Source organism: Eucyclogobius newberryi, unplaced genomic scaffold, assembly GCF_026437365.1.
Source record: "Eucyclogobius newberryi isolate DKJ021-1_F unplaced genomic scaffold, fEucNew1.0.hap1 SCAF_11, whole genome shotgun sequence".
In the NCBI taxonomy this organism is placed as follows: Eukaryota; Metazoa; Chordata; class Actinopteri; order Gobiiformes; family Gobiidae; genus Eucyclogobius; species Eucyclogobius newberryi.
Window position 1 is genome coordinate 7,684,504 of NW_027315735.1, and position 72,089 is coordinate 7,756,592.

Consider the following 72,089-nt stretch of genomic DNA (forward strand, 5'->3'; position numbering starts at 1 on the left):
CCAAAATTGGGTTGTCTAATGGACGTTTTTGGATCAATTCACTGCCAATAATTTTAGAGTTATTGATAAAAACACAACAACAAAGCACAATAGAGTCAAGGTAATCTAGGCAAGATAATGTACTTTTGTCTTTATAAAGGAACAAACAAAAGTACAACAACAAAGCACTGTCTCTAACACAATACTGGAACAATAAATGCGTAAAAGTTTAAATTTGGAAGCCATAATTGACTCTATTTACATTTCTAAAAACGTTTTATAATCACGCACATTAATAATTGATGTAGTTTCTTGTTTTTCCATATTTGACTGAGCATCAACAACTAATTTGTTTAGCAAAAGGACTTCCTAAAATTATGCACTATTCTTTGCCATAACAAACGATAACGGTTGCCCAAATCAATGAAAATGCTCTATAATAATACCATGGAGTGCCAAGTTCTGAGTAGAGAATAAAATGCAATCATTACTTCTGCGCCTCAAAGCCATTGTAGTAAAATTATAAAAATAAAAATATAGCTTTTTACGGTTTCATCCCTTTAAAAACACCACATTAAAGGACGTTTATATGTTGCAGTCCTCACTATCAGACATTATTGACAAAAAGCTGTTAGGGCTGTAGTCGACTAAACTCTCCAGGGACTATAAAGTCGATCGGTCGACTAACAAGGGGCGTTGTATGGCTCTGGCAAAAGCTCTTAAAACGATAAAGTATCCACAAGCTCAAGGAAATTCAAGACAGAAAAAAATACATCTACACATAAAAGTATCTGCTAAAAATACACCATAAACTCATTATTCAGCCTTCATTATTAAGCACTCTCCACGTAAATCCTTAAATGGGGCTAATGAAAATATTAGTCAACTAAGACACCATCGACTAACTATTTGATAAAAGTCTACAGGCCTAAATGCTACACATTGCTAGCTCAAGAAAATATTATAGTTCAACCAACATCTTGAAACTACGTCAAGCTTTATTCGAAGACAAACATACGATGCGCTGAAAGGTTAACAGATCTTTTCCTGATACTTTAAGGTAGCACTTTTCTGAAGCACTCCAATTCACAGCACAAACTACGTCCAATGCACTGCCTTTCCTTCAAAAAATGCTGACTTGGAACGATATGTGGAGTCAATACGGCATCTGGCGTGTCTTTTTTTTTAAATTATTTTTGCAGTGTGCGCTCAATAGACATCCGCCACAGGAACAAAAGACTACTACCACTACTTTTTTGTGTTCGTTTCGCAAAAGGGAGGTCGAAATGTGCCAAACCTGCTTGCTGCATGGCTGGATGGGAAGCAAACGTTTCTTGGAGAACGCAATTTTGCCTGTTTGGACGCTGCACAAACTGATCCGAGGGGAGCAGCAGGTTTTTTTCCCCTTTCATTACGCTCACTTCGCTGGACTGTGGACTAATGTTATTGACCCCTCAAAAAGGTTGTACATATATATATATATATTTGAGTTCATCTCCTGTTTGAATGCCTCTGGTCTGTCTCCTCTCCTCTTCCTTCTCCTCCAAATTTATCAAAACGCATGTGGATTAAAAAAAAAAAAAAAAAAAAAAAAAAAACGTAACGGAATTTTGCTTGCAAACAAAGGGAATGTACATACAAAAATGCACCGCCCGTGTGTTTCTAACATATTATAAATTTATTATCAATGTCTGTGTGAGTTTAGACTAGCCATAGACTAGCCCCCCCCCCCCCCCCCCCCCCCTGTATACTATTTGGTACAGTTTTTTCTTTTCTTTCTTTTTTCAACAACCCCAAAAACAATTGTGCTTTATTTAATGGAAGTAAATATATTGTTCCCAAACACGTTTCGTTATTGAATCTTTGTAAAGACATGGATGACTGTGTCTATAGGCTTTGAGTGTGTGTGTGTGTGTGTGTGTGTGTCCAATCTATACAGACGATACAAAAAAGGCGCGTCTCCGTCTCCAATACACATGCGGCGAGATGCTCCGTCAGATTAACTGCTGAACACACGGCGCTGCCAAAACACAGGGCTTGGCTGCTCACTGGGGCTTGAAATAACACGGGAATTAACAAACAGCAGCATCAGTTCGGACCACACAACAATGACGGCGACGCTTCATTAGGGCCGAGATTTAGAGACGTCTGAAGTCAGATATAAGCATTACGCACGGATCTGTTTGTTTCTTTGTGCCTAACGCGTACGGTTCGTTTTATGCGCGGTTTCTTATACAAATCTTATTCAAAGCGTTTAAATGGTAATACTGACACTTTGGTGTGTTATATGATGTAGGTTAGTTGAGATGCAATGATGCTCTTTGGTTGAACTTTTACGCACATGTAGGCTACGTTTTGAGCATTCTTGTTGAGTTAAGTGGGGCTGTTAAATTTTGATCCTCTGTATTTTAAAATCCATGCACCTCTATAACTTATGTCCAGAATTCAAAATATTAGGTTATGGTAATATTTTCTGAAATTCTTATGTGAAAGTTGCAAAAAAGTGTAAGCCCTATGAATTCAAATTATAAAGGTTTTATGAGTTTTCATAACAAAAATACTTCTCTCCCACTTTACCAACATGAGCTTGAGAAGTAATACCAACTTCTGTGTGTAATATTACTTAAAATAGACTACAGCTCTTCCAAATGTCCAAATAATGAATGCACAAACTACTCAAAATAAGATGCGTTTTACAGAAGGCTCGGATTTGTTTAAAACTCCCAATTTATTCAGATTACCAATTCTATTACGTGATTTAGATCTTGTTTGATGTTTCCGTCACTTATGTTATGCGTCATGTGTATTTACAAAACACATCACACTTTCAAGCGCCATAATTATGACTTTATGTGAGACTGTGTTAAATGTGAGAGGTATTCACACGGTTTAGTATCCTGGCTGCAAATACAATCTCTTTGCATACTGTATTTGCGTACGACTTTAAAACTGCCTTTTAAGACAATTGCTTAACTGTACAATCAAATTCCCGCTCCAAACCATGCAAAAAATTGGCTACACAGGCTGTACATTTCTACAGTGGCTTCAATGGACCTTATGTAATCATATTTGAGCAAGTATCTGATGTTGTGTTTGCTGTGCGTAAACGTACCGTGCCAAATCCCCCTGATGTATCCAGCTACGAGCTAGAACAAACAAGCCGTAGAGGTATAGGATGAGACCTGTCCTGCTCCTGACTGAGATGAGTGAGTCTAGGCTAAAAGGCTCTGGCATGAGCTAAAAAGCCCTGGTTTTATGAACACTTAACATGTAGAGTTGCTTTGTTAGTTGGTATGGCCTACTGTGTTGGCTCCAGGAAACATCCAACAAGTTCTACATTTTTGTGCGTTTTCCATTTGCTGTAAGTTTTGAGGATTGTTTTAAGTAGTGAAAAACAAATATGTAAGAAACTGTCACTAAAAACATAAAAAATTCCACCCAATACATAAGAAAATAAATGATGGGTGCAAATACTCTTATCATTATCATCCCACTTTACCTGATGTCCCACTGAAGCTTCTGTCCCATTTTACCTTAAGTCGCATGTGTTATCTGATGTCCCATTTTTACCTGAAAGTTTAATTAACAAAAAGCTAAAAGAACTACTATTTGAATTCCAATCACTCTACACACCAATAGTAGTAGTTCTATCTTTGCTGTAACTGTGTTTCGGTCATCGTAATTGTTATTCAGACTATACAGACTGATATACTATACAGACACATACAGATACAACATATACAACAAATACAGCTGCATTATTGAATACAAATGAACAATGAACAAAAATAATAAAAAATTTCAGATTTTTTATCAATTATTCACTTTCTCATGAATATTTTCTTTCCAGAAGCCTTCAGTCGTGATATTTACACCTTTATTTTGGTTTATAATATATTTAAATACTGGCTTGACTCGTTGACCAGTTGAAAAATGAGTCTCTGACTCGCCGACTACAAAGACAATTGTTAGTTGCAGCCCAAGTTTAAACTCTAAAAGCTAATTATAGTCATAGAAGTCTTCCATGCTGCTGTAATAGTGGGTTAAAAAAACAAATAAACTCCTGGACACGGTAATGGGCCAGATCTAGGATGTTATGTTTGAACAGGTCGTCTCTCAAGAGAGCCTTATTGTCAAAAGAAATAAATCACTGTGTGCCTTAATGCTGTTTTCACCTACTTGGCTAAATATATAACCACGGCGTGAAAAGCCAGCCCTGCTTTTATCCCACGGCTCTTTGAAGGATTCCCAATTGTGCAAAAGGAGTGTGTGGAGATGATGCGGTCTCTTGCACACACAGTCCTGGTAATCAGCTGACAGAGGATAAGCCCGGGACTGCTGCTGCTGCTGGTGTGCGGGGCCAATACGCACGTCTGCGCCTCAGTACACATCCAATCCACATGTGCACGAGCAAGTGGAGAGTGAAGAGACTTCATTTGGACGTGACGAGGCGTACAAGCTGCTGGTGTTTGCACACTGAAGGTAAAACACATCATGTTAGGTCTTTCTTTCTTTCTTTTTGCTGTGTTTAATATATATGACCTGAGATGAGTTACAAAAACAAGCAGCGCTGAACCAAGTCCAAACAGGACTAAGAGCGTACCTGAATAGGACCAAATAAATTACATGAAAACCAGACCTAAAACAGGACATGATTGAAACAGGACTAAGAGTGGGTTCACATTTGCATTCAAAATGGGGACTAAAATTGAAAGTAAACCTGCACTAGATCATAACTAAACAAGCACTAGAACCGGACCAAACCCAGGCCCGGACTAAACAACGTTTAGTGGGAATTAGGATTAAACCAGGACTAAACCACAGACATTGTCTGACTCCCTCGCCACCACAGACATTGTCTGACTTCATCGCCACCACAGACATTGTCTGACTTCATCGCCACCACAGACATTGTGGATTCATTTCTCCCTGTGGCCCTCAGAGGCAACTGTTGTTGTGATTTTGGGCCTTACAAAAATAAATTGATTTGATTTGATTTGATTTAAACCCAAAACTAAACATGGACAAGGCCAGGACTAAAACAGGAACAAATCAAGTTTACATCAGAATTAAACTGGGCTCATCCCGGGACCAAACAAATATGTACAAGAGAGAATCTGGATTAAACAAGATTAAAAACATTGCCTGGAAGACCAACACTAAAAGAGGAGTGAACAAAGTTTATTTTGTGAAATCAAGATCAAAATGACCATTTCAGCCATTTTCATCTAAAACAGGAATAAAAACAGGATTAAATTATATTAAGACTAAACCAGGGTTTAGGGTGTTTTTGAAAGTGTCTCCACTGTCAAAGTAAACTGTACCAGCTCATTTAAGGGGTTTGAGGTGGACCCTGCCATGTAGGGGCCTGCTGAGTCTTTTGCTTCCGGAAAATTTGGAGCGAACTGATTGGACAAGAGAGACCGCAGACTCAGACCCAAACAGAACCCTTCCAAAGCACTAAACCAGTTGAAACGTGGAGTTACAGCAATATATTAGGACTAAACTGTGTCTAAACTCATACCTAGATAAGTACTAAACTAAGACCAGAACAGGACCAAACGGTACAGACTAAACTGGGCTCAAACCAGACTAGAACAGGACAAGACTGAAAAGTACTGAGAACAAACCAGGGCTAAATTTCACGCATAACAACCGCAATGATTTGATCCACAGTGTGGCTCACCCACTTTGCACATTTGAAATTTTGAATCTTTTTTTTTTTCCCCCCACAATTTTAATAAACAAACCAAAGACGTGGGGGGTTGTCAGATTCTTGTTTTAATGACGGTTGAGTTTCCGAACATCTTAATGTGCGCGGCTTCCATGTTAATGCCGGATTGGTTCCACATTTGGGTGAAACGTGCGTGCGGGAGCTCTTTACTCCACGGGGAATTCAAATAGAAGGCGCAGCAGGAAGAGCAAATATCAGACGTGTATCTAACAGGCGGCGCGCAAAATCATTAAGAGTGCCTCAGTATTCAGAGGAGAGAAAAGGGGAGAGAGCGAGGGCAGGTATTAATATCCAAACGAGCACTGCGATGCATGTGTTATGATTTGTGTTTACAGCAGCTATGATGTGTTCACGCAGATGTAGGAGTTGAAAAATTTGAATGAAAGAGTGTAAAAAGGTGGACATGTGTAGGGGTCATCATCAGCTTCTAAACCAGCTTAGTCCAAGCTACGGAAACTTAAAGTTATATTGTGCACTTTTAAGATGCCTACATTTGAAGAAGAAGTTGAGCAATTTAGGAAAGGATTACATTCTGGCTTAATTTCAAAATGGAAAAATTTGACAGACTGTCAAACGCTTTATTTATTTATCTTTTTTTTGGGAATGTCTACTTAGTTTGTTTTTTGTCTTTTCTATCTGGTTTTGTTCTCTTTCTCTCTGTTTGTTTTTATATGTTTACTAATCAAAACAAAACAAAAACATGAACAATGAAATACTTATTAAGCATGATTAAAACTTAGTAACTATTTAATTAAGGTTAGGGTTAGGAAATAGGTGTTAGAGTATTATATTATTATCAAAAATTACTAGACCTGAATTATTCTTAATAAACAATTTGTTCACTATTAATTTAGTCTTTGTTCATGCTTTGTTAAAGCAGGAATAAATGTAGTTACCATACCAAAAGTGTGCTATTTGTTGATCAAAGCTGTTAAAACTTACAGATATAGTGACATTTTTAATGGAACTAATAATGTACAGAACATTGTACAAAAACCTTTTACTAATTAATATACAATAAATGTTTAAGAATGGAGAGGGGTAGGTATCTCTTGCGGGGACAGCATAATTTGTGAGATTATTTTATATTTCCTCTAGTGGACTAAGATGATGGAATACTGTAAGTGAGGAAATAAGACATTCTACGAACTTAAGACAGTTCAAATAGTATCAAAAAGTATAAAATAAACTTTGATACTTCTCTAGTAGCTACAGAGAAGAAATGAGTGAGGTAATGTAATTATTATTGATTGTTTATATTCTGCAGCAGACTTTACCAAGGGAAGCTGAACCGCGGGAAGCATTAAATGAAAATGTGTCTTGGAAGTAATGGGGGTGGGATTTAAGAAGTTTTCAACTTCATCCCACTTCTTGTTGAATAAAACATGTTGTTTATGTTCAAAATAAATTAACTGACTAAAGTAAATACCTAATATGTTACATTCAAATCAGGTTTTGTCATTTCTGAACCTCTTCTGCTTTGTCTTAGATGACATAGCAACAGCTCCTTAGCCCCAGCTCGGAGGTCTTCTGTGGTGGTCAGTTCTCCTGGGCCATGGGGTGTGAGGACTAAAACCAGTGTAGCCCCCTCCCTAAGGTCACAGAGGGTGACCCTCTACCTCTCATACATTCCCCTCCCTACAGGATGCAGGGCCGGTTCAAGATTAGTGGGGGTCATGTGCAAAGTTGGTTCTAAAGCCCAGCACAAGAGTTTTGAGTCTTAAACATGAGACAAAAAGTGAAGACCACAGACATAAGGAGAATTGTACATCTTAAATCTCATGATCCTCCGACTGGAAAGATTACAGACCCAAAGGTTGTATGCTAACAAAGCTTGCACCTTTACAAAACACTTCGGACTGGATTAATGGTGATGTTATGTGAAAAGGGTGACATGAATTTGCAAATGGATGAGAAAATGCTTCATTTTCCTTAATTCCAAATGTCCGAATAGCTGACCATTTCTCCAGTACGCGAGCAGCTTTAAAAACTCAAACGTTGGGCTTTACATTTGTGTATAATTTAATTCAGTAAGTTAATTTAGCATCCAATATGGCATATATCAGATATAATGTGATCTGAATCATCACAAATATTAATTCATTTGTGCTACTTTGATTGGAGATGTTTGGTTCGGCGTCTGAGAAAACCTATTCTGGAAACTTACCTTTTAAATTACAATCTTTGTTCCTGTGAAATGATTAAACTTCTTTCTGTGTATATTGAACAATTTCCATATGAGCTTGAAAGTCTTAAAAATCCCATATACATCGTGATAATATAGGACCTGTCTAATCCCTGTGTGGAGGAGTCAAGAGTGAACAGGCCTCGCAGGCGTTGCCTCATGTCAGTGTTTTCTTTGCCTCCAAATGAACTCTGTGCTGTGTTTGTTGCAGATGGAGACAGATCAGAAGGCATACAGTTGCTTTTTGGGGCCATGCTGCTGTTTAGAGACTGTCGGGAGTCACCAGCTTAAGACAAGAAAAAGTTAAAGATACACTATGTAACTTTTATGGAGATTTTTCTCCATGGAGATTGGATTGGTTTTGGATGTAAAGTCAGATTAATTTGAAACTGTTAAGATTGCTTTGTAAAGCTTTGGAGATTTTCTTAATTGTTTGTCAATTTTTTGTTGGAATAATTGTATTTTATTTTTTTTCATTTTGCCAGTTGTTTTGAACACATGGACACTTTAATTTAATTTAATTGTGTTTTTATTTTATTTTATTTGATAAAAAAAACAAAGATATAGGCTTGGTAAAATTTAGGACTAACCGATTTCAATTGAGCCACTGGCTCAATACAGCCATACACACTGACAAAACTGCTGCCGCCTGCTCCGTGTAAACCTGCCATTTGACACAGGTACTTGTACATAAGATGTGTATTTTCACAATAAACTGAACGCTGTCTACAAGAATGTCCAGAGCCATCTCTACTTTCTGAGTCAATTTCAATTAAATTCATATTTTTAACGCCCAAAATCACAACAGCAGTTGCCTCGAAGGAGCGACAGTGAAAAACAGAATAAACAATGTTCAAAGGGACTTGGCAATGTCCCCGGGTCCCCTGTCCTTTTCAGCCATGAAAAACTACCAAACCACTTTGGGAAAAACTAAAAAAAACCTGGAGGAGTTACGGAGTGAAGGAGAGATCCGACTCCCTCAGACGGACAGGCGGACACGAGATAGACAGTGGAGCTGGACCCACTCAGGAGGAGAACCAGTTCTTCAGGCGGAGAACCAGTTCTTCCAGTCAGAGGAAGAACCGTTCATATGGAGTAGAGACCGTTTCTCAGGGCAGAACCTTTTTCCAGGGTGTTGAGGAGCATCTGGGTCCACAGGTCATGGATGTGTTCCACTCCCCGCAGGGAAGGGGTAGAAGAAGAAGGAAAAGCAATGAACAGATTGTAAGTGAAATTAAATATTAAATATTCTTTGATAGAAAAAAGTAGTATATATTTTGTACAACTTTCTCTGTTGTATTTTGTTGCTATTTTGCTTGCGATTTGATTAGTGAATCATTTTGATTTGGTTATTCAAGTGTATTTATGCTTCTACTTATTTTTGTTCTAGGAAATGTATGAATGAATCCATGGAACTCCAGTTGGTGTTTCCACATGGACACCCTTTCACATGGACCTTCACAACAATCAAGAACACACTGAGAACAACTGTGCTTTTATTCACTATTAGACTTTCAACTTATGAGCCTTAAAGCTGATAACATGAAGTCAGAATGGACAGGTACATAGGAATTGGTTTGCTTATAATATTGTATTGTTTTTATAAATGGTAGTGGTGGTAGTAGGTTGAACATTTGTGCAGTCATAACTGATATTTTTAATGATGAAATGTATCCTTTCTTAATAAAGATGGTGGCACTCCAATGGAGAAGATAAATGCTTTTTGTCCCATCTATGATAGTGAAGTTAGTGCAATGACAGGTAACAGCGGCATTTGTCAATTTGAAAAGCCTGAAGTATTCTTTGACCAACAGGGGAACGGGAATGCAGCATATCAGGCATTTACACGTCATCCATCCCCTATAGTCAACGCACACTATAGCAGTTAAAAGGTTATAGTATACTTTATTCTCCTCCCAAAGCAACGTTCTTCTTAGTTACGCCTTTTCTCTCTTGAGACAAAGACAGATCCCTCCATGAGCAAGTCTTTTTAGCTGTGACACACTGTACGTGCTAACCACTTTACCACTGTGTCTTTGTGTATTCATGAAATATAAACGTATTGATGGAAATTCCCCTGAGATGCATATTGTTTTCAAGTGGGATCAATAACTGTAATTTTGAGTAGTTTTTTGGTCTAAAACCCTTTTGTGTCTTTAGGAGATGTTATTGCTTTCAGAGGAATATTCCAAAGAACAGCATAAAACACTGTATTTATACGCCATAAGACAGAACCATGGATACAACCAGCCAAACTCTTCACCATTCAGCCTGAGAGCCACCATGACGCCCTAATGCTACAGCCACACCTCAGCCCTGCGACTCCAATGCTCCGTCTCTTCAATAGAGCTGCAGTGTTTATTGTGCATTACACTTACTTTATTCAAAACCGCTGTGTTTTTATTTTGACCAATAGCAGCGTTTTAAAGCTTTCACTTGGTTGCTGACAAAAAATATCTTATTATCGTTTTTTAGAACAATGGCTGATAGTTTTATTAAATTAAGCAAGTTCTGGATCTTTAATCCAGATTCTGTTGTTTGAGTGACTGAAATGAAATCTGTTCATGAGTAGTAGATCAGTTGTGTAGAGTTGATTATTGGGTTGATTATTGTTACCCAGAATTGCAGCTACTCAATGTATGACACAAGATTTCATAGTTATTATTAGCATTTGCAATGGGCATTGTTCCAGGAGATGAACGATAATACAGTAAAAGAAAAGAACGCAAAAGGAACAAATAAACTCACTGGAAAAAAAAAATAAAAAATCACTTGGCCAACAATACGCCTTAAATCAACATAGGCACATAGAAAAAGAATCAAGTGGCACCAAGGTTTTTTTTTTAAATATGAGTGATTTCATTAAAGTAATAAAAATAGCAAACTACTTATACATTTTCTACAATTTAAAAAAATCAAACTGTGCTGTAAATCCAAAGCAATCTGGCACCATAACACAATAATACAATAATACTCTCAATTATGTACTTCTGACAGACATATTAGCCATAAAAAAATGTCCCAAATAAATTGAATCGTCCGACACTTGTATAAGTAAACACATCAGATGCACAATGAAACATTTCTGAATTAAATACAAACAGCTTTGAATAAATAATAAATCATCTGGTCCTGACGGATACCTAGCTGAATTCTATAACAATATTTGGGACATTCTATCGCTACTTTTCATGAGGGTAATTACAGAAATCAAAACAACCTCCACAATACCCACATATATGAACACAGCCGTCATCACAAAACCAAATAAAGACCTAACCCATCCAGCCAACTACCATCCACTCTCACTAATCAACACAGACTTTAAAATCGCCACTTAAACACTTGTAACCTTGCAACGTCGACGTATGCCAGGCTCTAACAACAACAACAACAACAACAATAACAACCTTACAAACAGATTAGAAACAATCATTCCATCCAGATCAATGAAAAAATATAAGTACTATTCTATCACTAAATACAGAAAAAGCTGTCATCAAGGTTAACTGGCAATTTCACTTCAACACATTGAACAAGTTTGGTTTTGGAGAGTCATTTATCCATTGGATACAGACACTTTACTCCTCATCCCGGACCATAGTCACCACGGAGGGGATCACACCACCTAATTTTACTGCACCAAGGAACAAGGCAGGGTTGCCCACTCTCTCTGCCCTCTTTGTCTCATTTTTGAGCCCCTTGCGACTGCATTTAGGAACAATAACAGCATTAGCAGAATTAAACATGGACATTTAGAACATTATATAAACCCTTATGCAGATTATACATTCGACATTCTCATGTGCATCACTAAAAGAAACATTGACCTAGTTAATCATTTCTCAACCTTATTAACTACACAATAAACTGGAAAAAATCCACAATTTTGCCATTAACTAAAGACTCAAGGAATTCCGCAGCTCAAGACTCCTTCCCCTCCTTAAACTCAAATAATATAAAAATACTTAAGAATTTACAGCTGTCAGAACTCTTCAATGTAAATTGAAATGTTGGAAAAAATGTCCCATTCACCTTATTAGGCTGAATTGATGCAGACATACTATTCACAATGATCCCCATCACCTCTACCGACAACTGGTTTAAATCACTTAATAACTTCCACCGAGGATATCCTCAGTAACGTCACAAAATACATGGCAGACTCAAAGCCCCTTATTTTTGCCTCTATTTTTATCCAACACAAATACAATATTTATACATCTAGATAAATAATAAACACCACAACAACAAATGGATTCAACTAGAACGTCAAAATCAATTGCTGATCTCCCATTTTTACAACAATCTATAAAAAACAGACATATTTCTAGTCCCCCACAATCGCCAGGACTCTGACAGCCTGAGCCTGGTGGAAAGTTAACAACACCACTAACTCCTCACTTTTACCATGTAAATATACCCAAGTCTGGAATAAATCAGATTTTTAATTACACAACTCACCCATTTACTTTCCGCTATGGCACAAAAAGGGCATTTGTCAGCTTCACCATCTGTATTTATATCTGTATATACCGAGTTGAGGAGAAGAAGTGAGGGAGCAGTGATGGAAGATGCGTGTGGGTGAGTGGTTCCCTGATTGATGTAGGGCGCATTGAGAGCCTTTAGGGGTAAAACAATGCTATATAATATGACCATTTGTTTCAAATTTGAGACAAGTCAGCCAATTGGACATTAATAAACTAAATAAGATCATGAATAAGCCCGGACATGTTGTGTAGGAGGAGTTGGACTCTCTCAGAGGAGGATGTGGTCCAAAATCAGGACTATTCTGGACGTTCCCTCCAGCCCGATCCACTCTGTGCTGGTCAGCTGCAAGAGCTCGTTCAACAATAGACTTGTTTTGACAAGGCTATTCTAATTTTTCATTTCTTCTACTTTCTGCTGGGCAGTTGCATGTCTTTATCAAAAATAATTACCTTTTAAATTGATAAAAGTACTTCTAATTCTGATTTCAGCACATGTTTTTGGGTTGAGGAAACAAAATGTAGAATCCAAAGGAAGCCAACTTCCAATTAGAGCTATAACTGATACTGTCGAAAGCTCTATTTGTCTATTTGTTCATTCTTATTGTGGATTTTCTACTATTTGAGATGTGTTACCTGAGTGTGCCACAAGAGTGCGCTACGGCAGCTTAATTAAATAAAGCCTTTTAAAATGATTAGTTATTGATAGGCAATTAGAATATTGAATGTGTTGAATGTGTTCTGTATTTATCTATTTATTCAAACAACAAGCATTAAAAAACAAGTAATTTTGAAATTTCATTATTATAACAATTTCCTTATTCAAATTCAGATTTCTTTTCTTTTTATTATCAGTTGAGTGTGGAAAAAATAAAAACAATATAACAAAACCGCTCAGATGTGGTAAATAAAAAAAAAATCTAAATAATTTAAATTTCAGTCATTTAAACTTGAGTCTTTTCTGCTGGGTGTGTGGCTCTTCCCCGATTATAAGGCGTTTTTTTTGAGTGAGGCAATGGAGCAGAAAGATGAGAGAAATGTGTTTTTTTGTGTGCTATAAACCCCAAAATGTCCAATACAATACATTCACGCATCAGCCACTCCACCGGGCGCTTCTTATTGCCAATGTCACAGCAGCTGGATCTGACAAAATGGACTTACTCCTTGAAGCCAGCTGAGCACCTTATGTGATAAACTGTGTGTAATGCAAGCCATGCATTATCTGTTCTATTTATTTGGTTTAAAGCGACAACAAGAGCCAGAGGTCCAGACAGAGGTGCGGGTCCGGGAGATGCCAGCAGTAGTACACAGCAGAGGGCAGCGTGGCATTTTGGAAAGGCCGTGGCTGCAGAGCCGCGGCGCGGTCAAATGGCCCAGAAGTTTCAGGAACCGCGGCACTGCCATATAGCCTCATGGCTAACCCTAACCCTGCATTCCTCTCTAGTCCTCTTTTACTCTGTAGTTAGGAGACAAGGGGACAAAAATGCAAGATTAAGAGTTCATGTCGGGTATCGATCTACCGGACCTCTGCACTCAAACCGCTGGGCCAACACGCGGGCCGGTTTCAGCGCAGGGCCCGTGGCCAAAACCCTGGGGCTGCTCCGCATACGCAGAGCGCCGTCTGGTACAACACAAACACAAATGTTGATATGAACGTAAAAGAGCCGCACGAAACCAGGCAAAGAGCCGCAGGCGGCTCGCGAGCCGCGGGTTCGCCACCCCTGCCCTAGACCCCTCAAGCTTTTTTTCCTGAAAATGTCTGACTAAAACGAGCTCTAATTCAAACTGAAGCTGTTTCTGTACCGTTCGAGGACTCTTTGTGGAGCACAATTTACTCTCATTTTAAGTGGAAACAAGCTCTGTTCAGACAAAAATCAGATTTGAGTGATATTGCATGCACAGGTATGTATTACTATATTACTGTAACTAAGACTATGCAAACCAAGCCTTATCTGACAATATCCGTATTTGTCTTTCACATACAGATATGCCACAGCTCTTATAGAGATCTGCCTTTGAGTGTAATCTCCTCTTCTCCTGAACACATGCCTGGTGAATACATTAACACACAGATTATAACAAAAACAGTATGTATTTTATTTGGATGTCTCCGGAAGTTTTTACTCGATTTTCAGTGACACAAGTTGCCAGGAGTCTCTATAAATACCGTACATTTCACATTTTAAGCCGGTACTTTTTTCCCACGCTTTGAACCTTGTGGTCATTATAACGGTAAATCTAATTTGAGAGATTTTTACTGGCAAACGGCTACTGGGTGGCACTCTATTAGTCTAAGGAGGAAATTAATTTCGACACGGCAGAATACACAGACACACGGAGCGCAGACATGTGATATAGTTTAGAACTATGAACATGAAATGAAACTTGATATGATACTATATGATACTATGTTCAAACACAGATGGTGGAAATATTTCTTCCAAGTAAACAGTTATGGTGAATTGTATTTGCAGACTTGGCAATGTTTTTATGAACATTGTGACTGAACAGGAGACTTTTGCTGTTTGCGGTAAAGTGCAAACACGCTAAAATGTGATGATCTCTTAACTGCTGTCAATGCAGAATGATTGAAGATGAATGAATGAAGATTATTTACTGGTCCTAGCTCTTGGTCATGGCCGATATTGGCGAAGTGGAATAATAAAATAGTAGCTTTATTTTATATAGTGTACCTATAATTTAATTAAACTAGGGCCCTCCTTGTTTTTCTATGCCATTATTATTCCCTTTTCCATCATTGATACCTGGATCTGCTGAAACATGCAATATGTCTCACACAAGTATTTGTCTGTCTTTGTTCCTGAATGTTTGTGTTGATGAAAGAATGTGTACGGATGTGTGTTCATGTTTGTCTATAGTATACAGTCCTGCTCACCGTCACAAGTGTCCTGTCCTAGTGAAATACTACTTTTAAGAATATACTAAATTATGTAATATAATAGAATTAGCAAAAGGTTTAAAAAATATTCATCTAAATATAAGGAGTTTACCATCTAAAATTAATCTTGTACGTGCCTGTCACGCTTTTATCATAACAATTTCTGAAACTTGACTACTTTATAATGTTGTTGATAATGAACTTATAATTGATGGATTTACAATGTATAGAGCTGACAGAGGTACAAGAGGAGGAGGGGTAGTGATTTATGTGGATATGAGTCAATTCCAAATGTATCAAACCTTTAATTGAGACTTATTTTGAAATGATTCAATTTCATTCAATAGTGAATAAATCACTAATAGTTGGTAGCATGTATAGGCCTCCCTCAGCTCCAACCAAGTCATTGGCAAATATCCTGAATACAATCAGCTCACTCAATAAAAGCTATATAAAATAATTAATAATCCTAGGTGACTTCAATAGAAATAGGCTTGACCACTCCACTATTAATTATATTTAAATTCTGAAGTGATGAATGTGATAGACAAAAAGGCCCCATATAAAACTCAATGGGTTAAGGGAAGGACTCTGCCTTGGTTGAGCTCTGAACTACTGAGCCTTTATAGGCTAAGAGATAAAGTATGAGATCAATTTCATATCAGTAATCACCCTGATGACTGGGAGGTCTACCGGCGACCACAAAATTATTGTAAAACCGAAACAGAAATTAAGATAAGATAAGCCTTTATTTGTCCCACAATGGGGAAATTCCAGTGTTGCAACACAAATTAGGTACAGAAGTAAATAATAAAGAACAGATAACTTGTACAAACTTTAAAAAAGACTCTTATAGAAAAGTTCGTATAAAACTTGTAAAAAAAAACCTCTTATACTCTTAATAAAAAGTAAAAAATAATAACAATAGTAACACTCTTATTTATAGCTGTTATATGGACAGAAAATATTGCAGCAAGATGATTGACATATGTCAAAGTATTGCACATGAATATGACAGTATTGCACATGATTATGTCAGTAGTGCACATGGGTATGACAGTATTGCACATGATGATAAATGACACATGTTCAGGGCTAACAGTGTTTGTTGTAGAGTCTGACAGCAGCAGAAAGGAAAGACTTGTGAAACCTCTCCTTACCCTCTCCACACAGCGAGGGTGGATCAGTCTGTCACTGAAGCTGCTCTCCAAAGCGGACAGAGTGTCCTGCAGGGGGTGAGACTCATGGTCCAGCATAGATGTGAGTTCAGCCAGGACCCTTCTGTCCCCCACCTCCTGCACCAAGTCCAGAGCACAGCCCAGGACGGAGCTGGACTTCTTGATGACCTTGTCCAGCTTCTTCCTCTCCCTCTCTGTGATGCTGCTCCTCCAGCAGACCACACCGTACAGGAGGGCTGATGCCACCACTGAGTCGTAGAAGGTCCTCAGAAGTAGCCCTGTCACTCCAAAAGACCTGAGTCTCCTCAGGAGGTAGAGCCGACTCTGGCTCTTCCAGTACAGTGCACAACACAGACGTGCTGTGAGTCCAGTCCAGTTTGTGGTTCAGATGAACACCCAGGAACTTGTATGAGCCCACTCTCTCAAAGTCCCTTCCCTGGATGTCCACTGGTGAGGAGGGCACCAGAAATTCTGGTCCTGGTTCCTTTGACACCGTTGAGCACCACTTATTGCTGGATAAGCTTTACTCAATTGGTGCCTCCAGGGACGTTTTACTCTGGTTTAACTAATATTTACATTGTCGAAAATAATTTGTGACAGTAGAGGGTAAATCATCAGAGACCAATGTCATTACTAAAGGAAATTGTGTCCTTCTTAGTGGAAGTAACCACCTCTGTTTCCATCTCTTCAATGTGAGAGAAAAAATTACATTATCTTATTCCCATAGTTTTTTTGATGCAATAAATTGCTTAACAAACTTTTGAACCAGAAAATGCCCAACATACAAAATGCCAGACGTTACCTCTTTTTCTAATTTGACTCATTTAAGTTTTAGTGGCTGGTGAGGCACAGTATCAACTTGATAAAAAGTGTGTGCCGCCTCTCAAAAGAGGTTTAGAAACACTGGTATATAGACCAAACTGTATGGCAATAAAACTGCTTCACTTAGGGATCTTCTCAAAATGGTTTGAAGCTGAAAAGACGTAATTTTTTTCATCTCTCTCTGGACCCCCTCCCCCCCTCAAAAGACGAAAGACTGGCTTCACATAAAATGTTAACGCGTAGATTAAACGATAGTAGCTTGATAGACCCTGCTCACCTCTAGTGAACATCTCTGAACATCCTTTGCTATGTTTATCAGTAGAAGTTATGAACCCTCCAAATAATGTCACCTGTTGCGCATGTTTGTTTACTCAATCCGTGGCCAGCGCGGGGAGCGGGGCGGGTGCTCCCTCGCACAGGCCACTGCGCGCCGTGATCACAACGCACCGCGCGCACGGGCTGTGGTGCGCGCCGCGGTGGGCCGCGCACGGGCCGCGGTGCGCCTTGCTCCCCCTTTCGCACTCCCCGTGCTCCGCGCCGCACCCGCCGCCTAATGTTGGCCTAATGCTCGTTGCTGAGAGAGTTTTTTAGCATTTCAAAACAATTACTGCCACAACGATGTATTGAAGCTTCAAAGCAAAAAAAAAGACAAAATGTAGGTTCAACCCCCCCCCAAGACGAAAAATATTACGTCTTTTCAGCTACAACCCATTTTGAGATGATCCCTTATGCTGTTAAGGCTGCAGTTATTAAATATGTCCACCAGATAGCAGCAGAAGCTCGGGACACGCTACAGACAGTGTTGTCCTCGTGTTCAAGGTTTTGAGAAAAATTGTCATATACTGCAAATTCATTCTTAAATCACTTTATGTAATGTATTGAAATATTGTATTTATATGTATAGATATAGCAAGGCACAAGTTAGACAGTATTATGAATATCAGAAAAAAGTACAAGTCAAGCTTGTTTCTCAACTACTCAAATAACATTCAAATTCTCAGCAAGAAATTGACTGAAGATGTAAAAGATATCAAGAACACAGGAATTTGAGCTGCTTTTTCACTGCAAGTTAATGTTGAAGTTCCCCAAAATGATGCATTCGGAACCATCATCAATATTTGAATGACATAATTTAAATTAATTATAGAAATTTACACCGTATGAAGGTATAATAAAAATATTTTCAATTTCATATTTGGAGACAGTGAAACCTGAAGGCTAAGACATTCCAATTTCATATTTATACTGATCACTTCAAATTTAAACTGTTCTCTGATGTATGTTAAAACACCCCCACCCCTTCCTTGGCCCAGTCTTTCCTATAACAATTATATCCTGGTATATTGTTATTGACCTTTATTTAACCAGGAAAACCTGTATTATAGCATCAGCTCCTGTCCATGTTAAAGAGGTCGACACGGTCTCTTCATTTAAGACCAGGCTTAAAACGTTCCTCTTTGAAATGGCTTAGAGTCAGGCCAGTTAAGAAATGAAATAACAGTTTTAGCTATACTGCCGTGGAGCAACTATGCAGAGGGAAAGTATGGCAACTTGAGCACTATCCTCTGCTTCCTCCTAATTTCCCTATCAACAATATCCAATATTTTAGTTCACCTGTAGTCTGTTCACTACTGCTCAGATGTTGCTCAAGTGATGACAGAACCTTAGACACCAGAGTGCTGCCCAGTGGTTGAGTGGTTAATGTGGCAGCACACATGCAGCTCTGCACTTTCCCTACTAAATGAGCCATCCTTCTGTCTTGAGTGTTTCTAACTGTACAGTCTCGCTACCTGCATCTAATTAGATGCAGAGAGCGTACAATGGCCTAATTTTCACCGGAAAAGATACTTTTACAATATATCTGTAGTGGGGCGAAACAGATTTTACTTTATCACATGAAAAAAGGTCCTTTAAACAAAAAATGTTGTTCCCATTTTCCCAAAATTCAAAAGCAAAACTTTTTGTGAATGGACTGTTCGATAAAAAACCTAAAAGACAAAATGTAATTATAAACTTTGTTTCATCATGTAAAACATAGGGGTTATTCGTAAATGAGAATAAAGCTAATAAAGCACTATTCCACATTGTAATTTATGAAATAAGGTAGAACAAGATTCAGTTGTCTGGACTCAGAAAAAAAAGACAGAATAACGCTCTGGACAAATGAGGGATTACACTTATGCAATAAGGATGGAAGAGAAATCCCATTCAGCATTAATAAAGTTAGTGTCATAAGCAGAAACATCTTCAGTATACCAGTTCATGAAAGTCACATGGACTGATCCAGAAAGTCAGGGCAAGGTCTTGTGGATGGGGCAAGAGGTCTTGAGGGTGGGGGGCGGAGGTGGTGCTCGACACTGTCAACAACAAACAGGATCATGTTAGACTTTATGCTCCATGGACGTCACTGGAATTTAAGGGTGATCAGTTATGAAACATATTTTTTGACCATGTTGTAATTTAACTAATGTAATTTAAGTACTCACCTTTGTTTAAACCATTTTATACTGGTTTCCCCCGCCTTTTGCTTACTCAAAATTGGATTTTGATTGCTTGAATAATTTGAGTTTGAGTGGACAGTGGAGCTTAACAATCAACCACACAAGAGCTTTACACATCAGAGCCATAGTCCTACAGGAGTGAAACGATGCACAGGCAGGGCTTTCAGGAGCAGTGGCACAGAGAACCACAGAAGGCAGCAACGCATGTCATGGAAATGTGTGAGGTCAGAGAATGACAGCTGGACTGCTCTCTGATGTGAGATGCCCCCAAGGACATTTTTTTTGTCTTTTTAGATAACTTTTTCACAAATGATGACTTCATACCAGATAAGCATATTATTCTTTAAGCTTTACTTTGTTTTATACTAGTCCTTTTTGTCATGATTGACAAAATATTACACAATAGTGATGCACTTCCAAAATAGTTACATCAAATACTATTCCTTGTAAAATGTATGGCAGTTACATTAGGGATCATCTCAAAATGGGTTGAAGCTGAAAAGACTTAATATTTTTCATCTCTCTCTGGACCCCCTCCCCCCCTCAAAAGACTTAAAAAAAAAAATTCTGGCTTCACATAAAATTTTACGCGTTGATAAAACGATAGTAGCTTAATAGACCTTGCTCACCTCTAGTGAACATCCCTGAACACCCTTTGGTAAGTTTATATGTAGAAGTTATGAACTCTCCAAATAATGTCACCTGTCGTGCATGTTTGTTTACTCAATCCACATGGTCCACGGGCCCTATGGGGCCCTACGGCACATCCCATTCAACCCAAGCTGTGAGATGACCAGTTTGAGATAGTCTTAAGAGGATGAGAGAGTGTGAAACTAATGTTTCTTGTCAAAACCTGTAATTGTCAATTGCGTGTGTTTAGACCTTAGACGTGATGTCAGAATGACAGAAGCGGAACACATGCTTCTGTCACAGTGAGAATCTCACGTCTTCTGTGATTGGCCGAAACCTCATGTGGGTTTGTTTTGTTTCCTTCTTCCGGTCAGTGCGTAGGCACGTTACGCGAGCCAGATCTCTTGATCATTTGCTGCGCCGCGTCTTGCCGCAAAAAAGCTTTTCCAACTTTTCTGCACCAGCCGCGTTGGCGACGGCGACGCCTGCCCCTCGCGCACGCACCCGCCGTACTCCGCGCCCACACCCGCCGTGCTCCGCGCCCTAATGGCCTAATGCTCGTTGCTGATAGAGTTTTTTAGCATTTCAAAACAATTACTGCCACAACGATGTATTGAAGCTTCAAAGCAACAAAAAGACAAAAAATATTACGTCTTTTCAGCTTCAACCCATTTTGAGATGATCCCTTATTGGCAGTGGTAACAATAGTTTTAAACCCAGTGTGTATGATGAGGAGATTTATCAAAGAATTGCAGCTAAGTCCAGAAGGTGGAGATAGATGGAGGCCTACCTCCATCTATCTAGAAAACAGACATTTCTGAGCACTCAAATGTACAACAATGAAGGTTTACCTAAAAATGCATGAATTAATCAAAATACAACTCTGAGTAAGATACTGAGGGAAAACTGTCCCCTTTAACAAGCAGGTCTCAGACTCACTGGTCTCAGGCGAGGGGTGGACAAACTTGGAGGGCTGTTGCTCTCAGGATCTAACCAGAAGCAGAGGATGTAATGATCACACAAGGTTAGAGGCACTGTGCTTGAACAGTATGGTACTTACTGGTGTGTTGGTCAGACTGCCCAGGAGGCTCAGGTGTCTGCTCTCTGTCCTTCGCTCCACCAGGGAGAGCCAAGACAGCGACTGCACTTGTCTCAGTGCTCAGTGGAAGCGGGACAGGGGGGGAACATGAAGGCATTGTGGGAGTTGGTAAATGCTGAGGAGACAAAATGTCATGTTTGTGGTTCATACTCCTGAATAGCATACTGTGCCTGGAGTAATCCTGCAGATTTAATCCATCTCCTTGATTCCAGAGTTCTGACTCTCACTAAATATTATGGTAACAACTCGCGAGTCAAAATCCAAACAACAAAGTGCGACTCCACTCTGTTCAAAAACGTGCTAACCCGGTCTGCAGCAGGGGCAGTTGAAGCCCGAGGTGTGGTCTACTTGGTACACAGGTATATATGCCTTATACCCTCTAAAAGTACGGTGGATTTGCATTTAAACACAAAATTAGATGATTAAATACTGTCATTTAATCAATCTGAATAGTATAATTAATGAATTGCATTTAACTCTGCAATGAATAAATTTGATGTTTAATTAATTAATTTTAAAATCACTGAATTAATGTAATGGTCAATTGATGTATTTAATGGTCAATTAATTAATTAAATTGGTTTTGATAATGAATTATTTAAAATTAAAAATTTCACCCTTAACATTAAAATGATCATTTCAATTAATACATCAGTTTATGGTGTTTATGCAACTATTAAAATAATCTGTCAGACTGACGTGTCAAACTCAGAGGGCAGGACTTTCTCAACAGAGGGGCCACTGCTGTTACTGTGAGGTCGCTCAGATTAGCAGGGAAACTGTGGAAATGTATCACTGTTGTGGACAACCTCAAAGCCCTTCTCGGTGTCAGAGCAGCACAAACATGACCAGAGCAGCAGGTACAGCAGAGGCAGAGCCGAGGAGACCTACATTACATCTCTAATGTAGGCTACTTTCAGACCACAATTTCCTTATAAGGTTTGGCAGGAGGAGGAGAAGAGACAGACTCAAAAAGCCACGCATTACCTATGTCTGTGGTTCCCGAAGTGGTTCCCACTTAGCATCACAGAGGAAAAAAAGTTTGCAGTCTAAGCATTATCTGGAGGCTGGAGCTTCTCAGTGCACAGCAGAAGACATGTGCGTGGTGCAGGGGCAGTGCAGCAAAACTCAAGGCCAAAAAATAATAATAAAACCACATCATGTAACAGTGAATGGATGATGGCCAGCTAAAATAGTATAACTAAAATTCATTAAAATGAATATATGGTCCCTCATCTGCCTGAAGAGTGGGTCCAGTTCGCCTCAGTCGGTCCCTCATCTGCCTGAAGAGTGGGTCCAGCTCCAGTCTCCCTCGTGTCCGTCTGTCCGTCTGTGAGAGTCGGATCTCTCCTTCACTGGAACTCCTCCAGGTTTCTACGCTTTTTTCCCAAAGAGGTTTTTTTTGTAGTTTTTCCTGGCCGAGAAGGAGAGTCTAAGGACAGAGGACCCTGGGACATCGTCCCTCGCCACCACAGACATTGTCTGACTCCCTCGCCACCACAGACATTGTCTGACTTCATCGCCACCACAGACATTGTTGATTCATTTCTCCCTGTGGCCCTCAGAGGCAACTGTTGTTGTGATTTTGGGCCTTACAAAAATAAATTGATTTGATTTGATTTGATTAAAATACACAAAATTACTTGGGATTTCGCCAAAATTTTATATAGGGGAACACACACGGAAAGGACGCTTTGTGCTCACACCGGCACCGCAAGCTCTCGTGACTGACATGGTAAGGAGGTGCTCACGGCAGCACCAGGTGCACACAGAGGAGGAAGAGAGGAGCAGGAGGACACAGGTGAGACACAGAGGGTGTGTGGCATGATGGCTCCTACTTATCTTATCTCTGGTTTTGTCCTTCAGTAACCAACATGGTCAAAAATAACTGACTTTGTCAATGTCAAGCCCCTCCTCTGTGTGTTACCTTGGAGTTGGTCTCACTCACATATGGGAAAACTGCAGATTTTTATGAACTATTGCATATAATACTTTTGTATTTTTTATTTCATCAGTTGCGCAGTTTATATATATTTTTTCCTCTTTGTTCACTAAGTCCTCTCAAAATCAATGCAATTATTGTATGATCAAAATACAGCCTGGTCAGTGTGACATATTTAGTAATAAATTCATAATTTCACAGGAAATAATCTAAATCTCAATTTCATTGTTTGTTGGAGATGGGGGCATGTTTGGATAGGTGGTCTATAGTTTTGATTTTAGAAGCAAAGTGGCTGATAGATCTAGGCCTTGAAAAGTTCCAGAAGCCCGGCCATCAGACCCACCTCCTCCTGCTCTTCGTCCTCATCCTCCTCTTCCTCTGCTTCATCCTCCAGAAGTTCCACCAACAAAGAGGGGAACAGACCCACGTGTCCCTCCAACTCGCCCTCCCAGAAACCATCGTCCACCTCAACACAACAAAATACATAGCATCAACAACTGTAGATGTACTTAAACAGTCAAACAGGGCCAGGAAGTGTGCAGCTGCCTACCTCTCCATGTTTACATCGAATAAGGTGAATGAGTGCCCCCTCCTGAAACGAAAGCTCCTCTGCACTCTGGCCTTGGTAGGAGTAAAGAGCTCTTGCCAATCCTGAGAAAAAAACAAACAGAAAACAAAGCTCCTGAAATTCAACAAACCAGACTTTTCTTTTTGAGTTATCCTCATTAAATGAAGAAAATAAAATACAGATTACACATCAGGTTAGGGTGAGTTGGACAGGTTTGCGAACCGGGTCTTTGCAGAATTGTGAAAAAAATTAAAAAAATGACCTGCACCTGAGCTACTTTCTCAGCCCACGTGACTTGTATCATATGTATTTATGCATTTATGCATTTATGTATATATCACATGCAGTTTAGGCAGACAGCCAACAGATAATGCTATTCTCTTTAACAGTTAGTGCTTCAAAACTGTATTTCAATTTGAAGCAGAGGTTTCACTCCATCACTAACCTGGACTGGCCCTGGTCTCTCTGTGGCAGGAAGTGGAGCTGAAGGAGACATCCAGAGGGGTGAGGTCCTCAGCTGGTAAACACAAGAACTGCACGTAGCGCTCTGGCACATAGCCCACCTGGCCACATGAGTTGCACACCTGACCGAATTTCAGCAAACATGTACAAAAATTGAGCTGTTAAAGACATGGTCATAGAAGGTTCAAAATCTCACTAAGAGAGACATTTTAGATTGACTTTAAACACAATGCTGGTATAAAGGAGGACTTGCGGTGAACTCTCTTGCCCTCACATATTTGATCATGCTCAGAACATTGAGAGGAGATGTCTTCCCTTCTTGCTGTGAGGCGATTGTGCTTAACAGTTGTCTGATGCACTGTATCGAATTTGAACAGAAAGTGGCTCAAATGAAAAATGATGGAAAGAGTACAAAAACATACTGTAAATGTCATGAAATCAACAGGTTATACTTGTACCGGGATTCACATGACATCAGAGCAGCCCATTGTCCCTCTTTACCGTCTTTAGTTTTATATGGTGGCAAAATTGCAAGTAAAAAGATCATTGCTAATCTGCAGATTTTGTGGTGTGTTTGGATAAATACATAACGATGGTAAAGCATAACTATAATTTAAAAATTTCAGGTTCAATATTTGTAGAACTTAATTTAGGATATGTCTTCCTAAATAGTGTATACTGGGTTGTAGAGGTGGGAGATATAAAGAAAAAAGGGTTATATAACCAATGCTGTTTTGGAGATATTAAAAATAAGATATCAAAATATTTTCAACAATAAAAATGATTGGAAATGAGACAGAAGAATAAGGGAATTAAGTTATATTTCTGAACTTCTGTGGTTACCTTTATGGTCTATTCATGTATTATGTGATACTTAAGCCTCAACCAAGCAGCATTATTAAAATTTTGTCTGAATATTATTATATTGTTATCAATATTCATTTTTTGTCACTATTGCAAAGCACCAATGGATTGGCCAATAGGAATACTAGATGAGAGAGTAGAACCTGTGAAAATCTTCCACAATCTGTACTTCCGACCAGTCCCCCTGACCGGCTCATAACGAAGATCTGTCTGCAGCAAAATGTCACCTTAAACCGCATTACGCTTCAAGAGAGGCTCCTTTAAGCACGTCATCTAAGGTTCAGGACCCGCTCATCCTCCTTTTCCACACGACTAGGGATTGTTCAATATAGTACCTTTAACCAGTCCTCCACGTCTCCATCTTCTACCACCTGAAGCTCCTCTCCCTCCATCACGGACAGCTCGTCAGACTGACACGCCTGCACAACGGAACCAGTCCACAGGATTCTGATTATGGTCCCACAAGTTCTTCTTTCAAGGCCATTTGATATTGGACGCCAATATTTGTGCCCACAGATGCCCTGGAACAAACTGATGGAAGCAGCACATCCTCTGCTGCCCCACTGTGGCCCCTGGTATTCTAAGCGGACTCCCACCCAGGCCTGCCCTTGCTTAGCATCCAAGAAGTTTTCTTGTTTATTACATCTTTCTCAAAACCTTTTTCTCCCAGACCCCAAGTGTTACCTGGTAGCTGTAGAGGACCCTGCAGGAGGAGGGGTACACACACAGAGCAGCAGAGGAGGCAGCGTCTTCAAAGATGTCTGCCTCCTCAAACTCCTCCAGTTCTGTCAGTTCAAAGTCTTCCTCCTGCAAATACAAGATATACTCAATGATATATTCAATTTCAGCCTTTATGAGGACTTAAGTTTAAGGTACACTCCAGGTCTGTCGTTGTGCTGATCTGTGGAGTTGAATTTGGGCTCAGGACAAATGTGATTTTCCTCCTGAACTGCTTAGGCTCAGTCTGCTTAGGCTCAGACCCCTGCTCGCTCTTTGAATTGTTCTTCATTTCCTCCAAAGCTTACCCTCGTGACGGCTCCTCCTGGTGTTTGCTCCTTTGCTCCTCCAGATACTCCCTGGTCTCCGTCACCTCTCTCTCCAGTCGAGCGCTGTTCAGAGTTTTCAGATGAAGCTCATTACTCCAGGTTTTTCTGAGCTTCCTCCACAGACTGCACATCTGCATATTTTTATGGTGGCAGATTTCCTCCTGCAGTGCCTGGTTGTTCTTCTTTCAGCTCATTTTCAAGGGCTGTGATCTCCATCGTCAGCTCCTCCATGTTCTTCTGAACAACCATTGCCTCCTCTGCAGATCTTTCATACTGGGTCTTCAGAGTTTGTTTAATCATTTTGCATTTTACATAGTTCTCCCTGAAGACTCTGTTTCAGCTGTTATTCCTCTTTTAGCTCATTTTGAACTGCCGTGATCTCTGTGTTAAGCTCATCCATGCTGTTTTTATCATTGTATCTTCTACAGACGAGGATCTATGTGTTCACTTCTGAGTGAGTCTCACTTCTCTCCTGCAGCTGCTGATTACTCCCTTTCTCCTCTTTAGCTCAATTTGCAAAGCAGTAATCTCCGCCCTCAACTCTCCCATGTTAATTTCGACTTGGTGTTTGCTGTTTGTTCAGCTCCTCTCTCACTCCTCTCTCAAGTCATTCTGGAGAGCTGTTGTCTATTGCTTCTTGTGGTCCAAATCTCATTAAGACCTGCTTCTGATCCTCCAGGTTCTGTTTGGTCATGGACACTTGGTCATGGCCTCCAGCCTTGAACTGCTCCCTCTCGCTCTCTATCTGGTCCTGCAGGCTGTAGAACTTGCATATTGCAGAGAGACGCTGGCAATCAATTGTCTAGACACTGGTTCTGCGCCTTTGCCATCTTCAGTGCTCCTTGTTTCTCCCTCAAAACCTCAAACTCAATTTAACTCAAATTATTTTGAAGGCCAGGGTTTGATGCCCATTTGCTCTTGGATGCTGTCCACTGTAGAGCCAAATGTGTGTGTGTGTGTGTGTGTGTGAACATTTAAAATTGCCTCATGTATTGAAGCCATGCATAAAATTGTTATACAACTTTTATTTTAATGTCACGTAGCAGTTTGATTCTCAAGAATCCTGCCAGCACAATCTACTTTCCCTCTAGCCACCAAAGTGGTGATTTTACAGGTGTGTCGATAAATAGTTAAAGGCCACCCTGCTTTTTCCAAAACTTCAGACTCTGGGTCATACATGTAGAGTTAAAACATGTCAATACCCATATTTAAACAATAATAGCCCATACATGGAAGTCCGCTTTTTGCAGCTGTAAACCTTGACCCAAAACTGTTTAAGAAAGAAAAACAAAGGCCGTGGCTGCAGAGCCGCGGCGCGGTCAAATAACCCAGCAGTTTCAGGAGCCGCGGCACGGCCATAGCCTCATGTCTAACCCTAACCTTAACCCTAACCCTAACCCTGACCCTGACCCTAACCCTAACCCTAACCCTAACCCTAACCCTAACCCTAACCCTAACCCTGACCCTAACCCTAACCCTAACCCTGACCCTAACCCGGCGCGGTCTAACCCGGCGCGGTCAAATAGCCCAGCAGCTTCAGGAGCCGCGGCACAAAATAACATAGCAGTTTCGGCCGCGCGCCGCGGCTCTGTAGACACTCCCAAAAACAAAACCTACAGCATGATTTCCCTTGAATAAACTTTAAAAGCCATATATTGCTCCGTGTTGATGTGAGTGAGCAGGCCATACTTGTGCGTTCCCGGTGGACCTCCTGCTCTCGCTCAGCCTCCTCTCTCTCTCCAGCTCCTCGTGGGCGGTGTCCAGGGCCTGCTGCACACAGACGTCTGTCCCGAGCACGCTGTGGGACAGGAGCTGAAGGCGGGCCTCTGCCTTCACCCTGCTCAGCTGACACATCATACACAGCAATGTCAGTAACAGTAAGAACAAATACATACATTACTGGCTTGGGCCCTTTTTATTGCTTCAAGCAAGTTACACATGTGGCAGTACGGCAGTCAGAATAGATTTTAATTTAGAAGGTTGCAACAACGCCACCCCCGGAATTTCACCGGGAGAATAGTATATTAAGTGGGGTTCCCAAGGCACACAGGTACGTTTACCAATACAGAGCCAGGTTCCAAGTAAGAGTATTTATTTTGCAACTTTACAGTTTTAAAATACACATTAATTTATTTGTAACAGGAGCAGATTAAAATGTAGAAAACGGCCACAGTAATAGATAAAACGGCAACAACCACAACAGTAAGAACAGTAAGAACAGTAAGAGCAGTAAGAGCAGTAACAGGAGCGACAATGTAGGAGCGACAGTGTAGGAGCGACAAGAACAGTAAAAGTAGCGATGTAGAGCAAGGAAACCGTAAATAAAACCACAGGAACAACAGTTAAGCACTAAGCGAAGCAGGCGAAGCAACAGCGCAGAACAGCGGAAATAACAGCGTGCGAAGCGACAGCGCAGCAACGGCTGCGGAGCAACGGCGCAGCAACAGCGGCGTGACCAGTGCCGCTCCTGGGGAGCAAAGAGAAGGGAGCGCTTTTAAAGCCCACCTGCCCGCGCCGCCGGGAGTACGGTGTACATTTTAGGACATTGTCATTCCTCGTTGTCACTTGTCGTTTTTTAGTCATTTGTCAGTTGTCATTTTTCGTTCGACTTTTTTCTTTGTCATTTCTCATCTTCGTTTGTCGACTCTTTTTACTTTGTCATTTCTCATCCTCCTTCGACTCTTTTTACTTTGCCATTTCTAGACTTCGGTCGACGAGGATGAGAACTGACAAACTCTTTACTTTGTCGTTTCTCGTCCTCCTTCGACTCTTTTTACTTTGTCATTTCTAGTCTTCGTTGGACGAGGATGAGAACTGACAAACTCTTTAGTTTGTCGTTTCTCATCCTCCTTCGACTCTTTTTACTTTGTCATTTCTAGTGTTCGTTGGACGAGGATGAGAACTGACAAACTCTTTAGTTTGTCATTTCTCATTCTCCTTCGACTCTTTTTACTCTGTCATTTCTAGTCTTCGGTCGACGAGGATGAGAACTGACAAACTCTTTAGTTTGTCGTTTCTCATCCTCCTTCGACTCTTTTTACTTTGTCATTTCTAGTCTTCGTTGGACGAGGATGAGAACTGACAAACTCTTTAGTTTGTCATTTCTCATTCTCCTTCACCTCTTTTTACTTTGTCATTTCTAGTGTTCGTTGGACGAGGATGAGAACTGACAAACTCTTTAGTTTGTCATTTCTCATTCTCCTTCGACTCTTTTTACTCTGTCATTTCTAGTCTTCGGTCGACGAGGATGAGAACTGACAAACTCTTTAGTTTGTCGTTTCTCATCCTCCTTCGACTCTTTTTACTTTGTCATTTCTAGTCTTCGTTGGACGAGGATGAGAACTGACAAACTCTTTAGTTTGTCATTTCTCATTCTCCTTCACCTCTTTTTACTTTGCCATTTCTAGTCTTCGGTCGACGAGGATGAGAACTGACAAACTCTTTAGTTTGTCATTTCTCATCCTCCTTCGACTCTTTTTACTTTGTCATTTCTAGTCTTCGGTCGACGAGGATGAGAACTGACAAACTCTTTAGTTTGTCGTTTCTCGTCCTCCTTCGACTCTTTTTACTTTGTCATTTCTAGTCTTCGTTGGACGAGGATGAGAACTGACAAACTCTTTAGTTTGTCGTTTCTCATCCTCCTTCGACTCTTTTTACTTTGTCATTTCTAGTCTTCGTTGGACGAGGATGAGAACTGACAAACTCTTTAGTTTGTCATTTCTCATTCTCCTTCACCTCTTTTTACTTTGCCATTTCTAGTCTTCGGTCGACGAGGATGAGAACTGACAAACTCTTTATTTTGTCATTTCTCATCCTCCTTCGACTCTTTTTACTTTGTCATTTCTAGTCTTCGGTCGACGAGGATGAGAACTGACAAACTTTTTACTTTGTCATTTCTCATTCTCCTTCGACTCTTTTTACTTTGCCATTTCTAGTCTTCGTTGGACGAGGATGAGAACTGACAAACTTTTTAGTTTGTCATTTCTCATTCTCCTTCGACTTTTTTTACTTTGTCATTTCTAGTCTTCGTTGGACGAGGATGAGAACTGACAAACTCTTTACTTTGTCATTTCTCATTCTCCTTCGACTCTTTTGACTTTGCCATTTCTAGTCTTCGTTGGACGAGGATGAGAACTGACAAACTCTTTACTTTGTCATTTCTCATTCTCCTTCGACTCTTTTTACTTTGCCATTTCTAGTCTTCGTTGGACGAGGATGAGAACTGACAAACTTTTTACTTTGTCGTTTCTCATTCTCCTTCGACTCTTTTTACTTTGTCATTTCTAGTCTTCGGTCGACGAGGATGAGAACAGACAAACTTTTTACTTTGTCAGTTCTCATCCTCGTCGACCGAAGACTAGAAATGACAAAGTAAAAAGAGTCGAAGGAGGATGAGAAACGACAAAGTAAAAAGTTTGTCAGTTCTCATCCTCGTCGACCGAAGACTAGAAATGACAAAGTAAAAAGAGTCGAAGGAGAATGAGAAATGACAAACTAAAAAGTTTGTCAGTTCTCATCCTCGTCCAACGAAGACTAGAAATGGCAAAGTAAAAAAAGTCGAAGGAGAATGAGAAATGACAAACTAAAAAGTTTGTCAGTTCTCATCCTCGTCCAACGAAGACTAGAAATGACAAAGTAAAAAGAGTCGAAGCAGAATGAGAAATGACAAAGTAAAAAGTTTGTCAGTTCTCATCCTCGTCCAACGAAGACTAGAAATGACAAAGTAAAAAGAGTCGAAGGAGAATGAGAAATGACAAAGTAAAGAGTTTGTCAGTTCTCATCCTCGTCCAACGAAGACTAGAAATGGCAAAGTAAAAAGAGTCGAAGGAGAATGAGAAATGACAAAGTAAAGAGTTTGTCAGTTCTCATCCTCGTCCAACGAAGACTAGAAATGACAAAGTAAAAAAAGTCGAAGGAGAATGAGAAATGACAAACTAAAAAGTTTGTCAGTTCTCATCCTCGTCCAACGAAGACTAGAAATGGCAAAGTAAAAAGAGTCAAAGGAGAATGAGAAATGACAAAGTAAAAAGTTTGTCAGTTCTCATCCTCGTCGACCGAAGACTAGAAATGACAAAGTAAAAAGAGTCGAAGGAGAATGAGAAATGACAAACTAAAGAGTTTGTCAGTTCTCATCCTCGTCCAACGAAGACTAGAAATGGCAAAGTAAAAAAAGTCGAAGGAGAATAAGAAATGACAAACTAAAAAGTTTGTCAGTTCTCATCCTCGTCGACCGAAGACTAGAAATGACAAAGTAAAAAGAGTCGAAGGAGGAAGAGAAATGACAAACTAAAAAGTTTGTCAGTTCTCATCCGACAAACGAAGATGAGAAATGACAAAGTAAAAAGTCGAACGAAAAATGACAACTGACAAATGACTAAAAAACGACAAGTGACAACGAGGAAAGACAATGTCCTAAAATGTACACCGTACAGGAGCCGGGCAATCAATCACCGTCTTACCACAGTCATTTAGAATTTAAAGCTTGTTTCCACTGGTTCGCTTTGGAGCGGATTGGAATGGTTTAAGTGATCGAAAGAGGCCTAGAGGTCTAAAGAGACCTCTAGAGTAAAGAGGCTAAAGAGGTCTGCTTTAACCAAGGAGGAGCTACAATGGGGGCTACAAACCAAAGGGAGGTGATCGGATAAGAGACACAGATTCAGACAAAACATACATAAACAAAATTTAAATTTCTGACTTGATCTAGAGATAAATCACAGTATTTCTCGTTATTTTAAATTATATGTTGAGCTTTTACATATATTTTCAATGTATAATCATCCAAATGTACATTTAATTTTTAAAGTGTGGCGAGGCTCATGCCCCACGACAAGCGGGTAACTCCTGGATTTTGCTTTGGCGACTGGTAGTTCTGGACGCTGGGGTCCCAATATGTGTGTAGCCGGCTGAACTAGCCATGTCCGCTGCCAGTCAAGGGTGCGCAGCAGAAGTTTCTCAGCGGTAGGTGAAAGGAAAGCTGCATTTTAGGCCCAGCTTATCTGCTCCGCCGCTAGGTCATGGGAAGGGAATAGCATGCTCTGCCACCATGCCTTTTTCTTGACCCGTTCACTGAGACTAATTTATAAATAAATCATATTCTGTATTAAAAATGTCTATGTGCCTCTTTTCAACAACAAATCTGTGCGCCTTTCTTTTAATATTTTGAATATGGTCCTGGGCCCATTAATGCCCAGGTGGCATTGTTGGTTCTCTGATTTGGTTTTAACAGTGACAGCTAAAGTTAAAACACCCTGACATGCCACACTGGCACTGAAACTCTCTCTGTTTTGGTTGGGAAGCATCAAATGATGCTCTTTAACCAATGAAAACTCAGGAAACATTGCCCTATTCTCATGTGTATTAATTCTCTGGACAACAAATGCATATGCACGAGTTTCAGGAGAAAAAGCGACCTGTTGTAACTGTGCACTCTATCCTTTTTGCCACACGTGAACGTCTCTTACGTGCAAGTCATGGAATCAGTGACAAGGGTTGAGAATGGTCTATAACCTATCCAGATTTTTTTTATAAATCCATTGTTGAGCCGACAGACTCAGCAAAACAAAGCTAGCACATGTTAGTATAAGATGTTTCCTGTTCATCTCAGCGCAGCATGGTGCCATGCATAGTGCATTTAACATTATCCAAACCCAATGCATTACATAAACAGACGTTCAAATGCAGTGCAGAGGCACAGAGAAGTGGAATAAATGCAGAAAAATATGATGATAGACCTGAAGTAGTTTCCTGTTTACTCTAGCTTCAGCCACATCTCACAGCGCCACATAGTTGGAATTAATAAACCTCTTTTTGTCAATTGCTGATAAAAAACACAATGGTTAGGTTTGATTTGATGTATTAAGAAAACATGAGTTATGTTTGGGTGATTCCAGTGGCTCTCGTAGCAGACCTCTGACCGTGGACCCAGAGCCAGGCCCTGAGCACGGAGATCCACTTTTCCATTAAAATAACCATTTCAAAGCAAATTGAGACCAGCGCCAGTCACAAAGTGGCTTATGCTGCTCCTTTAAACCACCCACAGACCCCCCTGTTCTCATCCATGCATAGAGGTGCCTCATATTTGAAAATCAGCATCTACTTAAGTTGAGCCAATAAAAACAATGTCTCCCCACTCTTCACCTCCAAGTCATGCGTTCATCTGTTCTCTCCAAGACAGCTCATGGGCCAGATGGATGGATTGTTGTACCTGAGCCTTCCTGAGAGTGTCCTGCACCTCTGTGATCTTCTGTTCCACACTAACAGAAGTTTCTCCAGACAGAAGCTTCAGACGGCTCTGCAGCAGCTCCAGGGCCTGAGCACAAAGCACGGCAGACCTCATTAACATGCTTAAATCACAGTAAAGCTTCATTAAGTTCTCTCTATTGCCAGGGCCATTTTAAGCTTGACCTATATGCCTATCACATGATTACAGTGATTAAATGTTTTCAAATACAAAATTCCACATAACTGCAAAAAATGAATACCTAGATTATTTATATTTACTTGATTTGAGGATATTCACCTTACATTTTATTTCAAGAAATAATATCAGAGAAGTGTTGCATGGACAGGTGCTTAAATGCACGTGTGAATAAGTTTGAACACTTAGGGATCATCTCAAAATGGGTTGAAGCTGAAAAGACGTAATATTTTCTGTCAGCAACGAGCATTAGGCCAACATTAGGCGGCAGGTGCGGGCGGAGCGCGGCGGGTGCGTGCGCGGGTGCGTACAGGGAGCACGGCGGGTGCGGGAGGGGGAGCACGGCGCGCAGTGGCATCTCGCTGAGTTTCTACAGCCCAGAACTAACTTCTGCGTTGCACAAAATGATTTAAGCTTAATGAATGAATTAATCCGCCCTCTTAAACCTTCTATTGAGTTGTGTACTTGATCCAAACATCAAATAGAAAAATGAAAAAAACAAATGATTATCAAATGATAATAAAACACAACAATAGGTAAGCTAATTAAAGAGGAAATAAAATTATTAGACAAAAGCTCTTAAAAGTTGATGGAGAAATTTGGCACAAAAATAGAACATTGGCTATTACCCTCTCCCCGTGTGCGATGGCCTTGTAATCTTTGGCTGCTTTGGAGGCCCATTTCCTCACTTCCCGCTGCAGACAGCTCTGATCAGGGGTGGCAGGTTCGTCCTGGAGGATACACACCTGCATGTACCATACATGTGTCAGGTACTCTGTGAAGCCAATGCCAAATGTAAAATCTATCCAAACAGAAGACATCCCATAGTACTGTTCCAGGGTGCAGACTTGTATTACAGACACAGAGATGAGTATTGAAGTGCACCTGGTCTCGGGGAGCAGGCTGGAAGCTGAACTCAGGGGGGTTGCTGAAGGCAGAGGACTCATGGAGAAACTGCTGGACGCTCCTTTCTCTGGTCAACTGCAGAACATGAGGTAGTGTTACTTCCATGTCAGCAATGTCACTTCCATTTCAGCTGTACTTTTATGTAGCAGTATCAATATAGATGTATTTCTAGCCTCTAGTCTAAACTTTTGCATATAGAAAGGATGTACCTTGCGGAGTGTTTCCCAGATCTGGCTGTGCTGTGAGTGAGTGGACGCACATGTGTCCAGCTCTGTCCCACACAGCCGGCTGAAGTGTCCCCTCAGCTCCTCGTACAGACTGCCATCCATCTGCTACACAGGACAAATAACCATACTTTATATCAAGGGTCACTGATAACCTTTCAGCAAGGTCCAGTTTGAAACCCATCCAGACACGGGCTAACTCCACACAGAAAGGCTTGGTACATGCAAGTTCTTTCACCTCCAATTCAACTGTGTAACATCCATGTCAGCAGCTGGGTTACCACAATGTCATCAGGGTTACCTCCATGACACCAAAGTTATCTTCATCATGTCAGCTGTGTTACCTCTACGTCATTCCTGTTACCTCCATGTTAGCAGTGTTAATTAGTTAATTGATAGCGTTACCTGGAATTTCCCCATTGCGGGACAAATAAAGGTGTATCTTATCTTACCTCCATGATTGAGGCCAGGTCATGGCTGTAGTAATGTTGCTGGTGAGCTCGTAACGCTGCAAGTGTCAGCAGATACTGGTTCCGTACTTCAGTCAAACGGTTGTCACACTCCTTCAGACGAGTGGTCACCTGCACACAGGTCATTTCCATTAACTTCGGTGAATAAAGTTATTTTAAAATGAAATTCAAATGTATGTTACCTTAGTGATCAACTTGTATGATTTAAAATGAAAGAGGCCATGTTCACTCTTTCTGGCTCTGGAGTAAAAATGAAACTATAATGTATTAATAAAGCCAAGTAGTAATTTTAGAGTGCTGAAAATAACTCACCAACATTTAAGATCTTCAAGAATCCTTTGACTTAGAGGAACAGGACTTTTACAGGTACTTACAAATAAGGAGTAGTAACAAAGCAACGCTAAATAATCATCGGACTGAAAAAGCTATTAAGGCATATAAATCTGAACTTTCAAATGGAGTAATATCAAAATTGTGTAAATGATTTTTAATTTTTTTAATTGTGTGTATGTATTTGCCATGGACGATGTGAAAGGATAACTTCTGAGTAAACTTTTGGAGGCGGCGAACAAGGCCATGACAAACAAATGGATGACACAAACTGTACCAACAATAAAGGACTTGACTGACATTCTAATCGAAAAATTATAAATTTGACATTTGGACCAAATAGGACTTTGAATTATATGTGCCTTAATTGTCTTAAGATTTCTTTTGCTGCCCTTTTTTCTGTACATACTTGTGTTGCAACATTGGAATTTCCCCATTGTGTGGACAAATAAAGACTTATGTTATCTTTTATTTTCTGTACTCTCTGATCATGTTCCATTCAGTGAGATGTTCTGTTCCTTTTTGTAAATGTAACAACAGATTTTTTTTTGCAAACGCCGGTTACCTGGCATTTGCATCGGCAGCCTTCTCCTTGGCTGTGTGTGCGATAAGGCTGAGCTGGTGATAATTCTTCTTGATGCTCTGGAGCTCCCTGAGTGAGTCCAGGAGCTCTGCCTGGATCCTCTGCAGCTGCTCCATTCCCTGTATAAATGGGCGCAGCAGCCATGTAGAGGTAAAGATAGGAAGATTAGCCTGCTCAAAAGTATTTGGTGAAAATACAACCCAAGTATCAGTAACTGTTTTGACAACAGATTTATTTAATTATTGTTGTAAAATAAATTGAAGTAGCCTGAAAGTTTAAAGAAAATGCATGAGGCTGGAGTTCTAATGCAGAAGAACTTTATTTACCATCAGCACAGTCAAGATGCAGGCCAAGATAACAAGTTAGGCTTGCACTTGGGAGTACGCTACTAGTTTACTATCAGTAAAAAGGGTATTGCCTAAATATACTATACACATTTACCTTGGCCATTCCCTTTTTTTTTAAGATTCTGGCCAAGGTTACAAGATAACCATTTTAGCTATTTTCTCATAGTATAATTTTGTCCTATTTGGTCAGTAAAATTACTCCAGGTCTGTCATGAAACAAACAAAACAAAACACGAAAATATTGAAAGCATTTGCGGGCAGAGGTGAAGAAAGACGCAGTATGGGGGAGACAATATGTATGTACTGACAAGATCTGAACAAACTCTGGTTTAGTTACTTCCAATAGTCATGGCAACTACTACTGCCCATTTCCAGAGGCTCTCATTTCAGAGCAGTCCTGGTCTCACCTTCTTGGCACGGTTGTCTTTGGCGCTGCGTAGACTTTTGGAGGTGTGCAGCGTGAGTGAACGATATTCCTCAGAGGCAGAGAACCGTGCTGAGGCCACTTGAGCTGTGGCGTCCACTATGGATCTCCAGACCCCAAACACACTGCTGAAATACGACACCATGAGGGCTCCATGTTACAAACGGCAAGGCCAGAGAAGGATAGACTTAATCATTGCATTGTCAGGGAAGCATGGGAGATGTTTGATGGTTTTAAGGTTTATTTAGGTTGTTAAATAATGCATTTAGTTCAATCTATCTTTGTAACGCCCAAACTCCCAACAGCAGTTGCGTGGATGGGCGATTAGGGGTTTTGTGGAAGTATTCTTTAAGTGTTTGTTTGAATTGATGGGGACCTACCCAGAAGTTATGGAGTCTGAGTTTCCTCTTTGCCAGTCCCTCTTCTGGTGCTGCACAGCTAGCCTCTGCAGGGCCTGGAAGCACAGGAGCACATGAGCCCACTCACAGTAACACAAACGCAACCGCCAGGCCCTACTTGCATTTTCCAAACATAAGCATATTTTAAGTTCTAAAACACGTAATTCAAAGGAGTTTTAAGTAATGTATAAATATGCTCACTGCAAACAACCATGACCTTTATGTCCGCTCACACACCTCTCTTACATTTAGCAATCTGGTTCTAAATGTGCCTTTCCCACGACCCCTTCCCACTTCAACCCACGATGCCTCCACACTCAATGGGTATCTGGGGGATCAATGGCAGCGTTTCCAGGAAAAAACAGCACCAGACCAGAATAAATCATACCTGGGCATAGTCTTTCTCTATGGCTGCCCGCTGCTTGGTGAACAACCTGAGAGCAGAGCAGGGAGTTACAATCAGATTTGGGCACTTTGGCTCCAAAAACAACGTTTCAAATATAGCAAAGTACAAGCGAATAATGTGATGTAATTCAAAATCTATGAACGGCAGAACCTCCCTCATGCAGCAGAAGAAGGACATTTCAAATCAATAAGACAGCATGAGTGGAAATGAATACATAAAAAATAGCAAATTGATACAAAATAAAATACCTAATAAAACACTCTTGTAGTAATAATTGTAGTAGTAGTACCTGATCTCCTCCAGTAACTCTGTGTCTTGGTGTTGTTTACTCTGCAATTTACTGATCTGGTCTGAGAAGAGCTGCTTGACCTGCTGGCTCTCTTTTACCTGAACATATAGAGAGAGTTCATGCTTTTGACTTCAATTTGTGCAAATCAAATCAAATTCCTCCAAGCTTGTATGTCTAAGTTAACTATACGGATGACACACTTAAATATTTGCTTATGTAATAGGTTGTGTCACAATCTTCTGACTGATTGGCAGAATTAGAAAATGTGTTTCTTGTTTTTTTTCATCGGTAGAGCTATTGTTTTGCCTAAATCAACATTATACGGCAAAATGAAAGTAGTTTCTCTGTTATTGCCCTGACTGTGTAGAGTTTAGAAAGCGTTTTTGCTAAGGGCAAGGGGAGATAAAGCACACTTCAACTCACCTAGCAACAATTCATCTTTTCTGCACACAAGCCTCAGAAACATCGTATTTAAGGAGAATAAAGTTCATAGTCCTAAATAAGACAAGCAGTTCATCTGTGTATGATCAAAGTGAATAGATTTGGGATATTTCTTTCAAAAACTGTGAATCACCAATCGAGTTATACAAGTCCGTGTCCTCAATCAGAGAATATGACGTCATCAAATTCTAGAACATGAACACAAACTATTGGAATGTGACCTTCTCCTGTAATTATTAACTTCATTATTTTGTGGCATACATTTGGCGATATAAAGGGTAAAGTAACCAACACATTTACTAATTTGAGAATGAAATGACTACACAATAATATTACCTGTACTCAAATACAAGTTGGTCCAGGAAATTACCCAAGAAAAAACTACTAGTCAAGAGTAAGAGTAACTAAATTTTACGATTGGTAAGAAAAAAAACATATTTGAAGTGGTGCAAGAAACACAAATGTTCAAACCATTTAATACTGTCAACATAAAACTCACTGGTATTTACTCAAAGTGGGAGAGGAACCAACATTTATACACTCTTTTGAAATTTCACTTAACCTTTAACATCTTGCTACGATTTATCTAAAAAATATTACTTTTTTTTTTTATTTTCGTACCTTCCTGGGCGGCGGCTGCATCCTCGCTCGTCCGTTCTGCTTATGGTTTTGATGAACACTTCCTCACAGTGTCCCCCCCCCCCTTCTGACCTGATCTGTCTTTTCTCTCTACCTCCTCTCTTCCCTTCCGTTTCTCTGCCTCCTCTTGTTTGGAAAAGTATTATACCATTATACCATTTTCATTCAAGCTGTGTTGCAGTTGGATTGAAGGACACATAGGCTGCATTATTTGTATTTTTGTTGATCTTAAAACAAGCTCTTGAGGTATCTTTATTGTGGCATCTTATGTTTTAGAACTTCAAATGATGTGTCAAAAGAAAAGCTAATGTAAGTACGCAGTTGTAATGAATGCAATCTGATGGCAACTGCGACTCTCCTGCGGAGTTCTAACTATGACAACACATGCCTGGGAAATTTCAAAGGATCAGTGGGGAAAGGACTTATTAAACAAGATTTATCAAACAAAGCGTAAATGAAGCTAAATACAACCCCAGGTATGTTTTTGATGAGGGGACAATGTTATAACACCAAAGCATTTAGCATAATATGTGCCCTTTAAATGAGAAGAGCAGAGCTCTACTTTTACTGTTTAGGGACAAATATTTGAAAATTCAAGCCAGCTTTTTGTGAGGCTCTGAGGGGGAAGACTTACTAAACAGGATTATTCATCAAACACGGGTGAGTGAAGATAAACACACCTCCTGATATTTCTAAAAGCAATCAATTTGGCATATGTGTCCTTTAAGTACTTGCTTATGAACTGAAAGGATGTCAGCCCACAAAAGTAACCGGGATGGTTGTAAGAAGAATACGCCTAATCAGAGTATGCATGTTATTTTTGTGTGGTTATAAGATAAGATAAGTTAAGATAATCCTTTATTGTCCACACAGGGGACATTTCATTGATACAAGGCAGGTAGATACAGAGGAAAAGACAGATAACAGATTACAGGAAGCTTAAAAAACACTGTTATTAGAAGAACTCTTATAAACAAAAACTCCTATAGACAAAACCTCCCATTTTCCAACAAGGGATGGAGGGGAAAAATTAGGATGTCCGCCGGGATAACGTAACGATCTCCCTGTGCCCAGTAGGGTTAGCGCCATTGGGACGGTTTATTTCCACAACACAAGGTTGCTGGTTTGACTACCATATATATATATATATATATATCAATACATACACAGTCAGAGTCATGATAAATATTTAAAACTTTATTGAAAAAATAAAATATATTTTCCAAATAGAACACTACATACAGAACGTTTTCAATCAAATAATTTAAATAACTAAATATCTGCCATACTCACATTATGAATACAGTTTGCAATAAATATTAAATAAATAGGCAAATAACAGCTATCATCTACATTAGTTAAAAGTACTTCAGAATATTTTCTTTTGACTCACATAGGTTTCAATAAAGGTGGACTGACTCTGCAAACATGTGACTGCAATATAAAAAAAATCTACTTTGAGTGCCTCGGCACCTGTCTGCTGTGGACGAGCTGTTTGACATGAATCATTGTGTTTAAGAAGGACTGAGGAGAGACACTGGAGTGGCAGGTCAGGGGAACAGTATCGTTCTACAGAGGAAATACACAAAAATATATATATCAACAAACTGAAAATCCAGGCTAAAGAAGTATCGGATTTTTTAGTCTCTTTTTTCCGGGTTTGCAATAGATACAATGTTTTACAATTTTACAAAGCTCTTAACCAAATCAAATACCTTGTCCTTTCACTCAGAAGGAGAAAAAAAGTTAAATTAAGTGACATTGCACTCAAATCAGGGCTGTTGCTAGCTATTTGGGTCATAGACATTAGATTGGTTTACATCATAACCATATAAATAATCAATCACTTAGCATTTAATAAAATGATTTAAAAATAATTTAAGGAAACACAATTGATTAAGTTGATTTACAAAAAACTTAACTTCATTAATGTACAAATCCTTTTATCAATTTGTATTCTGCAATTAACCTCAGTTTTTTGTAGCTCCCCATGGTCCTCCTAGTTAAAGTAAAGTGAATAGTAAAAGTAAACTAAGGATTTCTCTGATTAGGTTACAAGTTGCTTCAAGCAATCAGAGAGCTCCACACAGATTCACTTCCATTATATACTTTACTTATAAGAGGACCATGAGGGCCACGTTAAAGCTAAATGGAAAAGATAATTAGAGAGGCTAATACAGTTTGTAAAACCTTTTCTGCAAACATATTTGTAAGTGCATTATGTTATTGTTTTACTACACCTACCTTTAATTTGTATTTGGTAAATGATTTTAAATTAAATGTTTTATTTCAGGTTAACCGACTTTAAAAAGAGATTTCTGATGTTGTGTGGTTCTTGTAAGATCTAGTGACACTAAACATCCTCTTTTACTTGGCAATGGCTTCACCATTCAATTGTATGTTGAGAAAAGTTTTACAAACTCTAGTTATTATTGGCCAAGGGAGTTTGCAGCAACAGGTAGAAGAGCTAGAGAGTTCTGTATCTATAAATATTTATGGTAGAGACATGAGATGTTAGTGCTAATGCTATCGACCATCAAGCCAGTTCCCTGTATTTTTTCCAAAAGGAGCTGTTCTAAAATTAAGAATAATCAAAAGGGTTTCGCTGGTACCAAACCCATTGGTACCTCTTTTTCCATTATATTTTAGATCCTGTTGAAGTCGTAAATGTCATGAAATAACATGTTAAATACGTTATAAGGGGATTGGCTTCACTTTCATTTCTATGTGATTGAACGTTCGTACTTTTGTAATGCCGGTAGTGTGGGCTAGCCAAGTAATTAATGGAAAAGTTTCATAGTGCACCTTTATTTGATTAATTGCCCAGTACAGCTCTCAATAGATTAGTGGACGTACCTTGCATTTCTGGTGAGTGAAGTTGAGTTTGTTGATCAGTTTCTGAACGGTCTGCGAGCTCCCTGGCAGTGTGCGGTTCATAGCCTCCAGACCAGAGATAAAGTACGCCGGGAACAAACAATCCTACCACAAACCACAAGACCAAGAAAATCGTTAGCAGTCACTAACATTCCGGCGTCAGTCTGAATTTAGTCATTCAAAGCTAACTTGTCACCAAAATGTGGGTTAGGCCACAAATTTGAAAAATTCAAATATTTTGATGTTATACCAACCTAATATTAATATCCCAAGTCTTATTAAAAATTAAGAATTATTCAAATGACATCACAATAATCCATTGAACTGTAATATTTAAAGGTCCTATATTATGCTACCTTTCATGGCAACATATAAACTACCTTTATTATTTGACAACTAATAATACCTGGTAACACCTTTATTTTGTTAAATGATTGTTTAAACTGTCAGAAAAAGGTGTCTGTTTGATTAAATTGTCTCTAAATTTTACAAAGATTCTCTTTAGAACTTATTTTCACCGTTTGATTTTTCTTAAACAAAAACGTTTACCAATATTGATAAATATTTGCCTCTGGTGCTCTCCCACCAAACTAAGTCAGAATTAGAAAAACACGAGATGCACTTTAAGTCAATATAAGAAGGATCTAAGAAAATATTTCTACATTTAAAAAAAAAATCTCCAAACTTAAGGAAATTCTCCAAACTTAAGACACTTTATCTTCCTACTCCTGTTTGATATTTTTGAGCATTTATCAGCAGTGTTAGGAATAAACTGTACTAAAGACCTGCATTCATTTTTATTATATTTTATTTTATTATTATTATTTTATTTAACTTTTTTTATTTGTTAACAGTTTGGTTTTGGGCTCTGGGATTGTTCTTTTCATTCTTTATGTTTACTTAATATTTTTTGCCAAAAATATCTGTCATTTTAGTCTATGAATTAAAGTCGTCAAGAATTATCCATAGTACTTAGTACGTTTTAGTTCATGAAAATGTATGTAATTTTTTAAAAGTTGGACACCTAAAGTTTATGATCAAATACATATTAAACAAAGTAATTGTGTGCCGCTCGGTGGTTGAGTGGCTAGAACACATGCATCTCTCATGCCCATCGAATGCTACTATACAGTCTAATAAAGCTTTAAAAAAAAGAAAGACCCACCAAAAGAATGAGACCAGACTATAGATACACACAATTAGTATTCTGAATAGATATTTTAAGTACAAATAATAAATAGTTGTTTAGTTGCGTCCCTGCCCTTCAGAAAAAGAGTCTAGTTCCAAGTCATCTGTTTGTGCCTGAGTCAAGTTCCAAAAAGAGGCCAAAACATGGACTCACCTCGGAGTTCACCTCGGACGTGATCAGGTTCAAACAGCGGCATTCCTGGGGAGAGAGCAGACATATGCCGCATCAACAATAGCACCTACACTTTTGTCTTCTATAAAAGCAAATATCTGTCACTGCTTTTTGATGTTTCTGAAATACTAAGTGTGAGAAAAGAGGAAGCCGCACAGATGATAGTAGATAGTACCGAAGCGAACAGGATGTGGTGCGGATGTCCTGCTAAAATGCTCGCTGCCTGCTACAATGACAGCTCATGCACAACTTTTGCATCATAAGCATTGCATTTAGAATTTAGGAAACAAATATCCGTAATTTTTGTGGTGTTTTTCTTCCGCCTTGGACCCCCTCACCGTTTTAACATCAAGATGCACACACAAAATAAGCCCGGGTAGGGAAAGGGTCTTAACAGTAAGTGATGTTGGAATGACCACCACCACTTAGTTTCCCTCATACTATGGTTTTATTTACTGTGACAAGGCATATATATATATATATATATATATATATACATATAATTCTTTGTTAATCAAACTGGCTTTGTCTGATCAATATTTTTTTATTTTACTTGTATTACATATCCTCTACTTAAATTATTTAAAATTATATAAAATAAAAGTGGTGGGTAGTACTCATTTACGTTTACTCAACAAACGTTTTGATAATCATTTTAAAGAAAAGATAGTATAAGTGGGAAACATTTTGGGTCCTCTTCACACTGTGAGTTAGTTCGTTTTTACACTGCCACTAGTTAGGTCAATGTAACAGAGCTATCGCTTTGGACCCAATGTGAGCACGACAGTCACAGTTAGGAGTACAGTAAATGGCCACCCAGAGAGCGCTTAAAAAGTGTATCCTGTGGCCTGGTATTTGATGTAAAACGTCTATTTGTTTGAATGAGCTGCCGTTTGCAACCTGCATCTGACGAGGCAAATCGGATAAAGGTTTTTTGATTTTGAAGCCCGTTTTCATGGAGATAAGTGCAACGGTCAGCTGATCACGTCTCACGTGGCTTGTGGTGCAGCATTTGGGGAGAATTAGGAGCTGTGCATGTTAACAGGATCAACCAAAAAGTGAAGTAAACAGAACTAAATGTGGACGCTGGAGCCGTTCCACAGAGTGCAGTAATGTGTGAAAACAATTTAAGTCTAAGGGGGACAAAAGCTTTGTGTTGAAAATATTCAAACTTGGAGAGCCCGGCAGGGTATGATGAGAGATGTGCAGGAGGTGCTGAGCAGGATATAATAGGAATACTCCCCATGGAGCCTAGACACTGATGGTGAAATTAAAACAACAAAATGTAATTTTAAAAAGGTGGTGCTAGGGTAGAGGAGGTTTACGCGAGTGGAGGAGGACAGTGTTTAAAACAAGTACGCTGAGTGGTGATCGGGTGGTGAAGACACTCTACGCTGAAACTAAATGATTAGCTTAACTAAATGATTTCAATGTTTGTGTTTGTTTCACATATGATTAAGTTAAGTTATTATTATTATTATAAGTTTTTCAATTGTTTTGAACTTTTTTTTGAAAATTCTTAACTGTTTTGTTTATCCAATTACATTAACGTCATGTTGAGCAGTGTTTAACCACAAAACGTTTTTACTCAGAATTTAGTGCTTTCTTGGAGCACTACTATTTGAGTAATAATATTATGAAGAATACTCATACTTATGTCTGATACTATTATGTCAGCACAACATATAGCTACTCAACCCACCTCTGTTTATGGTCCTATTAGGCACATTTTGAAGTATAATTCATCAATACGCAACATGCTAGCTTGGATAAATCAAATATGTCATGCTAATGTTATAACAAAGACAATACATGTAGTAGACTTACAATAATTTGCGCGGAGTTGCAGTCCTTTTGGCAGCTCTGTCAGATACAAATGAACAAATGTTAGAGGGTTTGCAAAAACAAGCTCTCCTTGTCCCCCTGAAAAAAAAATTAAGCTAAACTTGTCCAAACTATTAAAAAGGCGTATATATCATTTTTCTTTTTTTCATTATTGTCCTCTTACCTTGAGCATGTCATTTAAACGTTTGACATTAGTATCAAACTCGTGCCACCTCCTGCAGGCTGGCGGGGAAGATTGACCATGATTTCCATCATGGAAGATGAAAGCCCAAGACTGATCCCTCACTAGAGGCACGAGCACCAGGACAACCAGTGCCCACGCACCGCCACTGAGTCCAGAAACAGCCATCGAAATCAGCCAAGTGTGGGTCTAGTGCAGGTGTGAGAGGAGAGGCTATGGATTCACGGATGGTTGGCTGCCTCATGCACTCCTCTTTTAACAGCAGCAGCACTTGAAATTTCCATAGTATTGGGAAACTCCGCTTCTTTTGATTCGTGTTGTATTATTATGTCATGATTAATTTTTCTCCTCTTGAAGCGAAAAGGGCATAGGGCAAAATCTATGCAACCGTGCTTTGATAGCGTTGATAGCATTGATATCAGCCGATCTGGTGGAGTATGAGTGGTGTGTTGTTTTCTCGAGAGCAGAGCTGTGATGTGGTTCAGTTTCAAACAGTGGAATGTATAACTCTGTCATGGAATACCTTGTAATTTCATCATTCATTTTTTAGACTGTACAAAATTCTGATGGGCCTCTCTCAGATGGGCTGGAAGCTTAAAAGTGTACGTAACTTTTTTGGATTGAGCACCCACTACCTGCTAAATGTTTTGCTTGGAATGTTCCTCAGTATGGCAAAAACGTCTCTATTTAGCATTGTGCTTACTTAATTAATGAATATTTGTAACTGTTACAGTGTAAACCTGCCAGATTACAGTCAGATTCACTTTGTCTCCTCGACATGTGGTCTTTGGCCCAGTCCTTTGTCACCAGGGCCGGCCCATGACAACACCAACAGGACATGAGCATCAGCCCCTGCACGGGCAGTGTTACGGTCAAGGCCAGCTAGAAACAGAAATATAAACCTACAGTTCCCAACTACGCTGCCCAAGGAGCAACAATGCTGGGCACTATCCTCTGCTTCTGACTAATTTTCATATCAACAGTATTTAATATTTAATTTCACATCTTTTTCTTCTTCTCCCACTTCCCTGGGGGGAGTGGGACAGCCACATCGATGACCTGTGGATCCAGATGCTCCTCAGCTGCCTGGAGAAGCAGTCTCTACTCCAGATGAACAGTTCTTTATATGCCTCGAGGAACTGGTTCTCCTCCTAAGTGGCTCCAGCTCTAGTCTATCTGCACATTGAAGCCTGACTGCCTGTCTGTCTGAGGGAGTCGGATCTCTCTTTCACCGAAAAACTCCTCGGTAGTTTTTCCTTGCCAAGAAGAAGGGTTTAAGAACAGGGGATGCTGGGACATTGCCAAGTTCCTATGAACATTGTTTAATTTGTTCTCATTGTCGCCCTTTGCGGCAACTACAGCTCTGATTTTGGGCATTACAAAAATAAATTCAATTGAATTGTGAACTCAAAAGTTGCTGCTGCTAATGAGCCTGCACAATAAAAGTAGGCTGAGATGAAGACATTATGTGAAGACTAAGGATATTTTTGAATTCATGGCATTCAACATGACTCTTCACGCTAGTTTTATTTTTCATCAATAGACCTCTCATTCTTGTTGTTTTTAGCTCACTGGTAAAAAATAATAATAAAAATAATTTTCATGCAGCGTGATCAGGGCGTCTGCAGCGGACAGGCGCAGCATATTTCTTACACAATATGTATCAATTAATGATTTCAATTATTGTTTTTGTTATGTGTTTGTTTGTTTGTTGTGGAGAGGCGCAATCATGAAGGGGTCTCAACCAGGGGGTCTCAGGAAGTGTATGGGGTGAGGGAAGTCTTCTGCCCCCACAATCTGACCGGAAAAAATGGGCAATGGACCTTTGTCTATTAAGTTGTTTCAAATCAACATTGTGTTTTACAATGAACAACAGGGCGGTATTCAATCAATCAACTAAAAGGTTGCGTGGCAAGATCTCAAAACTAATAAATATATATTATTTGATCTTGTATCTGTACCCAGAGTGCACTGACAAGATCACAGAGTTCATGCCATTTTTTTTTTTGTGTGCAAAAAACTTTGTGGACGAATAAAATATGTGTTCAACCGACTCAAGAACTTCGTTTATAACATTAAATGAAATAGGTTGACTAAAGTGCAAAAATATTAAAATGTACTGAATGAAACATTTCAAAACAGAATATTGAAATAATATAAACGTGTGTCAAAGGGCAAATTAATCTAGTGCTTCTAGGTTACTGTGCCTGTATTCTTGAGATATTTATCTATTTTTTTACTTTGACTTAAGTCTTTTTACATAATGATATATAAGTCTAATTGTGGTTGTTGTTGTTGATAATACAGCAACTCTGAAGTCTATCTTGGCTGTTGCACTTGCACTTGCACTGATTGTTATTCATATAGTCTGATCAGCGTTCTCAAATGTGCACATATTTGCACCTTTCCTCTCTGCGGGCAGAATTTTAAATGCCACCTTCATGCGTAACTTTGTTGATGCTTAATTATTTATTTCTCATGATGCTGTCAGGAACTATATGCTGCTTCGCTATCACACAAAATGTATGCTAAACCCTCTTTACAAACCCTCAGCTACACATTGATTCACAAATAGACGCAAAGGCAAAAGCAAGCCTCTAGGCAATGAGATTGAAGGAGTCTTGCCAAAAGAAAACAACAACAGTTTTCCACTGTGACAGATTTAATTGTATTTGAGTAAAACACTACACTACATTAAACATTATTTATTTACTCTTTTGGAGTTTGAAGAGGAGGTGATTTGAGAGTTGAAGTTGCTTAAAGGCTTAAGGAGATTCGTTAATCCCCTCTGAAGGATGTATAATAGAGTTATAAAAGTTGTGGTAGTATGTTTCCAAAGGATAAATATTTACCGACAAAATGGCAATTTTCTTTACCTCAGTTCCATTAAAATGAAAATAAAATGTTTGACATTCATGAGTATGCAACAATCTGAAGAGAGATTGAAAGACATTAGTGATAGAAATGTGATATATTACATTGAAAATTACTAACTTTGTCAGTTCTTATCATTCCCCTGCAGTTCTTGATCACAATACGGTCGATTAGCCCCGCCCCTCTGCCACCCTGATTAGCACAAACGCATGTGACGTATGGCCCACTATATCCGCTTGTCCTACAGATGCTATACATCAGGCCGAGCTCTGTTAAACACATATCGCTGTTGCTGATTTGGGTCGTAAATTTGAGAGAGTGAGAAAAAAGACACTTGAGACAGAACATTTTTTAATAAAAATGTTTTCATCAGCTGCTTAATTAATGTGTTAAAACGAAGGATTAATGAAAGTAGTGTCTCACCTCTCCACAGCCCGTAACTTTGCCTGGTGGTCTGCTTCTCTCCATAGAAATAGATACATTTAATGTTTAACCGTGACACATTCTAGTCAACAGGCATAAAAACAATGTTAAAGAATGCACCTTAGGTTAGGTAAGAACCACATTGCCACATTGCCAAACTAAACCCATGTGTCGAGTTAAGGCCATGTGCACGCAGGAAACAGAAATGTAAACGATACAAGGATAAGTATGTTCATTAATAAACTCTCCCAGTCTCCCTGTACTTAGGCTACATATGTAAGAATATTAGAACAGTTCAAACACTATATTCCCTGTATGATGTCTTTGTTCTCTTTGATACTTTATCTCTGTGTCCTACAACACATTTCACATAGACTGTTGTTGACAGCATCATTGTTGACCTTCGAAGTGTTCACTTTTTGACGCTGATTCTCAACTCAATGTGGAAAAAGGCCCGGTGAATGCCCACAAGTCCGAAGGTTCACAAGTCCTTAGTGTTGGGTTAGGGTTAGGGGAACCTTCGGTTCGGACTCGTGAACCTTTAGGGTTAGGGTTAGGGTTAGGGTTAGAACCTTCGGACTTGTGAACCTTCGGACTTTTGGGGTGGAACCAAAGTGCCACCCCTAAATGTACAGCAATTGGCTACATTTTTTAGTACAGATGCTTACAATACCAATTGGAACAAGGAAAATAGGAATCTGGCAACATTTGGTTACAGTTAATTTTGTGTGCCACCTTAATGTGTAATAGCTTTTTTGTAATGTAATAGCTTTTTTTGTGTCTTTCTAACATAAGATAAGAAATTAAGCTTGCCTTCTTTAACTTATTTTGAACACACAGAATGCAACACGAAGGCACAGCTTTCCAAATGTCATACATATATAAATAAATATACATAAAAATAAATATATACATAAGCTCCACTCAAATGTCATGACATCAACTGCCTGTATAGACGCATCTGAGTGATTTCCCATCAGCGAGGAATCCCAGGGCAGCCCCACACGAAGAGCCCCTGCGCAAGGCAGCGTGTAGGCTGTGTGTAGGCTCTGTGGTGTGTTCAAAGACTGCTTGGACCACATCAAACAGAGCCACACCACTGTCTACGGCATAACTGGGACCAGTCACCTCAGAACAAAATTCAAGTTCTTCCTTGAATCAGTCCAAAATGGCAAGAAAACAAGAAAACGTTTAGGACCAAAAAATGTGAAAAACACGTTGGGGCTAATCTATGGGTTTGTAGATAGGCAGGAAATCCTTTGAGAGATCGTGATAGATACCAAAAAGAAAAGAAAAAAATAATTGTATTCTATGGTACCAATCTGCCACTTTGCATGTTTAACAAGATGGTCATGTATTTCACTTTTGCAATTTAATCTAGCCTTTTTAGACTTTTTATGACCAGGAAATTTCCAAGGAAATAAGTATTTTATTATCTCCAGACACATGGAGAACATGCAAACTCCACACAGAGTAGTTCATCTGGTCCAAAACTTTAACACCCAGCAAGGTTAGTGTGGAGCATTGGGCCGATCAGAGCTCTCCTTTTGAGGCATTGCAATACACATATTTCACAAGCTTTTCCGAAACTAGCTCCACCGAGCTGCACTTTTAAAGGTCCTATATCTTGATATTTTTCTTGTTTACCCTTTTTGATAATAATAATGTTCTGCAAAACCCATAACATAATAGTTATAAACTAGATAATTTGCAACGGCTGAAGCCATTGCTAGAGTGTCTGCGTCTCTCCCTCTCCCTCTCTCTCTCTCTCTCTCTCTCGACTGGCTCCGTCACAAAAGACTAAAGAATTACGCAGACACTCATAATGCCCCATTCCCCCTCCCTCTCCCCCCCTCTCCATCCCCCTCTCTCCCTCTCTCTCTCTCTCTCTCTCTCTCTCTGTCTCTCTCTCGACTGGGTCCGTCACAAAAGCTTAAAGAATAAAGCCTAAAGAATAAAGCCTAAAGAATTACGCAGACACTCATAATGCCCCATTCCCCCTCCCTCTCCCCCCCTCTCCCTCCCCCTCTCTCCCTCTCTCTCTCTCTCTCTCTCTCTCTCTCTCTCTCTCTCTCTCTCTCTCTCTCTCTGTCTCTCTCTCGACTGGGTCCGTCACAAAAGCCTAAAGAATAAAGCCTAAAGAATAAAGCCTAAAGAATTACGCAGACACTCATAATGCCCCATTCCCCCTCCCTCTCCCACCCTCTCCCTCCCCCCCCTCTCTCTCTCTCTCTCTCTCTCTCTCTCTCTCCGTCACAAAAGTCTAAAGAATAAAGCCTAAAGGGTAAAGCCTAAAGAATTACGCAGACACTCATGATGCCCCATTTATTTCACTGGGGAAAAAGTAAGATAAGATAAGATATTCCTTTATTGTCCCACATGGGGAAATTTCATTGGTGCAACACAGGTAGATACAGAGATAGATACAGAAGAACAGATCACTTATAGGAAGTCTGAAAAACACTTTCAGTAGAAGATCTTCTATAAATAAATAAAAACTCCCATAGACAAACAAATAAATAAATAAATAAATACATAAATACCATTGCATGTGATCACGACAGTAATTGCACATGAATATGTGTCACGACAGCAGATAGATTGCACATGAATTTCACAGTAATTGCACATGAATTGCACATGAATTCCAACAGCAATTGCACATATGACAGAATTGCACATCAGTATTAGGTTAGGTCAGTATTGCGAGTGTTCAGTACTAACAGTTTTTGTTATAAAGTCTGACAGCAGCAGGAAAGACCTACGGAACCTTTCCTTCACACATCGAGGGTGGATCAGTCTCTCACTGAAGCTGCTCTCCAGAGCGGAGAGAGTGTCCTGCAGGGGGTGACACTCATGGTCCAGCATAGATGTGAATCTAGCCAGGACCCTCCTGTCCCCCACCTCCTGCACCGAGTCCAGAGCACAGCCCAGGACGGAGCTGGACTTCTTGATGACTCTGTCCAGCCTCTTCCTCTCCCTCTCTGTGATGCTGCTGCTCCAGCAGGCCACACCATACAGGAGGGCTGATGCCACCACAGAGTCGTAGAAGGTCTTCAGGAGTGGCCCTGTCACTCCAAAAGACCTGAGTCTCCTCAGGAGGTAGAGCCGACTCTGGCTCTTCCTGTACAGTGCGTCTGTGTTATGAGTCCAGTCCAGTTTGTGGTTCAGATGAACACCCAGGTACTTGTATGAGTCCACTCTCTCAATGTCCCGTCCCTGGATGTTCACTGGTGAGGGGGCAGTGGGGTGGCGTCTGCGGAAATCCACCACCATCTCCTTGGTCTTCCCCGCGTTGATGAGGAGGTGGTTCCGCTGACACCAGTCCACAAAGTCCTGCGCCAGTCCTCTGTACTCCTCGTCATCGTCGTCCGTGATGAGTCCGATGATGGCAGAGTCGTCAGAGAACTTCTGCAGGACACAGCTGTCCGTGTCATGTCTGAAGTCTGCAGTGTAAAGGGTGAAGAGAAAGGGCGCGAGGACAGTGCCCTGGGGCGCCCCCATACTGCAGGTCCGAGTGTCAGACACACAGTTCCGGGCTCTCACAAACTGGGGTCGGTCTGTGAGGTAGTCCAGGATCCACTCTGCCAGGTCATACTCCACACCAACCGTCTCCAGCTTGTCCCTCAGGAGCAGCGGCTGGATGGTGTTGAAGGCGCTGTAAAGATCGAAGAACAGAATCCTCACAGAGCTGCCAGGCTTTTCCAGGTGAGAGAGAGAGCGGTGCAGCAGGGAGATGACGGCGTCCTCCACTCTGATGCCAGACCGATATGCAAACTGCAGCGGGTCCATGGCTGAGCTCACGGTGGAGCGGAGGTGGTCCAGGACCAGCCGCTCCAGTGTCTTCATCAGGTGGGACGTGAGAGCCACTGGCCTGAAGCTGTTGAGGTCTTTGGGGCGCGGTGTCTTGGGCACAGGTACCAGACAGGAGGTCTTCCAGACCTGTGGTACCACCCTCAGCTTCAGGCTCATGTTGAAGACATGCTCCATAACTCCACACAGTTCATCTGCGCAGGACTTAAGGAGCCTGGGGCTGATGCCATCAGGTCCTGCTGCCTTCCTCACTTTAATCCTCTTCAGCTCACTCCTCACCTGTGCTGCTGTGACAGTCAGTGGTTGGCAGGGGGACCGTGTGCTGGGGGGATGGGTGAGTCCAGGCGAAGTGGGGAGCTGATGGTCCGGGGCAGATAAGCGAAGAGGAACAGATGCAGGGCATTGTCCAGCTGTGGAAGAGGGAGCATGCAGCTGTGCAGGGGGAGGGGAGGGTGACCGATCAAACCTCAAGAAGTGAGCATTTAAATCATTCACCCACTGTAGATCCCCCTCTGTCTGGGCAGGGGGGATTTTGAAGCCCGAGATGGTTTTCAGGCTCCTCTACACTCCCTGAATGTTCTTTTGCTGCAGCTGCTCCTCCATCCTCCTCTTGTAGCCGGCCTCAGCCAGCCTGATCTTCCTCCTCAGCTCCTTCTGCACAGTCCTCAGTTCCTCCTTGTTCCCTGACCTGAAGGCTCTCTTCTTCTCCTTCAGCAGAGCCTTCAGTTCACGGTTAATCCATGGCTTGTTGTTTGGAAAACACCGCACCGTCCGGGAGGGAACAATGTTCTCAAAACAGAAGTTGATGTAGTCCGTGATGCACTCTGTGATGGTGTTGATGTCCTCCCCATGTGGGTCATAAAGCTCAGTCCAGACAGTGGTGCTGAAGCAGTCCCTCAGAGCCTCCTCACTCTCAGCAGACCACATCCTCACCTCACGGGACACCACAGGCTGCCTGCGCACGATGGGTTCATACGCAGGCCTCAGAAACTGAAACTTGCTGTGCTAAATGTCAGATCCTTAGGATAGGCAAAATAATATGTCTGTTTGCCGTAACCCGACCGACCCGCTATGAAACTAGCCGACTTTTGTTGAAAAAACGTCAAAATCTTTTATTTTTCAATTATTTCGCCGACTCACCAACCGGACTTTCCTGAACCGACCATGTCGAGTATTTTTATCACGCTGATAAACCTGTCATTCATCTCAAAGGACTGAAAACGCACCGCGCAACACATGTGCGTCTCCATTTTCATTCCTCCACATGCGTCTGTAACAAAACAGAGTGCGCGTAGGAGTCGTCTTATTGCTTTTAACAAGTTGGTTTGCCTCTGTCGGCGCCACTAAAGTCTCCATAGGACATGTGTTTCTCTGTCAGGGTGTGAATTTGACTCATGCAAATGCATTCTGTGATTGAAACACGCCCAGCACAACAAACATGGCGGCGCCCGTGTCCCCCGCATGTTCCCCCCGCTCACCTTAGCTACCAAAATAGAGGACAGCGGCGTACAAAATGTCGATTAAAATATCTTAAAACCGTGAGATTTAGTCTCCCGATCGGGTTGATAGAGACGTTTTCCGTCATTGATTGTTGTAGCCTGACCCCTGGTGGTCACTCCGACTCCAAAAATGGCAAAATTTTGATCTTTTTTTTTTGCCTTCAAAGTAAAAAAAAATAAGAATTTGCCTACCGTCCGAGCCACTTAAAAATTTTGACTCGGGTTACAGCAAACTGACAATTTATTTGGGGTACCCTTATGTAACAAATCACTCTTAATTAATAATTGTATTTCTTCCTATAATCTTGATTTTATGTTTTTAACTGAAACATGGCTTGACAAAAACACAGGAAATGTAGTTCTGATAGAATCTGCCCCACCTAACTTTAAGTTTGAATCTGAAACACGAGAAAACAAAAAGGGGGTGGAGTCTGTGCTACCCTTAAGGGGCTTCCACACCGCCGCGGCCGAAGCGTCCAGTTTACATTTGTAGGGGAATGGAGATGGACATTCCACGGCCAGATAACAGAAAATCTCTCTTTGAACATTGGGGGTTTTTCGTTCTCCCTGTCTCCCTCACCGCAGGGGAGCCGCTGTGACTTTTTTGATAACAGATCTTCTTCTCCCCACAGTCTTACAGGAAGACGCCCCGATGAAAACTGTTTTATGTGATTATGCCATGAATGTTTGAATCAACTCCCTACACCGCATGTTTCACCTTGTGTTACGTATTTTTCCACTGTTTAAGGTTTTATATTCCCAATGCTTGATTTTCGAGCGCCCATCACAGGTGAAAGAAGATGTAAAATGTGTCTACCTCAAGAAATAATGTGCACAAACTGCCAAAAGTGTTTAACGTGTAAATGTTAAAACAGGGTTCAATGTTTTTGCCATTATTATTTACGTTACTCCAGTTTTATTTTCTCGGTCAGGAAAATGTTAAACAGGAAGTTCTCGCAGTAGCGCCCGCCCCTGTCGCTCCCAGCATGCCCTGCTTGCTGCTGTTTTGCCAGGTATCAAAAGGACGCTCCAAGCTAGAAACGCTCTCTTTTGTCCCTCTCTTTGCTCTTTTGTTCTTCTGCTCTTCTCTTCTCTCTTGAAGCTGTCTCCACGGACACGCTTTCACTTTTCCTTTGTCTCAACAAAATCCGTCCGTCACGTGGTCGACAAGGCCATGCTAGCCCAGGACTTTGAAACCACCTGAAACCACCTGGAACTACCTGGAACTACCTGGAACTACGCTTAAGCGCTCAACCGGACAGGGACTTTCTTTGCTACTTCGTTTCTTTTCTTTTTGAAGTAATCTACGCCGTTTACGTGGATCAGCGCTACGTCCTCATCTGAGTAAAGGCCGCGTGAGGAGCTAACACACCGCTAAAGCGTTCTACCGCCAAGGAACTCCCCGACATCGCCTCCGCTGCCGCCGCCGCTTCAAGGAGGTCGCAGCACACCGCTCCACGCGACCCCTCGCTCCCCGGCGCAGCACACCGCTCCCCGGCGCCAAGGACCCTACAGCACGTCGCAGCACACCGCTCCCCGGCGCCAAGGACCCTACAGCACGTCGCAGCCTCCTCCGCTCCACGCGACGCATCGCTCCCCGACCGCCGCCAGCTCCACGGCCGCCGCCCGCTTCACGAACCTTCGCCGCCACACCGCTCCACGCGACGCCTCGCTCCGGACCTCGTCCGCGGACCAGGACCAGTCGGACCGAGTCTCTACAGAACCGTAAGCCGAGTCCATTGCGTGCGGTCCGTTTTGTGGCGTGATTTGGGTAGAGCTCAGCTGTCCCTCCTCCCTTTAGCTTCTCACTTTCCCTCTTTTTGATATAGATTAGCATAGACACGTTTGGTTATCAAAGGCAAAACCCTGGTTTAACATTATCTGCATGAAATCTGCTGTTAAATCTGATATAACGTCACCTGTGATTTACCTGTGCGCATTTCTACTCCGGTGTTTTGATTACCCTTTGATAAATAAACTACACGAAAGAGTTATTGACTATTGTTTGTTTGATTAGACTATGCGTAAGTCCCTGAATCATGAAACACCCTTCAGACCTTTTTAACGAGCGCGATTAAGGACCGTATCTTAGCTCTTTGGGTTTAACCCTGGTGCCCCGTCTTGTCTCGTTTCTGCTAAGAAATCTTCCTTAATCATAAACTGAATACATGTAGTTTGAGACCCTACACATTCAAAGTCTATAGTAAACGTGCGTCGAGCACGTAGTGTGTTATCCGCGGCACGATTTCTTCGTTTTTGCGGCGTGATTGGTGCGTTTTCTTACGCTCTCGACGCTTTGAGCGCGCGTATGAGGCGGCCGATGCGACGCACTCAGATATGTCCAGGTCTCTGCAGCAGAAGCGCAGCAGCCGCCGCAGCAGCCGCCGCAGCAGCCAATCAGAGCTGACGCTCCAGTGACATACGTACGTACATATTTCCCTTCGCATTTCCGGTATTCCCCGTGGAATTCCCCAAGAAGCGCCATTTTTTCCTTGCTCGTCAACAATGGCAGACGAACGATTGATTGTGGCTGTTTGTGGGAGAAAGGAGCTGTATGATGGATTCACGGTGGAATACAGAGACAGAAACAAACCAAAAACGCGAAAACAACACTCTCGATATCTGCAATTTTACACAATGAAAGGCCACACAGACAACAACTCCACTGCTCATGCGACAACACCTCTACTGCGCATGTGCGCAGAGAGCTCGAGCGCGAGCGCGCCGTACGCGTGCCTGTGTATAGTGCCCGGGGCGTCGAGAGCGCGTGTCCGGTGCGTAAACCTTTCAAATGTACACGCGCTCAAATTCTGCGTCGGGCGCGATTAGGCATCTGCGGTCTGTACGTAGCTTTAGGGATGAAATAATTACCCGCAGGTTGTCTTTTGGGGTGTTTTCATTATTTTCATTGTTTTGTACAAGCCTCCTCAGCAGTGCCACCGTTTTATTGATGATTTTGATGAGATGCTTTTAGTATTAGACTTTGATGGTTTGGTCATTACAGGTGATTTCAATGTGCATGATGATAATATTTGTGACAGAAACGCTAAAGAGCTTGATGCTGTCCTTGAAACCTTCAATCTTACTCACCATGTGAGAGGCCCACAGCAGAGGGCACACTCTAGATCCCATAATTACTAAGGGGGGAAATATTTCAAATGTCAATGTGGTCGATGCTGCTCTATCTGATCATTTCTGTTTCTTCTTTGACCTGTCTGTTTTCCCCAAACCACCGACTGGTCCTGCAGTTGTTCGGAGGAGACACGTAAATGATGACACAGGTGCACTGTTTATGGAAATGATAAACTTTGAAAATGTCTCATGTTCTAATGTAAATGATTTGTTGAACTCTGTTACATCTAGTGTTTTGAATGTTCTGGACACCATTGCCCCTATGACGGATAAAATGGTTAAAAATAAGCAAAAGGTGCCATGGAGAAATTATATAATTATTATAATTTGGTCAGGGCACAGAAAAGGGAGTGCCGCTGGGCTGAACGGAAATGGCACAAGTCATAGCTCCAGGTTCAAAAAGAGATTTACAAAGAAAAGCTGAACATGTACAAACTAATTTCATGTAGAACTAGGGAAACATATTTTTCCGAAATAATTGGAAGCTGCAGTAACAACTTGCGTGTCCTGTTTGCCACAGTAAACATATTAACAAACCCTCCAGCTCAGCTGCCGTTAGAACAAATGTAATGAGTTTGCATTATTCTTCAATCACAAATTTCAGGGCATTAAAAATGATATAAATCCCACAATGCAAAAAATTACCCTAGAACCACCTAGACACTTAGAGCTAACTCACTTTGCACCTGTAACTGACAAAACTGTCCAGGAGATCATCACCGGTCTGAGTTCATCTACATGCTGCCTCGATGTATTACCCACCAGATTTCTAAAGTCTGTGCTGAACAGTTTACTAGCACCACCACTCAGTTGTCGCTTCAATCTTGAACATTCCCAAACTGCGGTCATAAAGCCTCTCCTAAAGAAGAGCAGTCTTGATGCCGCAGTACCGGCCCATCTCTAAGCTGCCATTTTGGGGCAAAGTCCTTGAAAAGGTTGTTTACCAACAGCTCACAGATTTCCTCTTAATAAACAACTAATTTGATGTTTTTCAGTCAGGTTTTAGACCTCATCACAGCACTGAGACTGCTCTTGTCAAGGTGACAAATGACATCCGCCTGAACACTGACACGGGCAAAGCCTCTGTCTTAATTCTGTTAGATCTGAGTGCTGCTTTTGACACTGTCGATCACGGGATCCTCTTACAGAGACTAGAGGACTGGGTGGGCATCACTGGCACTGCCCTAAACTGGTTAGGGTCCTATCTGGAAGACAGGAAGTACTTTGTTGAAATTGGTAGCTGTGTCTCAGACCACATGCCCCTGACCTGTGTCGTGCCCCAAGGGTCGGTCCTGGGTCCCCTTCTGTTCAACCTCTACATGCTGCCATTAGGTCAGCTGATACACAGCGAAAATTATGCAGACTATGTTTCACTGTCGGCAGGTGACTATGGACCAGTGGATTCACTCTGTCACTGCATCCAACAGATCAGTGTGTGGATGCAAAACAACTTTCTCCAGCTGAACTCAGACAAGACTGAAATCATTGTTTTTAGCCCACAGAAACAAAGTGAAAGTGTTAGCGGCCACCTCCAGAGTCTCGCTCTAAAACCTACAAATCAAGTTAGAAATCTGGGGGTAATAATGGACTCAGACTTGAATTTTAACAGTCACAGCAAATCAATAACATCAGCAGCTTTTTCCCATCTAAAAAACATTGCCAAAATCAAAAATATTGTGTCTAAACCAGATTTGGAGAGACTTATCCATGCATTTGTCTCTAGTAGATTAGACTACTGTAACGGCCTGCTCACTGGCCTCTCGAAACGAGCTGTAAAACAGCTGCAGTACATCCAGAACGCTGCTGCTCAGGTCCTCACTAGAACCAGGGAGTACAATCACATTAGTCCTGTTCTAAAGTCTCTGCACTGGCCCCTTGTGGCTCAGAGAATAGACTTTAAAGCAGCTCTGCTTGTGTACAAGTCTCTCCATGGCCTAGCACCAAAGTACATCTTGGGCATGTTAGTGCCATATGAATCATCTCAGACTCTGAAGACCTCAAGGACTCGCCTCCTGCTGGTGCCCAGAGTCAGGACTAAACATGGGGAATCTGCATTTCAGTTTTATGCAGCTAAAATCTGGAACAGTCTTCCTGAAGATGTGAGACAGGCCAAATCACGTTGGACGTGTAAAAGTATGTACAGTTGGACTGATTTAAAAAGGAGTTGGACTCCGAAAACACGTTACCCTCTGTGGCTAGGTGTTTTTTTTTTATTTTTTTTTATTTTCTTATTTAGTTGATTTTATTGTATTTCCGTTTTTGTAATTTCTTTGTGATTTTAAGGCATTTTTCCTGCTGTGTGAAGCACTTTGAATTGCCTTGTGTATGAAATGTGCTCTACAAATAAACTTGCCTTGCCTTGCCTTGCCTCCCTTTCAGAGAATGAGACTGAGTTGGTATTAATGTTTTGTTGAACAAACTTCAGATGGTGCCCTTTTTAAAAATACAAATGAACATTAACTACCTAAATTCCTACACATGTTGTCCTCATGTAATGGCTAGTCCCAGAGAATATACATCATATCTTGGTGTAAATGTGTGAGGAGGAAACAAATAAAAAATAATACACCTACAAACCTACAAAATGATAAATGGAATTATTAAATTATATTTTTTTGTAATTCAGTAGGCCTTCACTCTGTTTTAATCTATTGTGATTACTGTGCATGTGCTTGAATTGTAATTGTAGCTCTTCTTCTTTGGTAACTTTGGCAGACACTCACTATATTGTTTTAGGGCCCCATCTCTGGACACAAAAACCCCACAAAAACAGTGTCTAACTAACTAACTAACTAAAACTGTTTCCACTCAGTTATCTGCTGGTATCCTGAAGTTACAACATGTTCGAAGTGAAGGTATGTTTTTATACAATTAATACATTTCCATACACTAACTCTCTCTAGATTTTTAATCACACATAATTATGTTCAAAGAGCAGCCAAGTGCTTGTTTAGTGTAATAAGTCACATCTTGTCCTGCAAATTAGTGACACCTTTATAAGTCTAACTCTGTTCCTATTATCTGTGTATTTCAGTTTACTCCAGTAATCAATTAAATTAAATGTATTTTTGTAACACCCAAAATCACAACAGCAGTTGCCTTGGAAGGCGACAGTAAAAAACAGATCAAATAATGTTCATATTGCCTTGGTAATGTCCCAGCATCCCGTGTCCTTAGACAAAATGTCCCAAGCTCCCCTGTGCTTAGATCCTCCTTCTCGGCCAGGAAAAACTACATCTACAAATAATCCAAAAGTAATATTCATCATTGCTTTTAGCATTCAGGTTTTTGCTATATAATCAGTGACACAATGCTGTTGTCCTTTTTTGTTTTGTTTTTAAGTGCACAAGCAAAAGTACAACACCTGAGTAGTAGCGTAGCAGCTCAATCATGGCTTGAGTTGTCCTCAACACCGGTTAAACGTCTAGTGCCTGGAGCCCTTGTAATGCAAGGCAGTTCACATGTGAGGCAGTTCACATTAAAGCCAGGATGGACAGTAATACAAAAGCAGGAGGAGTGTGCAGCTCAGTTCGCAGTTCCAGAGTACTCTGGAACATCGTCCCTCACGCTCACGAACACATCCGTTTTTCACTGTCGCCCTCAGAGGCAACCGTTGTTGTGATTTTGGGCATTACAAAAATAAATATTAATATTAAGTTAAAAAATCATACAATAAGTGTGTTTTACTTCTCAGGTTAATTGTCACATTATTACAGTATTGTATGTATTACGTAATATCACATGTAATGTCACATGTAATGTCACATGTTGGCAATCAGATAGACTATGGATATATTGAAACAACTGACGCCTCATACAGTCAGTTAATTACAAAGAAAATAAATATTAAATCTTCATTGTTCAATTCAAAATAACGTAGCTGTATTTACTTTTGAACCAGCCCAACGGTACAGCCATGTAACATAATAAATATAGGCCTAAATAAAGTACACATACATTTGATGTTATGTTTTCCATGCAAGTAGTAATAATTCTAATAATACACAATATAAAAATGACCTTTGGAATTTCTCGGCAGCAAACGTTCTCTGTTTCCTTGGGCACAATCCGATGATTCCTGCAGGTACCTAAACAAAAGGAGCCAAAATCAAGCTAATGCTAAACGTAATAACACATATAAGAGAGACACTAACTTTAGTTTATTATTTTACCAAGCTGCAGCGTCCTGCTTACGTCATCGTGGTACTTTTTATGCATGCTTCAAACTGGTCTGATTTTGGATCCAGGACATAATACAATGTTTATTCCAATGTACCGCTATGTAACGGCTCATGCATCAGCCTCTGTTTACACCCGCCATAACTCTAGGCAACGTCACGAGTGAGAGGGGACGCTCATGCTGAGTCACGGGTTGGGCGGGGAGAAGGATTGCTCTTCGAGAAGGTGGCAACGAATCTCAAACTAAACCGTTTGCATTTACAGGTAGGGGTGTTGGGTCCAAGATATGGGATATATATTTGAGTGTCTGCGTGATGTCACGCAGGCACTATATGTTCTTGTATGCAAAGGCATTTTTTATTATTATTATTGAGTGTCTGCGAGATGTCTCGCAGACACTATATGTTCTAGTGTTTTTTATTATTATATTTTCCATTCGGTGCGTTTCAACTCCTTAACGCTTTAACCGATTTCAACAAGTTATACCTGATTATGATCGCTTTCACAGTAGTACGTGTGCTATTACTTTTGACATTTGAACAACTTTTATTTTTTGCAGAATTTTCAAAAGTATTAGTACACATATGAAAGAGGAACTTCACGAACGATCGGGACACGCACTGGAATCGCTTTAAATTAACTTGTTTTGACTTTATTTGGCTGGATTGAGTGTTTTCGCCGTGTCGTTGCGATGTGTCTTTGCTCTGAGTCCCCCGGCTCCGGCCCCGCCCCCCGGCCGGCGCCGTACCGTGTTTACACAAAGGAGGAACTCATAAAACTGCGGAGAACAGTCGTCTTACCCGGAGATCGTCACGTTATCCCGGCGGACATCCTAAGGAAAACGCAACGAGGCAGACGGGCTGGACGTAAACTCCGAGAGAAGAGAGGAGAAAACAGGAAGTCGGTTCCCGCCGTAGTCATGGGTAACGTGAGGTCCCTTCAAAATAAAATGACGGAAATAGCGAGCCTCATGCGATCCCAGAGGATTTATAGGGACAGCAGCGTCTTGATTTTCACAGAGACCTGGTTAACAGCAGAAATGCCAGACTCTATTGTAGGTTTGGACAATTTTCATCTGCTGCGGGCGGACAGAACGAGAGAATGCGGGAAGAAAAGAGGTGGAGGTCTGGCGGTGTATGTGAACACGAGCTGGTCCAAACCCGAACACTGCACAGTGAGGGAGCAGCTATGTAACAAGGATATTGAACTATTGGCTATTGGCATGAGGCCATATTATCTGCCCCGGGAGTTCTCACATGTGATTTTGATCGCAGTCTATGTGGCCCCGTCTGCCAATGCTGAAAATGTTTGTGAAGCACTGCTCTCCTGCACTTGTAGGCTGCAAACACGGCATCCACAGGCTCTCTTCCTCATCTCTGGTGACTTTAACCATGCTTCTCCCTCTTCTGTTCTACCAACATACACCCACCCAGTATGTTACCTGCCCCACCAGAGAGAATAGAACATTGGACTTGTTTTTTGCCAACACCAAGGAGGCTTATTCCTCTTCCCCCCTCCCTCCCCTGGGCAGCTCGGACCACAACCTTGTACATCTGAGGCCTGTGTATGAACCCATCGTGCGCAGGCAGCCTGTGGTGTCCCGTGAGGTGAGGATGTGGTCTGCTGAGAGCGAGGAGGCTCTGAGGGACTGCTTCAGCACCACTGTCTGGACTGAGCTTTATGACCCACATGGGGAGGACATCAACACCATCACAGAGTGCATCACGGACTACATCAACTTCTGTTTTGAGAACATTGTTCCCTCCTGGACGGTGCGGTGTTTTCCAAACAACAAGCCATGGATTAACCGTGAACTGAAGGCTCTGCTGAAGGAGAAGAAGAGAGCCTTCAGGTCAGGGAACAAGGAGGAGCTGAGGACTGTGCAGAAGGAGCTGAGGAGGAAGATCAGGCAGGCTGAGGCCGGCTACAAGAGGAGGATGGAGGAGCAGCTGCAGCAAAAGAACATTCAGGGAGTGTGGAGGAGCCTGAAAACCATCTCGGGCTTCAAAATCCCCCCTGCCCAGACAGAGGGGGATCTACAGTGGGTGAATGATTTAAATGCTCACTTCTTGAGGTTTGATCGGTCACCCGCCCCTCCCCCTGCACAGCTGCATGCTCCCTCTTCCACAGCTGGACAATGCCCTGCATCTGTTCCTCTTCGCTTATCTGCCCCGGACCATCAGCTCCCCACTTCGCCTGGACTCACCCATCCCCCCAGCACACGGTCCCCCTACCAACCACTGACTGTCACAGCAGCACAGGTGAGGAGTGAGCTGAAGAGGATTAAAGTGAAGAAGGCAGCAGGACCTGATGGCATCAGCCCCAGGCTCCTTAAGTCCTGCGCAGATGAACTGTGTGGAGTTATGGAGCATGTCTTCAACATGAGCCTGGAGCTGAGGGTGGTACCACAGGTCTGGAAGACCTCCTGTCTGGTAACTGTGCCTAAGACACCGCGCCCCAAAGACCTCAACAGCTTCAGGCCAGTGGCTCTCACGTCCCACCTGATGAAGACACTGGAGCGGCTGGTCCTGGACCACTTCCGCTCCACCGTGAGCTCAGCCATGGACCTGCTGCAGTTTGCATATCGGTCTGGCATCGGAGTGGAGGACGCCGTCATCTCCCTGCTGCACCGCTCTCTCTCTCACCTGGAAAAGCCTGGCAGCTCTGTGAGGATTCTGTTCTTCGATCTTTCCAGCGCCTTCAACACCATCCAGCCGCTGCTCCTGAGGGACAAGCTGGAGACGGCTGGTGTGGAGTATGACCTGGCAGAGTGGATCCTGGACTACCTCACAGACCGACCCCAGTTTGTGAGAGCCCGGAACTGTGTGTCTGACACTCGGACCTGCAGTGTGGGGGCGCCCCAGGGCACTGTCCTCGCGCCCTTTCTCTTCACCCTTTACACTGCAGACTTCAGACATGACACGGACAGCTGTGTCCTGCAGAAGTTCTCTGACGACTCTGCCATCATCGGACTCATCACGGACGACGATGACGCGGAGTACAGAGGACTGGCGCAGGACTTTGTGGACTGGTGTCAGCGGAACCACCTCCTCATCAACGCGGGGAAGACCAAGGAGATGGTGGTGGATTTCCGCAGACGCCACCCCACTGCCCCCTCACCAGTGAACATCCAGGGAGGGGAAATTGAGAGAGTGGACTCATACAAGTACCTGGGTGTTCATCTGAACCACAAACTGGACTGGACTCATAACACAGACGAACTGTACAGGAAGAGCCAGAGTCGGCTCTACCTCCTGAGGAGACTCAGGTCTTTTGGAGTGACAGGGCCACTCCTGAAGACCTTCTACGACTCTGTGGTGGCATCAGCCCTCCTGTATGGTGTGGCCTGCTGGAGCAGCAGCATCACAGAGAGGGAGAGGAGGAAGCTGGACAGAGTCATCAAGAAGTCCAGCTCCGTCCTGGGCTGTGCTCTGGACTCGGTGCAGGAGGTGGGGGACAGGAGGGTCCTGGCTAGATTCACATCTATGCTGGACCATGAGTGTCACCCCCTGCAGGACACTCTCTCCGCTCTGGAGAGCAGCTTCAGTGAGAGACTGATCCACCCTCGATGTGTGAAGGAAAGGTTCCGTAGGTCTTTCCTTCCTGCTGCTGTCAGACTTTATAACAAAAACTGTTAGTACTGAACACTCGCAATACTGACCTAACCATGTGCAATTCTGTCATATGTGCAATTGCTGTTGGAATTCATGTGCAATTACTATGAAATTCATGTGCAATCTATGTGCTGTCGTGACACATATTCATGTGCAATTACTGTCGTGATCACATGCAATGGTATTTATGTATTTATTTATTCATTTGTCTATGGGAGTTTTTATTTATTTATAGGAGATCTTCTACTGAAAGTGTTTTTCAGACTTCCTATAAGTGATCTGTTCTGTTCTTCTGTATCTACCTCTGTATCTACCTGCGTTGCACCAATGAAATTTCCCCATGTGGGACAATAAAGGAATATCTTATCTTATCTTATCCTATCTATGGGGGATACCAGGTGAAAGGCGAGGGGGGATAGGTGGTGGGGCTTTTGTTGGTGTAGTCGGCTTGTGCTGGGAAGAGTTGATAAGTATTGACATTACTCTTGATCTTGCCATATTGGGCGCGAGTGGAGCCATCTTAATGCCTGATTTGATCAGACATTCAAAATGGCTGGGAAGGCCAATGGGTGGGGGTGGAGATGAGAAGGAGAATGAGGAATCTGTAGTGGGATTAGATGTTGCAGGGGGAACCCAGGGCTGGTTTGAAGGCAGGGGTGATGACAGGGATGTTGTCGGGCCTGTCACAGATCAGTCCAGCATCTAGGTTGAAATTAGCAGTTTTTCTTGTAAAAAGCGTAGACTTCTTACCACCGGTTGACACAGGAATTGTATCGTGGAGGCCTTTTTCCAGATTCCAAAACAAATATCCGTGTTTTCAGCTTTTTCTTGTTGATATTTCCGACAGCGTTCACAGTCTTTTTCCCTTGTTCTCCCGGACATGTTGCTGGCATCAGATATATCGTTAATTTTCTTAAAATCCTTGCTTTACTTGAAAAAGTTATAAGCAAAAATGTTTGAAAGACAAAAACTGATTAAAAAGCAAAATAAATAAGGAAAGCAGCGAGAGCAAGCTGTCGCCGCTCTTCGGAAGCACGGAGTCCACGATTCATTGACTGACAATTATAATTCTAAAAAGATCAATACAAAGGGTATATAAACCAGAATGATTTTGTGTGGTTTAATAAACAAAACTATAAATGCAATTAATTACACATTTGGTTACAAAGGCTATGCCTGGGTCAACTTAGTCAAAAGAAATGCTGGTGTTAAGAATTAAGTTTTGATTTATTCTTTTGGAATAATCCAAGGGAACCTGACTTTAATGCCACTCTGCAAATATCAGCCACTCTCAGGTCTTACGTGTCCAAGGAAAGGCTCGGATGTGGATCAAGGCCTCCTCTTTGGGTCCTTAGAGCTGTCTGTGGCGCTGATCCTTGTGCAGGGTTTAGCGTTCGAAGATCTTGATGAGTCTAAGGTCTGTTGACCTATGCATTCTTTGATGAAGATGTCCGTTTCAGCCATTGCTGAAAGCAGAGATTTGGAGACAATGGGTCCCTCAACCTGGCGGGCGCCCTGGTGTGTCCTGGCAGAGGTTCAGATCAAGAGCCGAAGGGAAGAGGTCGAGAGTGCAAGCTCGTTTGGTCCTTTTATCTGACCTTGGGGGTGTGGCCTAGAGTGGGAGTGAATTTAAAGGCGGTATGGACGATTTTTCGGCGATTTGGGAACGCAGGCGGAAGTGCGCATGCGCACTCCCCCGTGTGGACTGATACAACACACACAACGCAACGGAGCGCATCGCATCGCTCGTCTTCCGTAGATTTCTGTCCACTTCTGCGTCAGCTCGAACTGTCTTTCTCCGTCTTCATTTTGCCCCGTACACTGAGGGAACTATATTATGATAGATCCATGCGCTTAGGCACGCGGAAACGTGGGGAAGAGCCTGACGCAGCTGCAGGTGAGCGGTAGGTGCGTTTTATGATTGATACGTGGCAGGACAAATGATTTATCCACGCCACGAGGAAATATGACAAAAAAATTGCTGAAAAAAATCGTCCATACCACCTTTAACTCTCAGTCAAACTTATTTCTAATTTGGACAAATTTAACTTAAACCAGCAAAATTACATGTAACCATAACACAATACTGCAACATCGTCAATGAACACACATCATTAGCAGCAATGAGGAAGTACATTAAATATGACATGAACACATTTCAAACACATTTCTTATGGTAAACTAAAACATGATCTAGTTACACGTTTACACAGTAAGCATTAAGTCATGTATCTGTAAATGTGAATGTATCAGAAAACAATGTAATTACAAACATTTCGTAATGAATTGGTGAAATCCATTCTGGCTAGACACATACATCCTGGTTAGTCAGTGGGTCAGTCGGTCAGCCCATGACTAAACTGTTATCCCATTTTGTCATGACTTCAGTATGTATATATATATATATATATATATATATATATATATATATATATATATATATATATATATATATATATATATATATATATATATATATACATATATATATATATATATACATACATATATATATATATATATATATATATATTGCCTCATCTTGGTGAGAGTTCCGCGTCATCTTGGTCAGTGCCGCTTCATCTTGTTGAGTGCCGCTTCATCTTTGTGAGTGCTGCGTCATCTTGGTGAGAGTACTGCGTCATCTTGGTGAGTGCCGCGTCATCTTGGTGAGTGCTGCGTCATCTTGGTGAGTGCCGCGTCATCTTGGTGAGTGCCGCGTCATCTTGGTGAGTGCTGCGTCATCTTGGTGAGTGTCGCGTCATCTTGGTGAGCAGGCTCATCGTTTGCATGCTCATCCGAGGGACAGGATAGAGACCGTTTTCTAGCTGTTGTTGTTGTTACTTTTAATTGCAGATGGCAGCCAACCAAAAAGGTGCATTTATTGCCACTGTTCCTACTGTAGTTGTACTTCTTCAAAGTATGTGTTTTACGCCATACTGTAAAAACAATAAAAAGGAGATAGAGAAAGAAAGAAAGAAAGAAAGAGAAAAACCCCATTTTCTAGCCAAAGACTGAAGTTGATTTTGCATGACATAGGCCTTTCAAGGCCTATGTCATCGTTTGCAAAAACCTTCCCAACCACTTCAGATGTGAGATCATCTATGGTGTGAAGAAGTGTATTTATTGACTACAGCATGCAGAATACAAGGAAAGACATTCAGAGTTCAGAAAACTAAAATTACTTTAATAAAAGGGTTTTAAATTCAACTTTGCAATCATCTTGTTCTAAAGCAAATGTGTAAGCCTCACATGACCAGCTTTCCCATTTCCTACGTCCTCACTGTCTCCTCAAATGTGTAGATAAAGAGTCCTCAAAAGTGTCCACAATGTGTCCTCAAAAGTGTCCACAATGTGTCCCCAAAAGTGTCCACAATGTGTCCTCAAAAGTGTCCATAAAGTATTCTTAAAAGTGTCCAAAACATGTCCACAAAGCTGTGTGAAGTGTGATACTTCATTTGCAGGCTTTGCCAAATCAAAACAAAAACACAAAATTTAGTTTGAGTTTATTTCAAAAAGTGACATTTCAACCTGTTTCAAGACTGGATAAGATGTATTTAACTACTTTATAGAAAGAATATTCATTCAATTGCCTACAGTTACACGAGCAGAATCAAATCAAATCAAAGAATGTCCATGTGGTACAACTTGTAGCCTCTTAAAGTCTGTGCATAACTTAAAGCCCCACTGTGAAACATTTCAGCCTATTAAAAGACTAAAAGAGAAGCTTGGCAAATGTTGATTTTTTTTTATATGCTGAATTCTAAAATACATGCATCCGTAATGTGAACAGAATGGCCTCTCCATAGACCTGACGAGTCAAAGTCAGTCAGTGCGTTTACATGCAAACTAAAAAAAGTTTTTTTTATAAAATTCTGTTTTGACGTCTTGGACAAGCTCTGTCCTTGTCCAAGTATACATAAACACGAGGCAGACGAGAAAGTCTAATTCCTGACAAGAACGTGTCGTCCTCCTAACACTAAGTGGCATCGTTTCGGCGGACTAATACAACCCCCCATTCCAGTTGACCTTTTTTGTCTCATATAAACTACTATCATGCGCATTTTCAGACAACAGCAGTCGTACAGCTTTGTTCATCTCGTATGTAATGTCTGCGTTAGTTATTGTGCAGATAAAGTGCAGTGTGAGTGAATGTGGTTGTGTTCTTCCCGCGACCGGCTTCTTTGTATGGTTTTGTTCCGGGGTCATGAGTCAGCGTGGGTCGTGGAGCATGTGCACAAGCCTTGTGTTACTTTCTTCCCCTGCCCAGTAGACTCCTAACCGTGGTACAAAGGATGAGCAGGCATAATACTCGTTGCAACACGATTTTATTTGGGATTCAGGAAACAGAATGCAGGACGTACGGAGCAGTGGCGGCTGACCCACGCGCACGCCGAAAACACACAGAAAAAGCGTAGCACACTTCCGGTTACCCACAATGCCCCCCTCTCTCTCTTAAAGGGGCCAGCCAGGCTGGTAACACTTCTAGTCTCAGTCCGATTACGCAATCGCATAATCTGGGTGTCTCAATCTGAGATTTTGAACGCCGATTTCAATCGGAGTAAGGTGTGTACATGCACACGAAGATGTCTGATTGTATCGGATTAAAGCGATGATTCGTTTTTTTCCTTTGCATGTAAACGCACTGAGTAATTACTTTTTAAGAAGTAGAAGTTTGTTGCGCTCTATCTTTCTGCTTTGTTTCACAGCGGGCTGCATTTCACCATGTCTTTATTCTAAAGTTGCCCGAAACCTCTGCCAAGTTTTTTAAGTAGCAAACTGCAACTGTGTCATGGCTGCGCCAACAACTTAAGTACTTCACAAGTCCTTTACAAAACCAAACACTTTCTGTAACTCATCAGCGCAGTTTGTTTTATTTTGAAAGGGTCACTGCAATAATGACGTTAGTGGAGCCTTGACATTGTATCATGCACTGGGGGAACTCTTTCTTTTGTGAATAAAGACACAACTTGATGGTGGCATGCTGTTTGCAATGCACCGAAATAGCACGCGCAAAGGTTTGGCAGAGGCCTGTTTGCGCAGCCCTGTCTGCTAGTCTTCACCTTGCCAGCAAGAGTAATTGTTGCATTCATATTGAGTTCACAAACTCAAAAAAACAATCCATCTTGTTAGGCTCCCAGTTGTGATTGGGCCTGTGTGGAGACTGAACCAATCATAGAGCAGCATTGGGAAGAAGCCAAAGGTGAAGTGCCCAAACAACCAAAACAAACAAACTACTTTGTTTTTCCAACACGTAGATATACTGTACATCAAAAATATTAATGAGATTTAACACAATTTAGTTGATGTTTCTACTTTTTTCGCTGCGTGACGCTTTGACCAATCTGCATGATTTTAGAGCACCATTCCAGATTCATGTGTAGCACTCAAGTCAGAATGCTACACATATCAATTTACCTTCAGCCAGGTTATGCTACTCCCGGCCGACCAGTAAATCTCATGTGTTTCCCAGTGGCCACTTGGCCAGCAGGCATATTAACAGTTGATATGGATTACAGGGGAGGGACATAAAGAAGATGTTGTGTTTGTGCTGTTGTGCTTCTCTTTAAGGATACAAATTAAATACCATCGACAAAATTTTGTTCTTGCATCTTGAAATGGCCTTAACCTATGTTAAGGTGTGACCTATGAGATGTTGCGGCCTTGCCTGGAATGTTTTAAAGTAACGTGTCCATAGAAACAAGCAGGTAGAGTGCCCACCGTTGAAAACTTTACAGTGGGGCTTTTAGTAGAGACATGGAGTACTTCTTTCACCACCGTCCTGGACTAGCTTAGCTCGAGGAATTCGCTCTGTAGACTGCCCTCGCTGTGGGAGAAGTTGACCATTTCCTCCACCCCATCGTGCTCCTCCTCTTCCTCCTCTTCTTCTTCTTCCCGGGACGTCTGTGCCTCCCCCTCTGCACCTCCCTTACCCCCAAGCTCTAGGTAGCCCTTGGCTGTCTGGTTGCCTCCTCTGCCACCCTTCGCCTGGCCGCCCTCAGTCTTGCTCTTTACTGGTTGTACCATCAAGATGCCTTCATCCAGGATAGGGGTCCCGTCTGTGCTGTTGAAGTCGCCCCCTGCCCGACTCGCCCTCTCTGCGTGAAAGATGTGGGCGCTGGGGTCCAGGGTGACAGTGGATTTGCTGGTGCAGAGACCCATCACTGCACACAAAAAGCATTTCTGCATGAGTTTTTTTCTTTGGTGGTTTAAATTGTGGCTATAGAATTATTGATTTAACAATCTACACCCACAAACTAAGTAAAGTAAATCTAAATAACTCAAAATCACATGTTGAAATGAAACATATTACATTTTTGTGTTGGATGGGTGGAATACCTTGCTGCAATTTTATGTTGGTTTACGTCTTCTTAATCTCCTCTCAAAAAAACTGCGTGCAGTGAGAATCTGTACAGAAGTTCCAGGTTGTAATTCAATTTAGGATAAATAGAATATTAAAAAAGTCACTGTTTGCCAGAATCCTTTACGTTTAAAAGCTGATATGAAAAATTCCGTGGATAATTTCTCGTTTGGTTCTTGGTCGTTCAGTCCATGAGCGCTGTCTCCCACTACATGTAGAGATGTGAGTCTGACTGAGAAGAAAGACCTGTCCACAGCAGACCCTTCTCACCACTGTCAAAGCAAGTGGCCCTTTAGCTTTGGAGCAAACTAAAATTAGCAACATGCTATTCTATTGTCAAGAATTTACCTGCCTTGAATTTAGCTGAATGTTCAAAGAAAGAGTTGAATTATAACTTGAAAAACGAAATATATATGGAACTGAATATTGCAGCCTTAGATGTTATTGGGCAGGTGGACAGTGGCTTCAGCATTTCTCTGACAACAGGGGGGTTGCCAATAGGGCTATAAGCCTCTACATTGTGTCTAGCAATAGAGTGTTAAGTTGGCAGTTCAATCCCAGACCAACTGTACACTGTGTGCATGAGCGTTTGCTTTTAGGTAAAGAGGACTGTCACAGCGTTTTTGTGGCTACAGAAGTAGCCTACAGTACTCAGGCGAAGGGG

At 41.3% G+C, this 72,089-nt stretch overlaps 1 protein-coding gene across 1 annotated transcript; it reads right to left on the bottom strand.

Moving 5' to 3' along the window:
* Nucleotides 1-19,538: 19,538 nt before the first annotated feature.
* LOC140346729 (F-BAR and double SH3 domains protein 1-like) lies at nt 19,539-39,303 on the bottom strand. The gene is made up of 21 exons (XM_072432916.1): nt 39,253-39,303; nt 38,191-38,288; nt 37,884-37,929; nt 37,478-37,551; nt 37,081-37,225; nt 36,309-36,445; nt 35,596-35,653; nt 35,396-35,524; nt 34,929-35,051; nt 34,699-34,794; nt 34,443-34,559; nt 33,601-33,705; nt 28,086-28,241; nt 26,035-26,157; nt 25,686-25,769; nt 24,470-24,608; nt 24,007-24,107; nt 23,800-23,922; nt 21,476-21,629; nt 21,355-21,404; nt 19,539-19,641 (listed from the first exon to the last, which is right to left on the bottom strand). The coding sequence occupies exons 1-21, from the start codon at nt 39,271-39,273 to the stop codon at nt 19,576-19,578; spliced, it is 2,145 nt and encodes a 714-aa protein (XP_072289017.1). The 5' UTR covers nt 39,274-39,303; the 3' UTR covers nt 19,539-19,575.
* Between the last annotated feature and the right edge of the window lie 32,786 nt (nt 39,304-72,089).

Coding starts and splice junctions, on each gene's coding strand:
- LOC140346729 (XM_072432916.1), bottom strand. CDS start 39,273: ATGCAGCCGCCGCCCAGGAAG. Junction 37,552..37,883: donor TAGAGAAAGACTATGCCCAG/GTATGATTTATT, acceptor CTGTGCTTCCAG/GCCCTGCAGAGGCTAGCTGT. Junction 25,770..26,034: donor GGGTCCTCTACAGCTACCAG/GTAACACTTGGG, acceptor TCCGTTGTGCAG/GCGTGTCAGTCTGACGAGCT.